This window comes from Scyliorhinus torazame, chromosome 2, assembly GCF_047496885.1.
Source record: "Scyliorhinus torazame isolate Kashiwa2021f chromosome 2, sScyTor2.1, whole genome shotgun sequence".
In the NCBI taxonomy this organism is placed as follows: domain Eukaryota; kingdom Metazoa; phylum Chordata; class Chondrichthyes; order Carcharhiniformes; family Scyliorhinidae; genus Scyliorhinus; species Scyliorhinus torazame.
In genome coordinates this window covers 355,119,008-355,191,096 of record NC_092708.1, presented here as the reverse complement: position 1 = coordinate 355,191,096, position 72,089 = coordinate 355,119,008, and positions in this window count along the sequence as shown.

Below are 72,089 nucleotides of genomic sequence, written 5' to 3'. Positions count from 1 at the left end.
CCTGTGAGCTCCTTGTGACATCCTTGAACCGTCAGCTAAAATGATTTAGAATGAGGCCCCCATCCCCACCTGCATCTTGTTATTGCAAGTTCTGTTCATCCCGAAGGTCAGTCACGTACACAGTTACAAAACTTTGGCACTGCAGTTCACACAAAACTCCACTTGACATCCTATTTCCCATCAAGCACTATTATTTGTGAGCCAGAGTTATTCATGTGAAAACAACATAATGCTCATTTCTTATAATACCCCCTTTTTTTCTTTTTACTCTTGTTGCTTTTTCACACTCTGTCGCCCCTTCTAGCCTTCCCCAAAATTGTCCAAAATCCTCTCAACCTCTCTTTCTATGGTGTCGTCCTCCCCTTCAGTCTTCCCTCTTTCTAGTAGGCAAATTGTTCCCTGGCCTCCTTTACCCAGGGGTAATGGCATCTGCTTGGTCAAGGCTGTTTCGATTAGCCTCTGCACCAAGCCTCTTACGCACGGGATGATGCAACAGCCTATTGCCGCCAATGCTCCTATTACTACGATGATGGAGGTGAGGATGGATACAATTAACCCTTTCCATTTCCCAAACATTCATCAAATGAGGTGGGTATGCTTCGTTTAGATTGTTTCCCTTTAACACTCCCCTTCTCCTTTTGTCTTTCATAGGCTATACTGAATGGTATGGTTAGCTGAACTAATGCGCATGTCCCTTTCCATTGTGGGGATAGAGTGGGTCTTAGGATTTTTCCTCCGCAATACCACCATATATCTACACGTGGTATTTTTAGTGATGAGTAATTGCCCTGGGTGGTCACGTTCTTAGTCTCAAGCCACGTCTTGAGTTCTCCCATATCTTTACTTAGTCCCATATCAGAACGACTTATACACGATTTATGATGCGTCACGGTAACCAAGAAAGAGGGAGGGTTTGCTCTATACCTCCCCTCTCACCCTTCGCAGCTGTCATATCGCCTTACCGGTGGTTACCAACCCAAATTCCATTTGCAGCCTCTGCCATTCCTTTTGCAGCCCTTCCTCCAGGGTATCTGCATATCTCCTGTCCACCTGTCCACTAGCCTTTCTATCTCCACCCGCTCTGCCTTTTCCCTGTGTGCACGAATCAAAATAAACTCCCCCCTGACCACTGCTTTCATTGCCTCCCCGACCGTACCTGCCGAAACCTCCCCGTGTCATTAATCTCAACATACCCCCGGATGGCCTTCCTCACCCGCTCACACACCTCTTCCTCTGCTAACAGTCCCACACCCACATCAAGCCTCCATTGCGGGCACTGCCCCCCCCCCCCGCCCCCCCCCCCCCCGCTCCCCACCCCCCTGCTCACTTTTAAATCCACCCAGTGCAGAGCATGGTCCGACAACACTATTGCCGAATACTCAACATCCACCACACCTGCCAACAATGTCTTATATACCACGAAAAAAATCTATTCAGGGGTACACACTGTGCACATGGGAGTAAAATGAAAATTATTTCACCCTTGGCCCCTCAAATCTCCACGGGTGCACACGGGCGCACCCCCCCCCCCATGTGCTCCATGAACCCCAGGAGCTCCTTAGCCTACACGCTCCCCGATCTCGAACTCGACCGGCCCAGTCTCGAATCCAGGACCGTATTAAAGTCCCCCCTCTATAATCAGCCGATGAGAGTCTAGGTCTGGAATCTTCCCCAGCACCCGCCTCATGAATTCCACATTGTCCCAGTTCGGGGCATAGATGCTGACCAACATCACATGTTTCCCACTTGTCATAACATTACTCCCCCCAGAGTCCACCACAATACTTCCCACCTTGAATGCCACCCACCTATTGACCAACATCGCCACCCCCCTCATTTTAGAATCCAGCCCTGAATGAAACATCCTTTCCTCAGCCTAATTTGGTCCTCCACCTTCAGATGTGTCTCTTGTACCATGGCCACATCCGCCTGCAATCGCATTAAGTGTGCGAACACACAGGCTTTCTTGACTGGCCCGTTCAATCCTCGCCTGTTCCACGTGACCAGTCTGGTCGGGGAGCACCCTGCACCTTGCACCCTGCAAACCACCCCCCCCCCCCCCCCCCCCCCCCCACCCACCTGCCGATCAACCATAGTCTCTTTTGGACTTCCGGGTGCGGCGATGACCAGCTAAGTCGCACGTTTCGGCAGCTCCCGGTGGAAAGGACTTTTGGGCTCTTAATAGGAGCCCCAACGGCAATTTTAACGGCTAAAAACACTGTGCGGTAAACCAGAAGGGAATCCCCCCTGGACACGGATGGAAAAAGGAGAGGAAAGTGGCCGGATTGCGGTGGATCCTCTAGAGCAGCGGCCAGGAAGGCAGGCACAAAGCAAGATGGCGTCGGAAGGAGGCAGTTTAATTTGGGGCCCTGACCAACAAGAGTTCCTGCGGCGTTGCGTGGAAGAACTTAAAAAGGAGATGAAGAAGGAGCTGTTGGCCCCGATATTACAGGCGATTGAAGGGCTAAAGGAGGAGCAAAAGACCCAGGAGCAGGAGCTTCGGATCGTGAAGGCAAAGGCTGCTGAGAATGAGGACGACATACAGGGCCTGGTGGTGAAGACAGAGATGCACGAGGCACAACACAAAAGGTGTGTGGAAAGGCTGGAGGCGCTGGAGAATAATGCGAGGAGGAAGAATTTAAGGATTCTTGGTCTTCCCGAAGGTGCAGAAGGGGCGGACGTCGGGGCATATGTGAGCACGATGCTGCACTCGTTAAAGGGATCGGAGGCCCCGACGGGCCCGTTGGAGGTGGAGGGAGCCTATCGAGTTATGGCGCGAAGACCGAGGGCTGGAGAAATTCCTCGAGCCATAGTGGTGAGATTTCTCCAATATAAGGACAGAGAGATGGTCCTCAGATGGGCAAAGAAAACTCGGAGCAGTAGGTGGGAGAACGCAGTGATCCACGTATATCAAGATTGGAGTGCGGAGGTGGCGAGAAGGAGGGCAAGCTTTAATCGGGCCAAGGTGGTGCTGCACAAAAGGAAGGTTAAATTTAGAATGCTGCAGCCGGCAAGACTGTGGGTCACACATCAAAGGAAACACCACTATTTCGAAACGGCAGAAGAGGCGTGGACATTTATTGTCGAGGAGAAACTGGAATAAGCGGGCTAGAAAAAGAACGTTTGGGACAAAGTGGTGGGGCGAATATGTGGGGTGAAGAGGGGGAAAAGGGGGAAGAGATGATTTCCCAAGTTGTCAAACCTGCGACCCTGTAACTTTTCTCTCTTCCCCATGTCGTGGGGGAGGGGGGGAGGGAGGATGAGGAGCTGGGGGCGCCGGCCATTGGGGGCGGGGCCAAATGGGAAGCGCGGGTTTTGTTCCCGCGCTATGGTAATCATGGCGGGAACAGGGAAGCAGGAAGGAGGGGGCCTCACACAGTGGGAGCCGAGGTCACGGGGGGAAGCCGAGGTCGGCCAGAGTTTGCTGACTTCTGGGAGCAACATGGGGGGTGCAATTACGCTAGTGAGGGATCTAGCGGGGGGGGGGGGGGGGGGTTTGGGGGGGGGGGGGGTTAACTGGGTTGCTGCTGCTGGGGAGAAGGGGAAGCTGGTATGGGGTGGGGTGGTCGGGGCGGGAGGGCGCCGTTGGGGGGAGATACGGCTACGTGGGAACCGGGTGAGGAGCTGGATTGAAAAAGGAGCTGGCTAGTCGACAAGGGGGGGGGGGGGGGGTAAAGAGCCCCCCAACCCGGCTGATCACGTGGAATGTGAGAGGGCTGAACGGGCCGATAAAGAGGGCATGGGTACTCGCACACCTAAAGAAACTTAAGGCAGATGTGGTTATGCTGCAGGAGACGCATCTGAAACTGATAGACCAGGTCAGACTACGCAAAGGATGGGTGGGGCAGGTATTTCATTCGGGGCTAGACGCAAAAAACAGGGGGGTGGCTATACTAGTGGGGAAGCGGGTAATGTTTGAGGCAAAGACCATAGTGGCGGATAGTGGGGGCAGATACGTGATGGTGAGTAGCAAATTGCAAGGGGAGGCGGTGGTCTTAGTGAACGTATATGCCCCGAACTGGGATGATGCCAACTTTATGAGGCATATGTTAGGACGTATCCCGGACCGAGAGGTGGGGAAGTTGGTAATGGGTGGAGATTTTAGTACAGTGCTGGACCCAGGGCTGGACAGATCGAGGTCCAGGACCGGAAGGAGGCTGGCTGCAGCAAGGGTGCTTAAGGACTTTATGGAGCAGATGGGAGGAGTAGACCCTTGGAGATTTAGTAGACCTAGGAGTAAGGAGTTTTCGTTTTTCTCCTATGTCCACAAAGTTTATTCACGGATAGACTTTTTTGTTTTGGGAAGGGCACTGATCTCGAAGGTGACAGGGACGGAGTACACGTTTATAGCTATTTCGGATCACGCTCCACATTGGGTGGACCTGGAGATAGGGGAGGAAAAAGAACAGCGTCCACCCTGGAGAATGGACATGGGATTATTGGCAGATGAGGGGGTGTGTTTAAGGGTGAGGGGGTGTATTGAAAGGTACTTGGAACTCAATGATAATGGGGAGGTTCAGGTGGGAGTGGTCTGGGAGGCACTGAAGGCAGTGGTTAGAGGGGAGCTGATATCTATTAGGGCACATAAAGGAAAGCAGGAGGGTAGGGAAAGGGAGCGGTTGTTGAAAGAACTTCTGAGGGTGGACAGACAATATGCGGAGGCACCAGAGGAGGGACTGTACAGGGAAAGGCAAAGGCTACATGTAGAATTTGACTTGTTGACTACGGGTAATGCAGAGGCACAATGGAGGAAGGCACAGGGTGTACAGTACGAATATGGGGAGAAGGCGAGCAGGTTGCTGGCCCACCAACTGAGGAAAAGGGGAGCAGCGAGGGAGATAGAGGGGGTGAGAGATGAGGAGGGAGAGATGGAGCGGGGAGCGGAGAGAGTGAATGGAGTGTTCAAGGCATTTTATGAAAGATTATATGAAGCTCAGCCCCCGGATGGGAAGGAGAGAATGATGTGCTTTCTGGATCAGCTGGAATTTCCTAAGGTGGAGGAGCAGGAGAGGGCGGGACTGGGAGCACAGATTGAGACGGAGGAAGTACTGAAAGGGATTGGGAGCATGCAGGCGGGGAAGGCCACGGGACCAGACGGATTCCCAGTTGAATTCTATAGGAAATATATGGACCTGCTGGCCCCGCTACTGATGAGAACCTTTAATGAGGCGAGGGAAAGGGGGCAGCTGCCCCCGACTATGTCAGAGGCAACGATATCGCTCCTCCTAAAGAAGGAAAAAGACCCGCTGCAATGCGGGTCCTATAGGCCTATTTCCCTCCTGAATGTGGACGCTAAGATTCTGGCCAAGGTAATGGCAATGAGGATAGAGGATTGTGTCCCGGGGGTGGTCCATGAGGACCAAACTGGGTTTGTGAAGGGGAGACAGCTGAATACAAATATACGGAGGCTGCTAGGGGTAATGATGACGCCCCCACCAGAGGGGGAAGCGGAGATAGCAGTGGCGATGGATGCCGAGAAAGCATTTGATAGAGTGGAGTGGGATTATTTGTGGGAGGTGCTGAGGAGATTTGGCTTTGGAGATGGGTATATCAGATGGGTGCAGTTGCTGAATAGGGCCCCGATGGCGAGCGTGGTCACGAATGGACGGGGGTCTGATTATTTTCGGCTCCATAGAGGGACGAGGCAGGGATGTCCTCTGTCCCCGTTATTGTTTGCACTGGCGATTGAGCCCCTGGCCATAGCATTGAGAGGTTCCAGGAAGTGGAGGGGAGTACTCAGGGGAGGAGAAGAACACCGGGTATCTCTGTATGCGGATGATTTGTTGCTATATGTGGCGGACCCGGCGGAGGGGATGCCAGAGATAATGCGGATACTTGGGGAGTTTGGGGATTTTTCAGGGTATAAATTGAATATGGGGAAAAGTGAGTTGTTTGTGGTGCATCCAGGGGAGCAGAGCAGAGAAATAGAGGATTTACCGTTGAGGAAGGTAACAAGGGACTTTCGGTACTTGGGGATCCAGATAGCCAAGAATTGGGGTACATTACACAGGCTTAATTTAACGCGGTTGGTGGAACAGCTGGAGGAGGACTTTAAGAGATGGGACATGGTGGCCCTGTCACTGGCAGGTAGGGTGCAGGCGGTTAAAATGGTGGTCCTCCCGAGATTCCTTTTTGTGTTTCAGTGCCTCCCGGTGGTGGTCACGAAGGCTTTTTCAAAAGAATCGAGAAGAGTATTATGAGTTTTGTGTGGGCCGGGAAGACCCCGAGAGTGAGGAGGGGATTTTTGCAGCGTAGTAGGGACAGGGGAGGGCTGGCACTACCGAGCCTAAGTGAGTACTACTGGGCCGCCAATATTTCAATGGTGTGTAAGTGGATGGGAGAAGAGGAGGGAGCGGCGTGGAAGAGATTGGAGAGGGCATCCTGCAGGGGGACTAGCCTACAAGCTATGGTGACGGCGCCGTTGCCGTTCTCACCGAAGAAATACACCACAAGCCCGGTGGTGGTGGCTACATTGAAAATTTGGGGGCAGTGGAGACGGCATAGGGGAAAGACGGGAGCCTCGGTGCGGTCCCCGATAAGAAATAACCATAGGTTTGTTCCGGGGAGAATGGATGGGGGATTTGGAGCATGGCAAAGAGCAAGGGTAGCACAATTGAGAGACCTGTTCGTAGATGGGACGTTTGCGAGTCTGGGAGCGCTGACGGAAAAATATGGGTTGCCCCAAGGGAATGCATTTCGATATATGCAACTGAGGGCTTTTGCGAGGTAACAGGTGAGGGAATTCCCGCAGCTCCCGACGCAGGAGGTGCAGGATAGAGTGATCTCAGAGACATGGGTGGGGGATGGTAAGGTGTCGGACATATATAGGGAAACAAGGGACGAGGGGGAGATCATGGTAGATGAGCTGAAAGGGAAATGGGAAGAAGAGCTGCGGGAGGAGATTGAGGAGGGGCTATGGGCTGATGCCCTACGTAGGGTAAACTCATCGTCCTCGTGTGCCAGGCTAAGCCTGATACAATTTAAGGTGTTACACAGGGCGCATATGACTGGAGCACGGCTCAGTAAATTTTTTGGGGTAGAGGATAGGTGTGGGAGATGCTCGAGAAGCCCAGCAAATCACACCCACATGTTCTGGTCATGCCCGGCATTATAGGGGTTTTGGGTGGGGGTGGCAAAGGTGCTTTCGAAGGTGGTGGGGGTCCAGGTCGAACCAAGCTGGGGGTTGGCTATATTCGGGGTTGCAGAGGAGCCGGACGGATTCTCAGGGATGTTATTGTATATGTATAGGCACTTGTTTTAGGTAATGTATATTGGATTGTTGGATTGTATCTCTGGAGAGTATTTATTTTTGACAAGGCAGTTGCCATTTAGTTTGGTTTCTGTTTCTGTTCATATATTATTTATTTTATTTGTTTAAAACTGGCCACTGTTATTTATATTGCTTTATTGTTGTTTAAAAGAAACACTACGTACTGTTATGTTTGGCCAAAAAATCTTGAATAAAATATATTTAAAAAAAAACCATAGTCTCTTTTGGGCCAGCCTCTGGCCCGTGCCCTGCACCTCCCCTGGCCATCACTCGGCGCCCACCGCCATCGTTCTTCCACCCCATACATTTCACGAGCCCTACACCTGTCAACAGTACCTCCCCCCCATCCTCCCCAGAGCCCCCAGCAACAACCTCTGCCCCCATCCATCCACTTACCTTCCACTCACCCCCATTGCGCTTCTATGAACCAGCCCACCCATCTAGCCTGGCAGCCCCCGCCCATGGCGCCAAGCATCCTACCCCCTGGTGATTCCCCTCCCCACCCGCTCGAGCATTAGTGCAAACAAAGCAAAAACAACCCTTCCCCAAACACAAACAAATAGACCAAACCCCCGTCTCCTGACAAAGATCAAAGAGTAAACCTGAAGCCGAAAAAGAAAGAAATGGCCCTGAACATAAGTTATATAGATACATAGAACATACAGTGCAGAAGGAGGCCATTCGGCCCATCGAGTCTGCACCGACGCACTTAAGCCCTCACGTCCACCCTATCCCCATAACCCAATAAACCCTCCTAACCTTTTTTTTTTGGACACTAAGGGCAATTTAGCATGGCCATTCCATCTAACCTGCACGTCTTTGGACTGTGGGGGGAAACCGGAGCACCCGGAGGAAACCCACGCAGTCACGGGGAGAATGTGCAGACTCCGCACAGACAGTGACCCAGCAGTATGGTTAACAGCAACATCATAACACCATCTCCACAAAAAGTTCAACGTCCACCTTCTTCTGCCAGTCCACTATCTCTGACAAATTCCACCGCCTCCACCTCCAATCCAAAGTAAAATTCCCGGCCTTCGTAGGTCACCCACAGATCAGCCGGGTACAACAGTGCGAACTTCACCCTCTTCTTGTAGAGAGCTGCCTTGACCTTGTTGAAACTCGCCCTCCTCTTGGCCAGCTCTGTACCCAGGTCCTGATATCTTCAAATTTCACTGCCCTCCCAGCTGCAGCACCTCGTCTGCCTGGCCCACCTCATCATCTGCTCCTTGTCCAGGAACCAGTGTAGCCGCACTACCATCGCCCTCGGCGGCTCTCTCCCCTGGACTTTCTCATTAGCGCCTGTGCGCTCGATCCACCTCCAATGACCATGCAAACGTACCCTCTCCGAGCAGCTTCTCCAGCATCCTCCCCACATATGCACCAGCACCAGCTCCTTCACTCCTCTCCGGCAGGCCAACGATCCTTATATTCTGCCTGCATGACCGGTTCTCTAGGTCCTCGACCTTCTCCTGGATCCGCTTCTGCTGATCGTGCGTTAGCCCCATCTCCGCTGCCATCAAGGCAAACTGCTCCTCGTGTTCCCCACCACCTCCTCCAACTTCTGGAATGCCTGACCCTGGGCCGCCAGCCTTTTGTCAACGTGGTCTCACATTCCCAATCTCTTTCACCGCCTCCTGCTTCCTCAACTGGTGCGCCAGCATCCTGCTGGCTTTTTCCCCATACTCATACACCGCACCTTTTACCCTCCCGGCTGTCCCTCCACCTTACTTGTGGACATGAATCCAAATTCCCTGCAGTCTCTGACGTTCCTTCAAAAGCCCATCATCCGGAGACTCCGCGTACCTCCTGTCCACCTGTAAAATTTTGCCTACCAGTCTGTCCAACTCTGCACGCTCAGCCTTCTCCTTATGGACCCGAATTGAGATGAATTCCCCCCTAACAACCGCCTTCAGTGCCTCCCAAACCACCCCCGCCGAAACCTCACTCGTGTCATTGATTCCTATATATCCCCGAATGGCCTCCCTCACCCGCTCACATACCTTCTCCTCCACTAACAGCCCCACATCCAACCTCCATTGCAGGCACTGGGCCTTTCCCTTGCAGACTTGCAAGCCCACCCAGTGCGGGGCGTGGTCTGACACCACTATTGCGGAATATTCAGCATCTACCACCTCAGCCAGCAGCGTTTTATCCATCACAAAGAAGTCTATCCGGGAATACACCTTATGCACTTGGGAGTCGAATGAAAACGCCTTACTCCTTGGTCTCCCAAATCTCCATGGATCAACCCCCCCCCCCCCCCCCCCCCCCCCTCCCCCATGTGCTCCATGAAGCCCCCAAGCTCCTTTGCCATAGTTGATACCTTCCCAGACCTAGAACCTGACCGGTCCAACCGTGGATCCAGGACCGGATTAAAATCCCCCCCAAAATCAGTCAATGTTAATCTCGATATGGGATCTTCCCCAGTACCCATCTAACAAACTCAACGTCATCCCAATTTGGGGCATATATATTTACCAATACCACGGCCATTCCCTCCAGCTTCCCACTAACCATAACATATCTACCCCTCGGGTCTACATTCCCCACCTCGAATGCCACCTGCTTATTAAACAAGATCGCCACCCACTCGTTTTAAAGTCTAACCCGAAATGGAACACCTGTCCAACCCATCCCTTCCTTAACCTAACCTGGTCCCCCATTTTCAGATGTGTCTCCTGCAACATGGCCACGTCCACCTTCAGTTGTCTCAAGTGCGCGAACACATGGGCCCTTTTGACTGGCCCATTCAGTCCCCGAACGTTCCCGCCCCCCCCTCCCCTGCCAATCAACCATAACCTCTCCTAGGCCAGTCTGCGGCCCATGTCCCGCACCTCCCCTGGCCCGCCCTCGGGCAACTACCCTCCATCAACCCTCCTCCTCCGCCGCTTTGGAAGTCCCCTCCCCATCAGCAGTATATTCCACCCCCCCCCTCGTCCAACCCCCCCCCCCCCCCACCCCGCGTCGATCTTCAGCTCACCCCCCACTTTGCTTCCGTGAACTAGCCCGCCCAGCTAGCCTGGCAGCCCCGCTAATGGCGCCTAGCATCCTACCCACCACTGATTCCCCTCACCCCCGCACCTAGTGCGAACAGTCAAAACAGAGGCAAGAAGTAAAAACAAACAAACAATTCCTCCCAAGGACCGAACACAAAGGCCCAGCCCTCATCCCTTAACAAAGCACAATACACCAACCTAACCCCAACCAGAACCAAAAAAACAGAGAAAAAAAAATCCAAACAACATAAACCTAAGGTTTTTCCCAATATTGTTCAAATTTCCTCAATTAAAGTTCAAGACCATCCTCCTCCTGCCAGTCCATTCTCCTTCATAAAGTCCGCTGCCTCCTCCGCCGAGCCAAAGTACAACTCCTGGCCCCCATAGGTCATCTCAACGTGGTCGAACACCGCCTTAATTGAATCCACCGCCCGGGTCAGGTCCTCCAGACTCTCCTTCCATTGCTGGATGAACTTCTCGTTCAAGAAGCTCACCAGCTGGTCTATCGGCGACTGAGCCAGCAGGTTCGCTCCCTGCCCCTCCGCCATCTCCACGTGCATTGCAGGCGCTGCATCAGCTCCAAACATGTGATTCCCTCTATTTCGACCACTTCTGGCCCTCAGCCCCATAAACTAGAGGGTCAATCTATTCCTCTCACTCTCCTTCACCTATATTCCGCTTCACATCCACTTGTTAGCCGGGGAAAAGGTCTGAAAAAACCGCCACGAGCGGAAACCACCAAATATGCGACCACTCACTCCATGGTCGCCCCCGGAAGTCCCCCGAGAACCTCTTATAGAATTCCACTGGGTACCCGTCCGGTCTCGGGGCCTTACCCGATTGCATCGCCTCCAATCCCTCTACCACTTTTCCAAGCCCAATTGAGGCTCTCAAGCCCTCGACCAGCTCCTCATCACCCTTCGGGAACTCCAGCTCGCCAAGAAACTGCCTCATCCCTTCTTTCCCGGCTGGGGGTTCCGACTTATACAATTTGCTATAAAACTCCCTTATCACCCCCGCCGGGTCCAAAACTGTGTTCCCTCCTGTGTCCTTCACTTTCCCAATCTCTCTCGCTATCTACAGCTTCCTCAACTGGTGCGCTAACATCCTGCTCGCTTTCTCCCCATACTCGTATACCGTCCCTCTCACCCTTCGAAACTGCCCTACCGCCTTACCCGTGGTTAACATCACAAACTCCATTTGCAGCCTCTGCCGTTCCTTTAACAACCCTTCCTCCAGGGCCTCTGCAGCGGGGATGGTTTAGCTCAGTGAGCTAGACAGCTGGTTTGTGATGCAGAAAAAGGCCTGCAGCGCGGGTTCAATTCCCGTACCAGCTTACCTGAACTGGCGCTGGAATGTGGCGACGAGGGGCTTTTCTCAGTAGCTTCATACTTGTGCCAATAAAAGGTTACATCTCCCTGCAGGATTTCCTCCACTAGCCTTTAGTCTCCAACCACTCCGCCTTCTCCCTGTGTGCCCGAATCAAAATAAATGCCCCCTGGACACTGCCTTCAGTGCCTCCCAAACCGTACCTGCCAAAACGTCCCCCGTGCCATTAACCTCAACATACCCCCGGATGGCCCTCCTCACCCGCTCACACACCTCTTCCTCCACTAACAGTCCCACATCCAGCCTCCATTGTGGATGCTGGGACCCCCCTTGCTCACTCATAAATCCACCCAGTGCGGGGCATGGTCCGACACCACTATTCCACGAATATTCACCATCTACCACCCCTGCCAACATCGTCTTATCCAACACGAAAAAATTTATTCGGGAGTACACCTTGTGCACATGGCAGTAAAAAGAAAATTATTTCGCCCTCGGCCTCCCAAATCTCCATGAATCCACCCCACTCTGTGCTCCATGAACCCCCGAAGCTCCTTAGCTGTAGCCGACATCCTCTCCCCACCCGACCTCAACCGGTCCAATCTTGGATCCAGGACAGTGTTAAAGTCCCCCCCCCCCCCCATAATCAGCCGATGAGAGTTCAGATCCGGAATCTTCCCCAGCACCCGCCTCATAAATTCCACATCATCCCAGTTCGGGGTATAGATGTTGACTAACACCACCGGCAGCCCCTCCAATTTCCCGCTTACCATAACGTACCTCCCCAGCAGAGTCCGCCACAATACTTCGCACCTCAAATGCCACCTGTTTATTGACCAAAATGGCCACCCTTTCCATTTTAAAATCCAACCCTGAATGAAACACTTGCCCTACCCATCCCTTCCTCAGGCTAATCTGGTCCACCACCTTCAGGTGTGTCTCTTGTAGCCTTCGATTGCTTCAAATGTGTGAACACACAGGTCCTCTTGACTGGCCCATTCAATCCTTGCACGTTCCACATGACCAGCATGGTCTGGGGACATCCTGTTGCCCCCCCCCCGCCGATCAACCATAGTCCCTCTTCGGCCAGCTTCTGTCCCGTGTCCCGCACCTCCCCAGGTCTGCCCTCGGGCGCCCAACGTCATCAATCTTCCTCCCTTTACAGTTTAAATACCCTTCCCCTGTCAGCAGCACTTCCCCTGTCCCTCCCCCAGATTCCCCAGCATTAGCCCCTGCCCCCATCACCCCACCCCCACTGTGCTTCCAAGAACTAGCCCGCCCAGCTAGCCTGGCAGCCCCGGCCCATGGTGGCTAGCATCCTCCCCTCCCCCCCGCTCGAATATTTGTGCAAACAAACCAAAAACAACCCTTCCCGAAACTCAAACAAAGAGATCAACCCCTCATCTCTAAACAAAGGACAAAAAACAAACCTAAAGCCGAAAAAGAAAGTAATGGCCCCAAACATAAATTAACCGCAGCCAGTATGGGAATTGAACCCAAACCAGCTGTCCAGCCAAGTGAGCTAAATCAAAGCCATTATTGTAATGGTTAATTCTGATAATTGTATGTTGAAGGTGAATGAGTCTGAGGGCATGATTTACCCGAATGGGGACAGAGTTCCATAGTGCGATTAGCTGGGTATTTCCCGGTGCTCGGAGCATTTAGGAACACAACACCATCGAACGGCCATTCGGGCAGATTGGGGGTCTCAGCAGGGAACAGGTGGCCGAGACCTCACCTCGTCCCGTTTTCTGCAATGAGGAACTCTGCTCGCCGGAACCCCTCAGTGCAGGGACAGAGCGGGACACCATTTTTAAATGGCATCCCAATCTCTTGACCCCCGAACTCCTCTCAAGCCCCAACTCACCGATAAGGCGGTCCTCGGCAACCCCCCCCCCCCCCACCACTGCACCCTCCCACACCAGCGCACGGCACCCCGGGCCCGATCCCCATTGTGCAGAAATGCCAGATTGTCACATTGGTAATGCCACAATCACTGCCAGGGTCCCAGGCTGGCGGTGTCCAGGTGGCATTTTGTCCGTACTGGGAATTGGGCTCGGGTCCTTATGAGGTGGGATGCGGAGGACTCGGTGACTCTCTTATAGGGGGATTGGGGATGTCCAGGGGTCACGGTGGGGTGATTCTAGAGATCCTGCGCTGCTCGTTAGTGCAGGGAATGGGAGTAAGTGCAGCCTAGGTGGGACATTCCTCGCTAAGACCCAGGAGTGAAGCAGAATCCTGTTAAATAGCAGGGTTGTTCTTGGCCCTGCCTGTGCTGGGAAACACCTGACTAAACGCGCCTGTCACGGGACTATCTTTCATTTCCATTAAATTGCGCCCATTATGCAGTTGCAATACCAACCTGACTCTCTCTCCTCCCTCCTCCTCTCCCCACCGCCCCCACCCCCCCTGGCCCCCTCTCTTCCTTCACTCACAGGTCCTTGAGCGATATCAGTATTGAGCTAGTGGAGTGGGCTCTTCTTATCACTGCGCTGGAGGAGCACAGACTCCAGCAGCACTGGACGGCATCCAGGGAAGACTCAGTGGCAGAAGACCAGAGGGTGCAGGGCAAGCTCAGGGGATGGAGGCCACCCCCACCCTAGAGGGGTGACCAAGGGTGTATGGACCTGGATATCCTTCATGGGCCTGTCGTAAAACATGTGCCATAGGAGACTCCCCCTCACCAGGGAGACTGTGTGATACCTGTGCCACATCCTTGCACACTTGGCGCCACAAGGTGGCCAGGGCACCTACTCCCTGTGGCCATGAAGTTCATGGCAGTCCTCAACGTTTATGCAACGGGGTCATTCCAGGGTTCTACAGATGACATGTGTGGCATCCACCCATAACTGCATTCATGAGGTGACAGATGCAGTCTATTAATGGGATTTGGACTCGATTCATTTTGATCTGGACCAGACCCAGCAAGACGAGAGGCCTTTGGAATTCGGCACCATAGCTGGTCTACCCCAGGTGAAAGTGGCGATCGTCTGCACCCATGACGTTCTACATGCCCCGTGGCATTTGGGAATCTCCTTCCTAAACAGGAAGGGGTTCCACTCCCTCAATGGGCAGCTGGTGAGTGACCACCAGATGCGGTTCATGCACGTTTTCCAAGGAGCGTGCGTGACAGCTACATTCTCGGGCAGTCGCAGATCCCCGGTATTCGCAGGCTGCAGGGATGGCTCGTAGGGGACAAGGGATATCCCCTGATGTCTTGGCAGATGACGCCAATGCAGAGGCCTGAGACCACAGCAGAGGGCCGGTACAACTGGGCTCACAGTGCCACCCAGTCTGTGATAGAGCAGTGCTGCAGGCCCCTGGATATGCACTTCCACTGCCTTGACAGATCCGATGGGGCCCTCTAGTACAGTCCCCTGAGGGCTCCCGCATTGTGGTGGTTTGCTGTGTCCTACATAACCTGGTACTGCAGTGGGACGATGATCTTCATGAGGAGGACCTGGAGAAGCGACACGTGTCCTTGGATGAGGAGTATGTTGAGGATGAGACTGCTGAGGATCTGGAGGATGGAGGCCAGCAGGGGTGAGGGTGCGCATGGGCAGAAGAGCTAGGAATTTCCTCACTGCCTCCCGATTCGGGTACTAGCACCAGCATGTTGTCCAACAGCTCAACATCTGTCCCCCATGTACACACCCCCCACCCCACCCACAACCCCTCCAGCCAATCCCACCCCCAAGGTATCATGACCCCTCTGTAACCAGTGGTTGGAGATTGCAGATATCTAAAGCACCAGGGTGCAGGACCTGGGGCATCCTTGTGCCTGCTGCCCAGTCATAGCAGGAGGGTAATATTGACTCGCTGTGAGGAATGGTCTGTGATGCTCCTCAGCTATTGCTTATGTCTGACTCCTGTCTGTCTGAGGCCAGCACACTGACTCCCTGGTTCATGCGTGACATTCCTTTGTTCCTTGGCTGTAGAGTCGGTGTGGGGTGAGGGTCTCGGGTTCACTGATCATGCCTGAGTCCTATCACTGCGAATGAAACATTCGCAATGAGTGGGCCAGACCGTCTGCCTGACATTGAGGGCCAGTGAGAAGAACATTGTCCTGATGGGGATAAGTGCTCTGCCACTGGGAGCAGGGTTCAAGACTGTGAGGCGTTAAGGGGGTGAGCAACAATAACATTTATTTAAGTGACAAGTGCAGATGTAACAAATTATAATTACCCCCAATTACCTGTGTCTAACATCACCTGTGCCCACACTGTACCCCTACAACTCCTTTGCCTCGCGAACCCTCCCACTACACCTCGGTGTGTTCCCAGGATGCACATCAGAGGTGGATGCCACCTGCTGCCTTCCAGGCCCGGTTGCTTGTGATGACCTTGACGGGCATCCTCTGACGGTCCGGGACCTGAAGAGCCATGGCCTACTTTCGGGTGGCACTGGTGTTCACTCTGTTCTGCCCGCTGCACCGGAGTTACGCCATTCTCAGGAAGGGGGGATTCAGATTGGCTGCTCACTCCCAGGGTCTCCTGGGTGGAAGGTCCTGGGAGATATTCCAGGGGATCCTCCTCCCTCCGGGTGCTAATGGATCCCTGGGTTGCTCCATGGGATTGTTGGGGGGGGGGGGGGAACTGGGCAGCTGGATTAGCTCCAGCAGCCCTTAAGTCATCTGGCGCTGCCAGTCCTGGAGGCCCGCCATGGTCTGCACCATGCAGTTGAGCCTCTCAGCCGTGGTCCTCAAGGGCTGAGTCATGTTTTGGCGTTCTCGCTTCATGGATCTGACCTTCTGCCCCAGGCTTTCCACTGCTGCCGCCATGCTTGCAGTGTTGGCCTGGGTGCCACGCATTACTGGATATATATCCAGTGACAGAATGCTTTGGAACTCCTCCATTTGGCCTTGCAGTTGCATAAATAGGTGGTGTTACTGGGTTACGGGGATAAAGGGGACAGGGTGGAGCCGTGGGGCTTAAGAAGGGTGCTCTTTCCAAGGACCGATGCAGACTCGATGGGCTGAATGGCATCCTTCTGCACTGTAAATTCTATGACTCTGACTAAATGTTGCTGACAGCCCCTTTTGGTATTCCCGGCTCTGCCTTTGTATCTCCAGCAGCTGAGGGATGAACGTGTGCAGAGGCAGGGCACCTGGCTGGAGCACAGTCCGATCCCTGGGATATTCCTGGCTCCACCTGAAGCTGTGTGGTGCTCACCAGATAGTGTCTCAGAAAACTGCCTGTTATGTTCACCCACCAGAGACCCAGGGAAATGCTCTGGGGACCCGGGTGGGAATCCCACCACGGCAGGTGGCAACATTTGAATTCAGGTTCAGATTTTGTTTCCATATAAACATGGAAGGTCAGTTTCCTTTCTATGTTCCCCTTTCTGTTTTTGGCATTTCAGTTTCTGTTAGCTCATGCATTAAGTTTTTCCACCTGGTGTTTTATAACTATCTTTCTTCTATTCTGTCCTTTAAAGCGTAGTAACCTCCCTACATGGGTCTTACGGGGTAGAGATGATCAACTACCCTGTGAACATTGCACAATATGAGCTCCCCTGATAAGAGGGCAGGCGACCTTCACTTTGTATAAATAGAGTTGGACAGTAAGGCACCGGCTAGAGAAGACCCAGTAGGGAACCCAGCTGTATATCATAGTAATTGTAAAAATAAAGTAAGTTTTGTGGTTCAACCAACTCGATGTGAACTCTTTGTAGCCCTGATAAAGGTTATGTTGCATTTATCGGTCATTTTCCAATATTCTATAAAGTCTGGAACAGTTCCACAAGATTGGACGGGAGCTAATGTAATCCCATTATTTAAAAAGGGAGGGAGAGAGAAAACAGGGAATTAGGGATCAGCCAGCCTGACACCAGCAGCGGGGAAAATGCTGGGGTCCATTAGAAAAGATTTAACAGCAGAGCACTTTGAAAACAATGGCAGGATTGGACAGTCAGCATGGATTTACGAAAGGGATATCATGCTTGACAAATCTAGTGGAATTCTTCGAGTATGTAATTGTAGAATTAAAGAACAAAGAAAATTACAGCACAGGAACAGGCCCTTCGGCCCTCCCAGCCTGCGGCGATCCAGATCCTTCATCTAAACCTGTCATCTATTTTCCAAGGATCTACTTCCCTCTGTTCCCCGCCCGTTCATATTTCTGTCTAGATGCATCTTAAATGAGGCTATCGTGCCCGCCTCTACCACCTCCGCTGGCAAAGCTTTCCAGGCACCCACCACCCTCTGCGTAAAAAACCTTCCACGCACATCTCCCTTAAACTTTCCCCCTCTCACCTTGAACTCGTGACCCCTTGTAATTGACACCCCCACTCTTGGAAAAAGCTTGTTGCTATCCACCCTGTCCATACCTCTCATAATTTTGCAGACCTCAATCAGGTTCCCCCTCAACCTCCGTCTTTCCAATGAAAACAATCCTCATCTACTCAACCTTTCTTCATAGCTAGCACCCTTCATACCAAGCAACATCCTGGTGAACCTCCTCTGCACCCTCTCTAAAGCATCCACATCCTTCCGGTAATGTGGCGACCAGAACTGCACGCAGTATTCCAAATGTGGCCTAACCAAAGTCCTATACAACTGTAACATGACCTGCCGACTCTTGTACTCAATACCCCGTCCGATGAAGGCAAGCATGCTGTATGCCTTCTTGACTACTCTATCGACCTGCGTTGCCACCTTCAGGGTACAATGGACCTGAACTCCCAGATCTCTCTGTACATCAATTTTCCCCAGGACTCTTCCATTGACCGTATAGTCCACTCTTGAATTAGATCTTCCAAAATGCATCACCTCGCATTTGCCTGGATTGAACTCCATCTGCCATTTCTCTGCCCAACTCTCCAATCTATCTATATTTTGCTGTATTCTCTGACAGTCCTCCTCGCTATTTGCAACTCCACCAATCTTAGTATCATCTGCAAACTTGCTAATCAGACCACCTAGACCTTCGTCCAGATCATTTATGTATATCACAAACAACAGTGGTCCCAGCATCGATCCCCGTGGAACACCACTAGTCACCTTTGTCCATTTTGAGACACTCCCTTCCACCACTACTCTCTGTCTCCTGTTGCCCAGCCAGTTCTTTATCCATCTAGCTAGTACACCCTGAACCCCATACAACTTCACTTTTTCCATCAACCTGCCATGAGAAACTTTATCAAACACCTTACTGAAGTTCATGTATATGACATCTACAGCCCTTCCCTCATCAATTAACTTTGTCACTTCCTCAAAGAATTCTATTTGGTTTGTAAGACATGACCTTCCCTGCACAAAACCATGCTGCCTATCACTGATAAGTCTATTTTCTTCCAAATGTGAATAGATCCTATCCCTCAGTATCTTCTCCAACAGTTTGCCTACCACTGACGTCAAGCTCACAGGTATATAATTCTCTGGATTATCCCTGCTACCCTTCTTAAACAAATGGACAACATTAGCAATTCTCCAGTCCTCTAGGACCTCACCCGTGCTCAAGGATGCTGCAAAGGTATCTGTTAAGGCCCCAGCTATTTCGTCCCTCGCTTCCCTCAGCAACCTGGGATAGATCCCATCTGGACCTGGGGACTTGTCCACCTTAATGTCTTTTAGAATACCCAAAACTTCCCCCTTCCTTCTGCCGACTTGACCTGGAGTATTTAAACATTCATCCCTAGCCTCAACATCCGTCCTGTCCCTCTCCTTGGTGAATACCGATGCAAAGTACTCATTAAAAATCTCACCCATTTCCTCTGACTCTACGCATAAATTCCCTCTTTTGTCTTTGAGTGGGCCAATCCTTTCTCTAGTTACCCTCTTGCTCCTTATATACGATAAAAGGCTTTGGGATTTTCCTTAACCCTGTTAGCCAAAGATATTTCATGACCCTTTCAGCCCTCTTTGTTGCCCGTTTGAGATTTGTCCTACTTTCCCGATATTCCTCCAAAGCTTCATCAGTTTTAAATCTCCTAGATCTTGGGCGCGATTCTCCACTCCCACACCGGTTGGGAGAATCGCCTGGGCCGCCAAGATTTCTGGGGACGCCGGTCCGACACCCTCCCGCGATTCTCCCAAGTGGCGGGAACGGCCCGGTCGAGTTTCGCGGGCCGCAGGCCGGAGAATCGCCGGAGACACCATAAATGGCGATTCTCCGGCACCCCCGCTATTCTGAGGCCCGGATGGGCCGAGCGGCCAGGCCAAAACGGTGGGTTCCCCCCGGCGCCGTCCACACCTGGTCGCTGCAGTCGTGGGCGGTGCGTGAACGCTGGGGGGGGGGGGGCGGCCTGTGGGGGGGCGAGGGGGGATCCTGCACCGGGCTTCACCTGGAATGTGGGGTGGCCCGCGATCGGTGCCCACCGATCGTCGGGCCATCCTCATCTGAAGGAGGACCTCCTTCCTTCCGCGGCCCCGCAAGATCCGTCCCCCATCTTCTTGCGGGGCGGACTTAGAGAGGACGGCAACCACGCATGCGCGGGTTGGCGCCGGCCAATCCGCGCATGCGCGGATGACGTCCGTTATGCGGCGCCGGCCGCGTCATCTATGCGGCGCCGCTTTTACGCAGGCGACAAGGCCTGGCGCGTGTAGATGATGCGGCCCCGACACTGGCCCATTGTCAGGGCCTGAATCGGTCGGGACCGGGGCCGTTCCGCGTCGTCGTGAACCTCGACGGCGTTCACGACGGCGCGGCCACTTCGGCGCGTGAGTGGAGAATCCCGCCCCTTATGTATGCTTCCTTTTTCATCTTAGCTAGACTCACAATTCCACCCGTCATCCATGGTTCCCTAATCTTGCCATTTCTATCCCTCATTTTCACAGGGACATGTCTGTCTTGCACTCTAATCAACCTTTCCTTAAAAGACTCCCACATTTCAAATGTGGATTTACCCTTAAACAGCTGCTCCCAATCCACATTCCCTAGCTCCTGCCGAATTTTGTTATACTTGGCCTTTCCCCAATTTAGCACTCTTCCTTTAGGACCACTCTCGTCTTTGTCCATGAGTATTCTAAAACTTACGGAATTGTGATCGCTATTCCCAAAGTAATCACCGACTGAAACTTCAACCACCTGACCGGGATCATTCCCCAATACCAGGTCCAGTATGGTCCCTTCCCGAGTTGGACTATTTACATACTGCTCTAAAAAACTCTCCTGGATGCTCCTTACAAATTCTGCTCCATCTACACCTCCAACACTACATGAGTCCCATTCAATGTTGGGGAAGTTAAAATCTCCCATCATGACCACTCTATTGCTCCTAAATTTTTCTATAATCTATCTACATATTTGTACCTCTACTTCACGCTCACTTTTGGCAGGCCTGTAGTAAAGTCCCAACAATGTTACTGCACCCTTCCTATTTCTTAGCTCTACCCATATTGCCATACAAATCCTCCATCGTGCCCTCCTTAATCACAGCTGTGATATCATCTCTTACCAGTAATCCAACTCCTCCACCCCTTTTACCTCCCTCTCTATCCCTCCTGAAGCATCTATACCCTGGGATATTTAGTTGCCAGTCTTGCCCTTCCCCCAACCAAGTTTCAGTAATACCAATAACATCATATTCCCAAGTACTAATCCAAGCCCTAACTTCATCTGCCTTACCTGCTACACTTCTCGCATTGAAACAAATGCACCTCAGACCACCTGTCCCTTTGCGTTCATCATCTCTTCCCTGTCTACTCTTCCCCTTAGTCACATTGAGTTTATTATCTAGTACCTTACTGGCTTAGTTGCTGCCTCTTTACTGACCTCTAACTTCCTAATCTGGTTCCCATTCCCCTGCCACATTAATTTAAAACCTCTCCAACAGTGTTAGCAAAAGCACCCCCTAGGACATTGGTTCCAGTCCTGCCCAGGTGTAGACCATCCAATTTGTAATGGTCCCACCCACCCCCGGAACCGGTTCCAATGTCCCAAAGATCTGAATCCCACCCTCCTGCACAATCTCTCAAGCCACGTATTCATTCTGACTATTCTAGAATTTCTACTCTGACTGTCTCGTGGCACTGGTAGCAATCCTGAGATTACTACCTTTGAGGTCCTACTTTTTAACTTATCTCCTAACTCCTTAAATTCTGATTGTCGGACCTCATCCCGTTTTTTACCTATATCGTTGGTGCCCATATGCACCACGACAACTGGGTGTTCACCCTCCCCCTTCAATATGTCCTGCAGCCGATCTGCGACATCCCTGACCCGTGCACCCGGGAGGCAACATACCATTCGGGAGGCTTGTTTTCGACCACAGAAACGCCTGTCTACTCCCCTTACGATTGAATCCCCTATGACTATAGCCCTGCCAGTCTTTTCCCCGCCCTTCTGTGCAGCAGAGCCAGCCACGGTGCCATGAGCCTGGCTACTACTGCCTTCCCCTGGTGAGTCATCTCCCCCAACAGTATCCAAAACGGTATACCTGTTTTGGAGGGAGATGACCGAAGGGGACACCTGCACTGCCTTCCTGTTCTTTCTCTGCCTTCTGGTCACCCATTCCCTGTCTCCCTTACCAATCCTAATCTGCGGTGTGACCAACTCACTGAACGTGCTATCCATGACCTCCTCAGCATCGCGGATGCTCCAAAGTGAGTCCATCCGCAGCTCCAGAGCCGTCTAATTGGAGGGGGAGCCAGTGGATGTGGTCCATTTGGACTTTCAGAAGGCTTTCGACAAAGTCCCACATAAGAGATTAGCATGTAAAATTAAAGTGCTTGGGATTTAGGGTAGTGGATTGAGATGGATAGAAAACTGGTTGGCAGACAGGAAACAGGAAAAAAATGGGTCTTTTTCCAAATGGCAGGCAGTGAGCAGTGGGATACTGCAGGGATCAGTACTGGGCCCCCAACTATTCACAATATGTATTAATGATTTTGATGAGAGAACAAAATCTAATATCTCCAAATTTGCAGATGACACAAAACTGGGTGGAAAGGTGAGCTGTGAAGAGGATGCAGAGATCCTTCAGTGCGATTTGGATAAGTTGAGTGAGTGGGCAAATGTATGGCAGATGTAGCATAATGTGGATAAATGTGAGGCTATCCACTTTGGTAGCAAAAACAGGAAGGCCGATTAATATCTGAATAGGCAGAGAGAGGGGAATGTGCAACAAGACCTGGGTTTCGTCGTAAACCAGTCGTACACCAAAATAAGCATGTAGGTGCAGCAGGTAATAAAGAAGGTAAATAGTATGTTGGCCTTCATGGCAAGTGTATTTGAGTACAGGAGCAGGGACGTCTTCCTGTAATCATACAGGGCCTTGGTGAGACTATACCTGGAACACTGTGTACCATTTTGGTCTCCTTATCTGAGGAAGGTTGTTCTTGCTATGGAGGGAGTGCAGCGAAGGTTTACCAGACTGATTCCTGGAATGGCACGTTTGACGTTTGAGGAGAGATTGAGTCGGTTAGCGTTATATTCGCTGGAGTCCAGAAGAATGACGGGGGGGGGGGGATCTCATTGCGAATAAGAACATTCTAATAGGACGAGACAAGATTAGATTCAGAAAGCATGTTCCCAATGGCGGGTGAGTCCAGAACCAGAGGTCACAGTCTACGGATACGGGCTAAACCACTTAGGACAGGGATGAGGAGAAACTTCTTCACCCAGGTAGTGGTGAGCCTGTGGAATTCGCTACCACAGAAAGCAGTTGAGGCCAAAACATTGTGGGCTGGATTCTCCGCCGGCGGGATGCTCCGTTTTGCTGGCAGCCCGGGGGTTTCCCGACGGCATGGGGCTGCCCCACAGTGGGAAATCCCATTGACCTACCGGCGAAATGGAGCATCCCGCCGGCATGCTGAACCGCAAATCTGGCGCGGCGGGATGGAGAATCCAGTCCTGTGTGTGTTCAAGAAGAAGTTAGATATAGTTCTTGGGGCTAAAGGGATAAAAGCTTATGGAGGGAAAGCGGAAACAGGTTACTGAGTTGGATGATCAGTCACAACCTTACCGAATGGTGGAGCATGCTCGAATGGTCGAAAAGCCGCCTCCTGCTCCAATGTTTCTAAGCTACCCCATTTTACAATTAAAACTTTAATTCTTTAAACTACAAATTATATTCTAAAACTAAAATGCATATTCTAAAACACATGAACCATGAACTAGCTATTTGCAACACAGTTTCTTTGTAAATTAAGCATTTTTTACCATGTAAAATCTTTTAAAATGTGCCTGCTGATGCCTCTGTCCTTAAGAAAGCAAGCATGATTTGAATATCTATTGTTAAGAACTGCAAATAGATGCAAATTGTAGGCACTCTGCATGCTCATTATTTTGCTCTGCTTTGGCTAATTACACCTGAATTGAACTGATTAAACCATCACAAACAACCAGAAAATTAATTTCCTGTACATAAATAGTCAATATGACTTAATTCAAGAAAACTCTTTGTGCATTATTTTTGTCCATCTCCGTAATATTTTCAAGTAGGCAGCATGGTAGCATAGTGGTTAGCACTTCAGCGGCAGGGTCCCAGGTTTGATTCCCGGCTTGTGTCACTGTCTGTACAGAGACTGCATGTTCTCCCCGTGTGGTAATCACCACTGTTGTATATATTAGGAGATGTGTGGTAAGGCCCTGTACTACAGGTACAGGGGTAGTCCCTGCCTGCTGGCTCTGCCCAGTAGGCGGAGTATAAATATGTGTGCTCCCCATACAGCAGCCATTTCGCCAGTTGCTGAAGGAGGCCACACATCTTAGTGTAATAAAGCCTCAGTTGTGTTCACCTCTCGATTTTGTGCAATTGATCGTGCATCAATTTATTACACTAAAGTTTTCAGAAGATGGACCTCCGCATCAAGCCGGATCGCCTGCAGCTGGATCTGCAATCAAGCAACGCCAAAAAGGACTTTGAACATTGGCTAGCTTGTTTCGAAGCTCACATCAGGTCTGCACCAGACCCAATTCCGGAAGCTCAGAAGATCCAGATCCTCTATTCGCGGCTGAGCTCCAACGTTTTTACGCTTATCCAGGACGTGCCGACTTATGATGAAGCCATGGCGCTACTGAAAGAGAACTACGCCCAGCAGACGAACACGCTCTTCGCTAGACACATACTCTCTACTCGTAGTCAGCTCCCTGGTGAGTCCGTAGAGGATTTCTGGTGTGCTTTAATTCCCCTGGTCAGAGACTGTGACTGTCAGGCCGTCACGGACATGGAACATTCGAACCTCCTCATGCGGTACGCTTTCGTCACTGGGATAGGGTCAGTCCACATCCGCCAGCGACTTTTGTAGGGGGCCACGCTCGACCTCGCGGAAATCAAAAAGCTGGCGCGATCGATGACAATCGCCTCGCGCAATATCCAGGCCTACACCCCCGGCCGCGCGGCACACTCCTACGCATCGTGGACTCCGCAGGCGGCCACCTCACCGGGTATCCCACTCAGCCAATCCTACGCCTGTGCCACGCGCCAACCAGCCAACCCCAGGGGCCCCAGATGTTACTTCTGTGGGCAGCAAAAACACCCCCGCCAATGCTGCCCGGCCCACAGCACCCTTTGCAAGGCCTGCGGCAAGAAGGGGCACTTCGCCGCAGTGTGCCAGGCACGCTCAGTCGCCGCGATTGCCCCGGCCCCCCCGCGTACGGACAGTGGGCGCCACCATCTTCCCCTCCTCGGACCACGCGCGGCCAGTGGGCGCCGCCATCTTCCACTCCTTGGACCACGTGCGTCCCATGGGCGCCGCCATCTTTTTCAACCCCCGCCACTTGCGCCCCGTGGGCGCTGCCATCTTGTCCACCTCAGGATCTCCAGGTGCCGCCATCTTGTCTCCCCCATGGCACATGGGCCCCTGCCCCCCAGGCACCCCATCGTCCGAAACCAGCGATGACCAGCCGCGACTCGCCTCGGTCACGATTGACCAGTCTCGCCCGCACAACCTAGCCACCACCTCGACAAGCATGAAGATCGATGGGCACGCGATCTCCTGTCTGCTGGACTCTGGGAGCACCGAAAGGGCGTAGAATTCAGCGGCTTCCGCCTCTACGTCATCCCCAACCTCTGCGCTGCCCTGCTACTAGGCCTGGACTTCCAGTGTAACCTCCAGAGCCTAACATTGAAATTCGGCGGGCCCCTACCACCCCTTACTGTGTGCGGCCTCGCGACCCTAAAGGTCGACCCACCTTCCGTATTTGCAAACCTAACCCCGGATTGCAAACCCGGCGCCACCAGGAGCAGACGGTACAGCACCCAGGACAGGACCTTCATCAGGTCTGAGGTCCAGCGGCTGCTTCGGGAAGGCATCATCGAGGCCAGCAACAGCCGCTGGAGAGCCCAAGTAGTAGTGGTGAAAACTGGGGAGAAACACCGAATGGTCGTGGACGACAGCCAGACCATCAATCGGTACACGCAGCTCGACGCGTACCCCCTCCCACGCATATCTGATATGGTCAATCAGAATGCACAGTACCGGGTCTTCTCAACTGTAGACCTAAAATCCGCCTACCACCAGCTCCCCATCTGTAAGGCGGACCGCCCATACACTGCCTTCGAGGCAGATGGCCGTCTCTACCATTTTCTTAGGGTTCCCTTCGGCGTCACCGACGGGGTCTCGGTCTTCCAAAGGGAGATGGACCGAATGGTCGACCGGTACGGGATGCGGGCCACGTTTCCGTACCTAGACCATGTCGCCATCTGCGGCCACTATCAGCAGGACCATGATGCCAACCTTGCCAAATTTCTCCACACCGCCACTCTCCTAAACCTCACCTATAACAAGGAGAAGTGCGTATTCAGCACAAACCGCTTAGCCATCCTCGGCTAAGTGGTCCAGAACGGAGTTCTGGGACCCAACCCCGACCGCATACGCCCCCTCATGGAACTCCCCTCTTCCCCACTGCCCCAAAGCCCTCAAACGCTGCCTGGGGTTCTTTTCTTACTACGCCCAGTGGGTCCCAAACTATGTGGACAAGGCCCGCCCACTCATCCAGTCCACTCTTTTCCCCCTGACGGCCGAGGCTCAACAGGCCTTCAACCGTATTAGGGCCGACATCACCAAGGTCGCGATGCACGCAGTCGACGAGACGTTACCCTTTCATGTGGAGAGCGACGCATCAGACGTCGCTCTAGCCGCCACCCTAAACCAGGCAGGCAGGCCCGTGGCATTCTTTTCACGAACCCTTCATGCCTCTGAAATTTGACACCTCCATTGAAAATGAGGCCCAGGCCATCGTTGAAGCTGTGCAGCATTGGAGGCATTACCTGGCCAGCAGGAGACTCACTCTCCTCACTGACCAACGGTCGGTAACTTTCATGTTTAACAACACACAGCGGGGCAAGATCAAAAACGATAAAATCTTGCGGTGGAGGATTGAGCTCTCCACCTACAACTACGAGATTTTGTATCGCCCTGGTAAGCTCAATGAGCCCCCCGATGCCCTATCCCGATGTACACGTGCTAGCGCACAGGTGGACCGTCTCCGGACTCCGCAAGACAACATTTGTCACCCGGGAGTCACGCGGTTGTACCACTTCATCAAGGCCTGCAATCTGCCCTACTCCGTCGAGGAAGTACGGGCAATCACCAGAGACTGCCAGATCTGTGCGGAGTGCAAACCGCACTTCTACCAGTCGGACCGCGCGCACCTGCTGAAGTCCTCCCACCCCTTTGAACATCTCAGCGTGGATTTCAAAGGGCCCCTCCCCTCCACCGACCGTAACACGTAATTCCTCAGTGTGGTCGACGAGTACTCCAGATTCCCCTTCGCCATTCCATGCCCCGACATGACGTCTGCCACCGTCATCAAAGCCCTCAACACCACCTTCGCTCTGTTCGGCTTCCCCGCCTACATCCACAGTGACAGGTGATCCTCATTCATGAGTGATGAGCTGCGTCAGTTCCTGCTCAGCAGAGGTATCGCCTCCAGCAGGACAACCAGCTATAACCCATGGGGAAACGGGCAGGTAGAGAGGGAGAACGGGACGGTCTGGAGGGCGTCCAGCTGGCCCTATGGTCCAGAAATCTCCCGGCCTCCCGCTGGCAGGAGGTCCTCCCCGATGCACTGCACTCCATTCGGTCGCTCTTATACACTGCGACTAACAACACACCCCATGAACGTCTCTTCACCTTCCCCAGGAAGTCCACATCCGGGGTGTTGCTCCCGGCTTGGCTGGCAGCTCCAGAACCCGTACTCCTCCGTAAGCACGTATGACTCCACAAGGCGGACCTGTTGGTTGAAAGGGTGCAGTTACTCCACGCTAAGGCCCAGTATGCCTACGTAGCATACCCCAACGGCCGCCAGGATACTGTCTCCCTCACGGACCTCCCCCGGTGCACCCAGCAGCAACCCCCCCGGGACCATCAGTCCTCCCTCTGCCCACGCCCGAGGATGAGCAGGATTTCGGCACGCTCCAGAGTCACCGAGGACCAGACCGGCACCGGAATCGCCGCCACCACTACGTCGCTCCCAACGTCAGATCAAGGCCCCGGACCGGCTAAACCTGTCATTGGTTCGGGACTGTTAAAGCACCATGTATGGGACTCCAAAATTTTTTTTTGCCTCTGTATATTAAAACTAGTTCTGTATATAGTTCTCCGCCACCCCTGCCGGACTCCATTTTAACAGGGGGTGAATGTGGTAATCACCACTGTTGTATATATTAGGAGATGTGTGGTAAGGCCCTGTACTACAGGTACTGGCTCTGCCCAGCAGGCGGAGTATAAATATGTGTGCTCCCCATAAAGCAGCCATTTCGCCAGCTGCTGTAGGAGGCCACACATCTTAGTGTAATAAAGCCTCAGTTGTATTCAACTCTCGTCTTTGTGCAATTGATCGTGCATCACCGTGTCTGTGTGGGTTTCCTCCGGGTGCTCCGGTTACCTCCCACAAGTCCCGAAATATGTGCTGAATTCTCCCTCTGTGTATCCGAACAGGCGTCGGATTGTCGAGACTAGGGGATTTTCACAGTAACTTCACAGTGTTAATGTAAGCCTACTTGTGACACTGATAAAAATTATTATTATTATTATTAAAGTTTGTATGCTTGTAGCTTAATTCCAAGTGTTTTACAATGTTAGCAATATTCTCACATTTGGCAAATCCCTTTAGCTCATTGAGTTGTGCACTTTAACTTCTATACTTATTTAAACACAGTAAACATTGCAGTAAGATCTAGCACAATAATCACTACACTAAGATAAATTTAAAAATTGTATGTGGAAACAACTTCAAAATTAGGTTAAATCTGAAATATAAGATTGCTATCACTGTTACTTTTCTATTTGGATGACAGCCCATACTGATAAGAGCATAGCTGTGTTTGATCAGGACACATTGTCCACACAGAAAAATGGATATCTTACATGTATGCTGCAGAGGTGTAGTGGTATTCTCACTGGACCAGTAATCTAGAGACTCAGTGTGATGCTCTGGGGACCCAGGTTTGTATTCCATCATGGCAGATGATGAATTTTGAATTCCACAAAGATCTGGACTTAAAAGTCTAACGATGATCATGAAACTATTGTCAAGTATTGTAAAATCCCATCTGGTTCACTAATGTCCCCTTTAGGGAAGGAAATCCCCAGTTACGTGGTCAACTGCCCTCTGAAATGGCCAAGCAAGACACACAGCTCATGGGGCGATGAGGTTTGGTAAACAAATGCCGGCCTTTGTCAGCGATGCCCATATCCCATTACAAATGAATTTTTTAAAAAGAGTAATTTGGAAGGGCGAACCAAAGTAGGCCAAATGCAGGATCCTCGAGCTGCTGATTATACAAGATTGACAACTGAGATAATTGAATGTCTGTTGAGAGTGGAATGCGGCAATACATGTTTGTATCTGTCAATGCTAGTAGCAGCAAGTTCATCTTCCTGAAGAAAAAGCAGTTACAACAGACATGTGGCAATGGCAGTGTGTCTGCAAAATGTGCAAGAGATTATCCTTCTCACTTTGGTCATGACAGTCATCAAAAATTATTCTCCAGCAATGTTCACCATCTTAGTCTATGATGGACCATCACCAGCATTGTATTTGATGCACAAGAAGTGAATGTGTATCACACTGGTGAATATATGTCATATGTGGAATTAGTATTTACACGTAACCTTAGTGAAATTGCTATTGATGTGTATATTTATTATCAATCAAATGTGTCCAGGTTTCAGAATTATTGGACCATCGGGCTTTGAATTAAAAGATATGAATTACAAAAGCTGTTAACTAAATCTGAAAGTCGATTAGTTTAGCACTCAGAAAATTAACTATACCCTTATAATCAGCTAGCTACAATGTGAGACACAACACAAACCACTTAAAACTGTTGAAAACAAAATAATTCATGAATGCGATAACTTCAAAATCGGAAATATTGCACTCTAAACTAAATGAGACTGCAGTCACAAAATCATTGTGAATTATGTTCCATTTTGTAATTATGAAATCATAATTTAGATCAAGATTTACTGTTGCACAAAAAGTTATATAAAATCACATTAAAATTATGTACCAGAGGGTGGTGCTATAGGACAGGAGAAAAAGTTCACTTGATGGACCAGATAGCTCTTATCATAGTTTAACTTTCACTTCAATCCACTTTTCTGCTTTATACCAAATTCAATGCACCCATTTCATATGTTGTGGTGCCCACTCGCCTGTGATGAGTCCGAGTTCATGGTTGATGTTAATATTTTAGAGGTAATGTTTAGTTCTGGGCAAATTGTTGATATGGAGGTAAGATAACTAAAATGCTGGACTCTAGAGATTGTCAGAGCACCTAAATCGAGACTGTTTTTTTATGGATAGGGGCAATGACAGGAGATTTGACGTGATGGTGGGGTAACTACCTTAGGAAAGGGAAATATTAACAATATCGGCTAACACGAGACCTATTAAGGGAAGTTGAGTAATTGATAGTTTGGTTGTAATAGGATCGAGGAAGCAGGAGGTTAATCCCATAAACTGGATAAGGTCAGAGTATTGCAGAAGATGGGATGGAATCCAGGGAAAGATGGCGAGGCTATGGGCTATGGCAGGAGGAATGTTTTGGGATGGTTTATCCCAAAGCGATAAGGAAAGTGAGGGAAGCGGCTAAGGTGCTTGAACAATGGTCTCGATCTTTGCGATATGAATGTCCATCAGCTATGCACACTTATTGTTGGAGGTGAGAATGGAGGAGGCAGGGCAGCATTGTTGAAGAAGACAGTTTGCAATAATGAAAAGGAGATGGTGATTATCTTTGCATTCCAGGATGATCTTTGAGTAGTAAATAGTTTTAGTGGTGATGAACATTGCCCAATAATGTTTGAAATACTCTAATCAGATCGGATGATCAACAGCTGTGGTGCAATCTGTGATTTTAAGTTTTGTTTTCATTAGGCCCTAACTAACAACAGAAACTGAAAAGGGAAACAGAGAAAGGAAACTGACACTCGCAGTTTCTAAGGAAACAAAAACTGAAATTAAGATTTGGAAACCAAAGCTTCTAGGCCGACTGAAACTGGTTGAGAGACTGGGAGCCATACAAACTTAGTTGTAGATGAGTCCAGAGGTGCAGAGTGGACAAACTAGAGAGGAAAGAGTTTGGATCCAGAAGCTGAGAATACGTTTCCGCAGCTTCTTCTGTTACTTGAAGATAACGTTGGGCGATCTATGCCATCCAGACCGAGTTGAGGAGATTTTGCAGGCGTATTCCATCTGTGAAACTTGGTTGGTTGGGCTTTGCTTTCAGTTGGAGATCAGGCTACATCCAAGGATAGGAGCTGAAATTCTTTGTGAGAAAGACAGAGTTTTGAAGTGACTGAATTTGATAATCTAATTGCTGTATGGATGGCTGGACAATTTGTAAGATCTCTCTTAGTTATATCTGCCATCTAATGTGCCATTTGCAGCTTGCAATCATAATGTAAATTCATGTTTAACTTATGTTGATTTTGGAAGTGAGGGTATAGGAGGTTATCTAAGACAGTATTTAGTATTTTAATATAAAATAATAATAATAATTACTTAGTGTTTTAATGTTAAAGCAAAATACTATGGATGCTGGAAACCTGAAATAAGAACATAAAATGTTATAAAAACTGAGCAGGTCTGGCAGCCTGTGGGGAGAAAAACAGAATTAACATTGAGTCCGTAAGACACTTCTTCAAGGGTTTATTAGTGTTTGTTTTGTTTGACTCTTGTATAGTAAAAGTTCTTCTGTTTTAGACTGTGGAATCTTGTGGATTTTTCAGTAAATGACTGGGTTTCAGATTTGTTCTTTAAGAAAAAATACTGGTCTCTACTAAGGTCATAACACAGTAAAACTAGTTGTAATAATAATTCAAATCTATACCCTTGTACTAAAGGAAGCTAAGATGAGGCTGTACTGGGCAAGCAACGTGGGTGAGAAAGAGTAATAGCTCTAGTTGGACAGAGTCACTAAAGGTGTTGGACAGGGTGTGAATTTGCAACTAAAAGAAAATCAAAGGCCAGATTGATTGGGAGTTGGGAGTTTCAAAGTGCAGTGATATGTAACGTAAGGGATCATTTTTCCAAGCTTGGGCATAGAAGAAATAGGAGGGGGCTCGGCAACATGGGTAGAGAGCAATATAAGAAAATGATCATCTTCATCCACTTCCTTTCACAGTCCTCCTTAGTTAGGTCTCACTCCTGATACGTCACCTCGCACTCCACCCCTGGTCAAACATCGGACCCTTGTTGCAGTGGCAGCTTGAGTTCCACATCACAGTCCTGTCCAGGCAAACGTAACTGTCTGGCATCAGAGGCAAGAGACCCCTGTACTCTGCAACCCCAGGCACAGTACTGTCAGACTTGGTGACACAGGTGGGTTCATGGGTCCACCAGCACAGTGCTGTCCATGAAGGCCAGCTTGGCATGGAGATGGAGGGCAGAAACTGGTCTGCCCTGGAGGAGCGGTGAACAGTGTATCAGAAGCAGCATAGTACTACGGCAGAGGTTGCACTCAACCCCGAAGTCTGGGGCGAACTGCAGACTGACTTATCAATCGGTTTTAACACCAACCTAAATTCCTGCTGGTGTGCTGCAAGATTGAAGGGCCTGATGGGATGTCGGCAGGCAGCTATTTTAATGAGCATTCATGAGATGCAAATGTATGCAAATTGTGATTGAGCCACCTGCCAACGGGAAGAGTGACTCACGATTAATCCACCATTTGGAGAATTGCAACGGGATTTTATAAAGGTCAGTTTCCAACATTTTGGCTCCAGCCAGATTCACTTCTCCTGCCCACCACCAAACCTGCCGTGGGCTGGTTGGGAGAATTCCCCCATAAGTTACATGGGTGTACGGTTACATGTGAGTTGCATATTTGTCAAGTTTGGGGCAGCACGGTGGCACAGTGCTTAGCACTGCTACCTTACAGCTCCAGGGTCCCAAGTTCGATTCCGACCTCGGGTGACTGTGTGGAGCTTGCACCTTCTCCCCGTGTCTACGTGGGCTTCCTCCGGGTGCTCCGGTTTCCTCCCACAGTCTAAAGATTAGGTGGATTGGCCATGATAAAATTGCTCCTTAGTGTCCAAAAAAGGTTAGGTGGGGTTACTGGGTTACAGGGATAGGGTGGAGGCGTGGGCTTAAGTAGGGTGCTCTTTCCGAGGACTGGTGCAGACTCGATGGATGGTCTCCCTCTGCACTGTACATTCTATGATACCAAAGCCATGAATTAAATGGGGACAAAAGGGAAACTAATGAGTAAATAAAATTGATTTAAGTTCATAGGTTTACAAAACTGATATGGTGAAGTGGGTGGGAAATGATGACCAGGTGCCAAGACAGGTAAGTACGATCAGAGGCAATTGAATCAGGCAAATATTTCTCCCAAAATGTAAATATCTCCTGTGTCCACATTAAAATAGTTCATGTTCACGCCAAGACTCCTGCTGCTTATGAAATGAGTTACTCAGTAATGTCTGCAGATAAATCCGACAGTTGAAATAACAAGGCACCAGCTAACATCAAAACAATAGATCAAAGCAATTGTCCAACTCATTGGGTAAGTGACAAAAGAAAGAAAGTAGCTCAAGACTGTGAAGAATTTCTTCAACATGTCTCATCTACACAAAAAGAATGAAAACAATTTGCTGAAACTGACTGGAGTTGTAGAGTGGTTCAATGTCTTTGTCAATAGTGTTATGGCCAATTTCAGTGACTGACGTTTGATGATTAATTGACAGCAGAATTTCACATGAAGGACAAACCAGGTCCAATAAGCAATGATAATGGTGATCATCCCACTAAATACCCTAGCCCCAAAGATGGAAAATGTGAGGCCCTGGCAACCCGCCTTTCAGCCCCACACCTTAAATAAACCTAACTTTAGTTGAAAGGACCTGTTGCTTCACTGTTGCTGGGTCAAAATCCTGGAACTCCCTTCCTAAAACTATTGTAGGTGCACTTGCACCATATGGATTACAGCGGTTGACGAAAGAGCTCACCATCACCTTCTCAAGGGCAATTAGGAATGAGCAATAAATGCAGGCCTCACATACACATACACATCCCATTTAATAGATATTTTTAAAATGTCCCTTGCGGGATAATGTATACCCTGCAAAGTGTGAGCAAGGAAACGTTTGGATTGACCTTGTCAGCTTGAAACAAATGCAGGTATGGAAAGAAATCTCAAAAGTTAAATGGCTAGATTCAAGCCAGCTATTATGGCATATGTATACAATGAAATTGCTCGGGCTTCTGGATGAGAGGGCACATCATAATGCTGTGCACAGAGTGCAGAGTTGCCTAATTATTACTTTTTAAATTTAGATTTCGCATACGGGACCAAATTATCCCCTCAGCACCAAAAACCGCAAATCAGGGCATTTACCAAGTTCAGAAAGTCAGCCCATTGACATAGAATTTTCATCCTGATTAGAGGGTAGCCTGCAATCAGGGCCACTGCCTCTTGAATCTGGCTGAGTTGTCCAGGGTTGCGGGCAGATGCAGAGGCAGCCAGGTTAGAAGATCTGCCCCTGCACTCTGTGACATCAGGCCAGTTCTATTCATGATTGGAAGGCACCCTAGCCCTCATGCATCATCCCCTCCAACCTCTACCCCCTGACACCACTTATATATCCTCCATACCCCCTCTACCCTCTACCCCAATGCCCCTTCTATAGCCAAATTCCCCTTCCATACACCCTCCATACCTTCCAAAACCCTCCAATGTTACAACCCCCATACGTCTTCCACACCCTATGTATCCTTCATGCCCACTCTTCCAGTATCCACAAGGCACAGAACCACTGTGCCATATAATAACACTGATAAATCTTTGAAGTACTCAGGAAACTGTCATTAAAAGCATGCGGCATTCAAAATCTCCTTGAAAAGATTGTCTCTCTTACAAGATCATAAAACTGCCAATCAAACAAAGCCATTCATATTCTCATTGATAAAAAAGCACAATCCATTTAACATCTCTTAATCTAGCCCAAATGGAAAATAGGCATTGAAAGAGCATTTCAGAGGAAGCTAGTCTTATTTCAGGTTCATAAAACTGTGAATCAAAGCTAGCAGTTCCCTTCATAGCTGTATAAACACTCCCCACAGGCTGAATCTATTAGTGTGTCGCGAAGCTCAGCAGGCATTCATAAAGAAGCCATCTGGCAAAACATATGCCCGGTCCTCTGTTCAGCCCATTTTGTTGGCACAGTTGCAAGATTAAATTCTTCTTCTCATCTAACGTGCTGATTTAAAAAAATATATTTTTATTCAAAGCAGGATAAACATAACAACATACAAACAATCATTCAATAATAAAATAAGCAAGATACAATTCTCCTAATTTGAGATTATTTCCTTTGTTTCCACTAAATCTCTATCCTCTTCCTCCCCCCCCCCTCATCTCACCTCCCCTACCCACCCCCAACCACTGGCAACAAACAGATTTGTAAATAGAGCCAAGAACAGCTTCCATCTCACCCAGAAGCCCCCCATCTGAGCCACAAGGGGCAAACGTAATTTTCTCAAGTTTAAGGCATTCCGTAACATCCTCCAACTATGCTGACACCTTTGGCGGATCTTCTGATTTCCATTCCAATAAAACTCGTCTCTGGGCGATCAATTTGGCAAAGGCCACCACGTCAGCCCCTTTCCCCTCTATCAGTCCTGGCACTTCCGACGTTCCAAAAATTGCCTCAAGTGGTCCCGGTAATATTTCCACCGCCACAATTTCTGTTAGTGTTTTAAATACCGAGACCCAGAACCCCACTAATAGTAGACATGACCAAAACATGTGGACATGGTTAGCTGGTTCTCCTTTACACCTCTCACATTTACCTTCTACCTCGGTGAAGAATCTGCTCATTTGTTCCTGTGTCATTTGGGCCCTATGTGCTACCTTGAACAGTGTCAAGCTCATCCTAGCACATGACGATGTAGCATTGACCCGGTGATAAAAGTGGGAAGAAGAGTTGAATATGGAGTTGGAGTGGGGGTTATGGATGAAATTATGCATCAGTATCACTTTTGTATTAACATATTTCTGTGACTATTTCTCTCATAATAACTAATTTATTTTATTTACCTCATGGGATTTTCAAGTTTCATCTCCACACTAGATGGCACTATTGTCCATGCAACCTGATGATGCTTCTGACGCTCTAGCCCCATACTCCAAAAAACAAGTTCCCAGGCAATATCAAGTATCATCTTAGAGTTCTTTAAGTACTTTCAGCAGCACTTTAAATCCCGATTATGATTTTTAAAATGTGGAATGTGTCCAAAGAACTTCTAGTCAGTTCGCTGTATTGAACAGGGAATGCAGCTTTCCTCACTGGAAGGTCGGAAGATAGAGGCTGGTTTTCTTAAGGAATTTCCCCAATAGTGACAAATAATTTCAAGGTGATACTGCTGGAGTTATAGTTTTATTGATGAAGATTTCCCTAGTTCAGCCCACCGTGTTAGAATGGCCTCGATCATTCAAGGTGCGTAACTGAGCAGCCCCTTATTTATAATTGTAAAAATATCCCCACGTTACTGCTATGGAAACCATTTGCTCCACTTCTCAGCAGAGAAGGGAATCAATTTTTGTTTGTCTTACGGCATCTATTGCCATCTCCACCTGCCTCAAGTACCCAAACTTTCCCAAGTCCCTCTTTGTCTTTCCTGCTTACAACCATTCCTGTCAGGGCAACTGTAGCTTATCTCCATTCTGCTCCCTCTTAATTCCTCTTGGCACTACCAGCCCTTCCATACACTGAGCATTGATACAAAGAACAAAGAACAGTGCAGCACAGGAACAGGCCTTTCGACCCTCCAAGCCTGCGCCGATCATGATGCCTGTCTAAAATTAAAACCTTTTGCACTTTCAGCGTCCATATCCCATCCTATCCATGTATTCGTCAAGATGTCTCTTAAACGTTGCTATCGTACCCGCTTCTACCACCTCCCTCGGCAGCACATTCCAGGCACTCTGTGCAAAAAACTTCCCTTGCGCATATCCTCTAAACTTTCGCCCTCATTCCTTGAACCTATGTCCCCTAGCAATTGACTCTTCCACCCTGGGAAAAAAGGTTTCTGACTATTCACTCTGTCCACGCCACTCATAATTTTGTAAACCTCTATAAGGTTGCCCCCTCAACCTCAGTCGTTCCAGTGAAAACAATCTGTGTTTATCCAACGTCTCCTGATAGCTAATACTCTTCAGATCAGGCAACATCCTAGTAAACCCCTTCTGTACCCTCTCCAATGCATCCACATCCTTCTGGCAGTGTGGCGACCAGAATTGTATGCAATATTCCAAATGTGGTCTAACTAAGGTTCTGTACAGTTGCAGCATGACTTGCCAATTTTTATACTCAATGCCCCGACCAATGAAGGCAAGCATGCCATATGTTTCCTTGACCACCTTATTCACCTTTAGATGCCTTTAACAAAAGGAATGAAAGACTTGGATTTATGCAACACCTTTCACCTTTCATGACCTGAGTTTATTGCAAAGCACTTTACCCATAGTACTTTTGAAGTGATGCCATTGCTGTAATGTAATATAATGTAATATGTACTCTCCATTGCTGACTACTGATGTGCTATTTTCAGCGACACATTACAGTCCTTTCCCTATTGTTTCCACCTCTGTACATGCAGGACTCTTCCATTCACTCAAAAACCTTTGTTTCGGTAGTCTGTCACCCAGTGCTACCTTTTGTAAATGTGGGCCTGCTGTAGAGACGTTTTCAGGTTCAGTGGCATCAGGCACTTTATTATAGCAATCTAAGTGGCTCACTTTTATGACAGCTCACTTGCACTGTCGATAATTACTTGTACAATATTAAAAATAGCATTCCTTATAATCTGGGCCAGATACTTGTTGGTCTTTTGCATGTATAATTCTGCAGTCTTCCTGACAGTTGACCAAATTATCACTCAGGAAGGTTAGGCTAACATATTCCGTGCTACAAGATGAAAATACAGTGCAGATACAGTTTGATTCACTTATTGATTAATTTTGCTTATCTTAGCATAATAATATAATACATATAATATAATATAATATCTTCAACACGCTATTGCTATAGAACTCATGTTCCTTAAGTTAAAGCGTATTCTGAATGCCCCCAGCCTTGAAAACTTTGTCTTTTTTGATGCTTGACTCCAGTGTCAGCTTTTAGTCAAACACCAAGGACACAATCTAACCGCCTCAGCTGGCAATGACCCCTGCTGAGTTCAAGCAAATAATGGTGTCACAGGAACAATGAATAGAAGTGATCATCGGAATGTGAAACTGTCTTTATTGTCCCCAGAATCCTGGCCTAGTCAGAAATATTCCTATAACCTCCTGCTGCCCTATGGACTTAATCCTTTTAGGACTAAGTTTAGCTCGCACATAGTGTTGTGTTCTCCATGCCATTTAAAAAATATTTTTATTTAAATTTTTATATTTTAACATTTTAAATATACAACATAACAAAGCAAAAACAACACAAACCCCAACCATCCCTCCACCCCATACCCTTAAACAAAAACCCCACTTTACCTCTGCCCCCCCTAACAGCTGACGGTAACCAGCTCTTTAAAATGTAATGCAAACAAACCCCATCTCTTATGGAACCCCTCACTCGCCCCCTCAAAATAAATTTGACCTTTTCCAAATATAGGAACTCCAACAGATCCCCCAGCCAGACCGAGGGACAGGGCGGAGAAGCTGACCTCCACCTCAGCAGTACCCGCCTGCGAGCAATCAGTGAGGCGAAGGCTAAAATATCTGTCCCGCTCCCTTCTGCAGCTCCGGCAAGTCCGACACATCAAATTTCGTCCTCAGGGGACTGGGCTCCATGTGGTAAACCACTGTTACACCTTTATTAGGTGATGTAAGGTAGGACCTGTACTACAGGTTCACACCGAGTCCCTGCCTGCTGGCTCCGCCCAGTAGGCGGAGTATAAATATGCGTGTCCTCCATTCAGCAGCCATTTCTCCAGCTGCTGCGGGAGGCCACACATCTTAGAGCAATAAAGCCTCAGTTGTATCCAACTCTAGTCTTTGTTCAATTGATCATGCCTCAATTCATTGCTCTAAGATTTTCTGAAAGATGGACCTCTGTATCAAGCCAGATCGCCCGCAGCTGGATCCGCAATCAAGCGACGCCAAAAAGGACTTTAATCAATGGCTAGCTTGCTTCGAGGCGTGTATCAACTCAGCGACCACCCCTGTTCCGGAGGCTCGGAAGATACAGATCCTGTACTCAAGGTTGAGCTCCAACGTGTTTCCGCTGATCCAGGACGCCCCGAACTACGCCGACACCATGGCACTTCTCAAAGAAAACTACACACAGAAGACGAACACGCTCTTCGCCAGGCAAGTACTCGCCACTCGCTCTCAACTCCCTGGTGAGTCCATTGAAGACTTCTGGTGGGCCCTAATCCCACTCGTCCGGGACTGTGACTGTCAGGCTTACGGCCACTGAACATTCAAACCTCCTTAGGCGGGACACGTTCGTTACGGGGTTTGGGTCGGACCTCATACGCTAAAGACTGTTAGAAGGGGCCACGCTCGATCTAGCTGAAACAAAGAAACTAGGGCTCTCTATGACGGTCGCCTCGCGCAACATTCAGGCCTACCCCTCCAGCCGTGCGGCCCACCCCTCCTACGCATCGTGGACCCCACAGACGGCCGCCCCAGCGGGGGCCTTACCCAGCCAGTATGCCTGCACCACGCACCAGCCCGTGCACCCCGGGGGTCCCCGATGTAACTTCTGCGGCCAGCAGAAACACCCTCACCAACGCTGCCCGGCCCGCGTGGCCCTTTGCAAGGCTTGCGGCAAATAGGAGCACTTTGCCGCGGTGTGCCAGGCCCGTGCAGTCGCCGCTATCCCCTCTAGTCTACACACAATAGGCGCCGCCATCTTCATCTCCCCAGACCACGCGCGGCCAGTGGGCGCCGCCATCTTCTCCCCCTCAGTCCACGTGCGGCCCATGGGCGCCGCCATCTTGTCCAACCCCCGCAATGTGCGGCCCATGGGCGCCGCCATTTTATCCCCCGCGGGATCTTCAGGCGCCACCATCTTGTCTCCCCTACAGGGTATGGACACCAACAGCATTCCAGGAACTGGGCCCCCATCATCCGACGCCAGCGACGATCGACCACGACTCGCCTCAGTGACGATCGACCAGTCTCGCCCGCACAACCTGGCCATCACATTGACCAGCGTGAAAATTAATGACCACGTGACCTCTTGCCTGCTGGACTCCGGGAGCACCGAAAGCTTCATACACCCGGATACGGTAAGACGCTGCTCCCTCGCCAACCAAAGCCTCCTTGGCCTCCGGATCCCATTCCGTCGTGATCCGGGGGTACTGTACGGTCACAGTCACGGTCCAGGGCATAGAATTCAGCGGCTTCCGCCTCTACGGCCTCCCTAACCTCTGCGCTGCCCTACTACTAGGCCTGTTCTTCCAGTGCAATCTCCAGAGCTTAACCCTCAAATTCAGCGTGCCCCTACCACCCCTCACTGTGTGCGGCCTCGCGACTCTAAAGGTCGATCCGCTTCTCTCTTCGCAAATCTAACCCCGGATTGCAAACCCGTTGCCACCAGGAGCAGACGGTACAGCACCCAGGACAGGACCTTCATCAGGGCCGAGGTCTTGCGGCTGCTTCGGGAAGGCTTCATTGAGGCCAGCAACAGCCCCTGGAGAGCTCAAGTGGTAGTCATTAAAACTGGGGAAAAACACAGAATGGTCGTGGACTACAGCCAGACCATCAATCGGTACACGCAGCTCGACCCATACCTCCTCCCGTGCATTTCTGATAGGGTCAATCAGATTGCACAGTACAGGGTCATCTCAATGGCAGACCTCAAATCCGCCTGCCACCAGCTCCCCATTCGTAAATCGGACCGTCCATACACTGCTTTCGAGGCGGACGGTCGTCTCTATCACTTCCTCAGGGTCCCCTTCGGCGTCACTAACGGGGTCTCGGTCTTCCAAAGGGAGATAGACCAAATGGTCGACCGGTACGGTTTGCGGGCCACCTTCCCGTACCTAGACAACATCACCATCTGCGACCATGACCAGCAGGACCACGATGCCAACCTTGCCAAATTTCTCCACAACGCCACTCTCCTCAACCTCACCTACAACAAGGAGAAGTGTGTGTTTAGCACGACCCGCTTAGCCATATTTGGCTATGTGGTCCAGAGTTCTGGGGCCCGATCCTGACCGCATGCACCCCCTCATGGAGCTCCCCCTTCCCCACTGCCTTAAGGCCCTCAAACGCTTCCTGGGGTTCTTCTCATACTACGCCCAGTGGGTCCCAAACTATGCGGACAAGGCCCGCCCACTCATACAGTCCACACACTTTCCCCTGGCGGCCGAGGCACAACAGGCCTTCGCCTGTATCAGAGCCGATATCGGCAAGGCCGGGATGCACGCAGTAGGCGAGACACTGCCCTTTCAAGTAGAGAGAGACGCATCACATGTCGCCCAAGCCGCCACCCTCAATCAGGCAGGCAGACCCACGGCATTCTTCTCCCGCATACTTCATGCCTCAGAAATTCGGCACTCATCCGTCAAAAAAGAGGCCCAAGCTATTGTTGAGGCTGTGCGGCATTGGAGGCATTACCTGGCCGGCAGGAGATTCACCCTCCTCACTGACCAACAGTCGGTATGCTTCATGTTCAATAACACACAGCGGGGCAAGATCAAAAACGATAAAATCTTGAGGTGGAGGATCGAGCTTTCCACCTATAATTACGAGATTTTGTATCGCCCCGGCAAACTCAACGAGCCCCCAGCCGCCCTGTCCCGAGGTACATGTGCCAGCGCACAAGTAGACCAACTCCGGGCCCTGCATGACAGCCTTAGTCACCTGGGAGTCACACGGTTGTACCATTTTGTCAAGGCTCGCAATTTGCCCTACTCCGTCGAGGAAGTACGGACAATCACCAGGGACTGCCAGGTCTGTGCGGAGTGCAAGCCGCACTTCTACCGGCTGGACTGTGCGCGCCTGGTGAAGGCCTCCCGCCCCTTTGAACGCCTCAGCGTGGATTTCAAAGGGCCCCTCCCCTCCACCGACCGAAACACGTATATTCTCAGTGTGGTCAATGGGTACTCCAGATTCCCATTCGCCATCCCATGCCCTGATATGACGTCTGCCACCGTCATCAAAGCCCTAAACACAATCTTTGCTCTGTTCAGTTTCCTCGCCTGCATCCACAGTGACAGGGGATCCTCATTCATGATCGATGAGCTGCGTCAGTTCCTGCTCAGCAGGGGTATCGCCTCCAGCAGGACGACCAGCTATAACCCCCGGGGAAATGGGCAGCTAGAGAGGGAGAACGGGACGGTATAGAGGGCCGTCCAACTGGCCCCATGGTCCAGGAACCTCCCAGCCTCTCGCTGGCAGGAGGTCGTCCCTGATGCACTCCATTCCATTCGGTCACTGCTGTGCACCGCCACTAACAACACACCCCATGAACGTCTTTTGCCTTCCTCAGGAAGTCCACATTCGGGGTGTCACTCCCGACTTGGCTCTCAGCTCCAGGACCAGTCCTGCTCCGTAGGCACGTCCGACTCCACAAGGCGGACCCGTTGGTGGAGAGGGTGCAATTGCTCCATGCAAACCCCCAGTATGCCTGCGTGGCGTACCCCGGCGGCCGCCAGGATAGTGTCTCCCTCAGGGACTTGGCACCCGCAGGTTCCACACGCACACACACCACCATCCCCTCCCCCGGTGCTCCCAGCATTAACCCCACCAGGACCATCCGTCCTTCCTCTGTCCACGCCCGAGGATGAAGAGGATTTCGGCATGCTCCCGGAGTCACCGAACATCGGGCCAGCGTCGACATCATCGCCACCATTACGCCGCTCCCAGGGGAACATCAACCTCTAACTGGTCCGCCAGACTTCAAAAGACATGTTTTTTCTGCTCAAATACTGTAAATATAGATTCATTGCTGTATATAGTTCTCTACCAACCCCGCCGGACTCAATTTTAACAGGGGGTGAATGTGATTAAACCATTGTTACACCTTTATTAGGTGATGTAAGGTAGAACCTGTACTACAGGTTCGCCGGTAGTCCCTGCCTGCTGGCTCCGCCCAGTAGGCAGAGTATAAATATGCGTGTCCTCCATTCAGCATCCATTTTTCCAGCTGCTGTGGGAGGCCACACATCTTAGAGCAATAAAGCCTCAGTCGTATCCAACTCTCGTCCTTGTTCAATTGATCGTGCCTCACTCCATATCCTCATGGTGCCGAAGAATGACCTCCAAAATTTCCCCAAATTCGGGCAGGACCAAAACATATGCATGTGATTGGCCGGGCCCCCCCACGCCCCTCACAAATATCCTCCACGCCTTCAAACAAACAGGCTCATCCTCGACTTCATCAGGTGCTGTCTATGTACTAGCTTTAGTTGTATCAACCCCAGCCTTGCACATGAGGTTGAGACATTCACTCTCGGCAGCACCTCATGCCACAACCCCTCCTCCAGCATTATCCCAGCTCCTCCTCGTGCTTGGCCATAACCCCCTCCAGAGATGTCATATCCTTCTTCAAAAGCCTCCCATAGATTGCAGAAATAGCCTCCCGCTCCAACCCCGTCACCGAACACCCCCCCTTCCAACAACGATGAGGGTGGTGCCACCGGAAAAGTCAGAAAGACTTTGAAAAAAAGATTTAGAATACCTAATTGATTTTTGCCCAATTAAGGGGCAATTTAGCATTGCCAATCTGCATTCCTGCAAATCTTTGAGTTGTGGGGGTGAGACCCATGCAGACACAGAATGTGCAAACTCCACACGGACAGTGATCAAGGGCTGGGATTGAATACGGATGCTCGGTGCCGTGAGGCAGCAGTGGGATAGACCTTTTTCGCAAAGTCTCACACCTGCATATACCTGGAAACCTCTCCCCGTGGGATCCCAAACCTCTCCCACAACTCCTCCAAACTCACAAAGCGCCAATCTAGAAATAGGTCCCTCGTTTCCAACGCCCCTCTCCTCTCTCCTCCCATCCCTGAAACCTAGCATCCATCCTCACTGGCTCAAACCCATAATTGCCTCAGATCAACATCAACTTCAACCCCGCCCCTAAAGTGCTGCCGAAATTGCCTCCATATTTTCAACATGGCCGCCACACCGGACTTCCCAAATATTTCCCTTAGGCAAAAGGGAGCGACGCCATTGCCAGCGCCCGCAACCCCGACCCTTTATAAAAGCCTGCCCCATCCTCACCAACAAAGCCTCTGGCTCCCTGCTCCAGTCCCACACCTTCTCTGTGTTCACCACCCAATAATCATAGAATCCATACAGTACATAAGAAAGCCATTCGGCCCATCAAATCCACATCGACTCTCTGAAAGAGCACCCTACACAGACCCACTCAATCCCACCTAGGGACAATTTAGCACAGCCAATGGCAGCAGTGGGAGGCACAGTAATACAGTGGTTAGTGTAGCCATCTGGGATGGCCACTTACAACAAGAAACATGGACGTTCGCAAAGCCTAAAGGGAAATATGGCCAATGTAAGATTCAGGCAGACACAGAGCCTGCATGTATATTCGTGAGCAGAGAATCCAGACAGCATTGAAACCCCCAACCAATTAGCATTTAATGGCCCATCTCCGTAAGACAGAGGATTAATACTCAGGTAACCAATACAAGCCCAGACATTTCGGCGCCACTCCCTTTACTCATGAAGCATAAACAGCAAGGTCAATGACCGCTTAGGACACGCCCAGCCATCAAGGCACCCGCCCTTTTATTGGCTCAGATCGAAGGCAGTGATCGAGAACTGCCCAATTAATTGGGTCCAAACCGAACGACCGCCCAAAAGAGCGCGAAACCCCCAAGGATAAAGAGATGTGGGGGTGCCATGTGTTCGATCTCTTTTGGACTTGGCGCTCCGGCAACGTCCATCTCCAACTGCAGCACCATGAACAGAAGCAACTCCAAGTTCAGCGCCTGCTACTAGATGGATGAGCCCAGCTGAACAGCAGTTACTTCTCCAGACCCAGTAGATTCAGATTCGAACAAAGGCCATGTTCCTCTGACCTAAGCTGGGTACCTGAAGCTAAGTACAGGTTGTCATAGTTGTTCGGTGTAGTTTAGCTCGTAGTGTTTATGTTGCATGTATAAGTTAATCTTGTGTGTAAATAAAGTATTATTGAACTTGAACTAACTAACTGGTTGTTGGGTCTTTGATCGATATCCGGTTGAACCTTGTGGTGGTATCATTTGATACCTGGCGACTCTGAAAGCAATATCATATCGATATCGAGATAAAAGAAGGGCAACCTTATTGACTGCCATATTTATAGCGAGTAAATATAGCAACATTTATTGGCGACCTCTGACGGGACTCGACCCAGAAGTGATTTTGTCACTCCGAGAGAACCCACAAAACATTTGAATTAGAAACCCAATTGGAAAAGTGAAATAAACCACAAGCGTAAGACCAGTATCGATCAAACCTCCAAGATTCGGAAGTGTGTAGTAATTTGCATGCGATATAACAGGAATATAAGGCAAACTCGTTAGATTTTGTTGCGTGAAACTTTCGGGAGTTGTGTGAACCGGAAAATAGCTTAAGCCGTACCCGCTGTTTGCATCACCGCTTTATTCCCCCCTGTCCCAAATTCACGGTAGAGACACAGAGACATAATCATAGAGATGGCAATGAAGGCAATGGAAATCCTTATGTACCCACAGGAACCCGAGGCCGCAGCGACCAATAGAGCAGAACAGTGTCCCATATGGGAAGAGGAAATTAAGAAGTACCTAAAGGGGAAAGGATGGCCCCTATGGTCTGAGTTTTGTGCAAATTAAAAGACAGGTCCTGGTAGTATAGGACAAACTTGGTGGGATAACCGTACCGAGATCCATAAAGAGTTCAGGTAGAGTTCGTAAGCTGATGGCAATCGTGTCCTGTTTGGCACAATTGCGAGGCACAGAGGAGGTCGTGAGGACGCTCCGCAGACAGCTTGAAGAGAAAGAGAAGAGGAATGAGGGAAACGTTAGTGAATGCGAAAAAGTAAATAAGCAACTCCGAGAGCAGCTAGCGGCGAAGGACAAGGAGATGGCTGATGTCAAACGGGCACACCAATCTTGTCTCGCTTTCAGTCACAGTATGAAAAGGCCTACCAAGACACGCAGCGCGCGGTCTTGGTAAGGGAAGAAACAGAACACCAAGTAGAACAATTGAAAAAGCAATGCGAGGACTTAAAGGCAGCCCTATGAGCACTCCACAGTTCCACCACGGAATAAAGGCAGAGTTCGGTAGACCATGCCAAATGCAGGCAGCAAATTGAAAAATTGCAATCACTGCTCTCAGTTCAGAATGGGTTCAGAGATACCTTTGGACCAAATTTAGACCAGGAAGATGGCCCCGATTGGCAGGAACTTAACGAAATTGCCCATCGATATGTAAACGGAACAGAGATTCAGAATAGAGCCCCCCCCAGGCCCCGAAAAGGAAAGCACCCGCACCACGACTGCACAGGCAGCACCCAATCCTATGAATCCAGTCACCACGCAGCTCAGAGTACCGACAGAAGACAAACCCGATTTTGTGTATACCACCCCACTAACCATCACCCAGTTCAGGGATGCCCAGGATAAAATAGAAACCTTTCACCCCACATCAGACCCACACCATTTCTTTGAGCGAGTTAGACAACAGACTGTCATGTACGGTCTGGACGAGCAGGAAGAAGTGAAACTCATAGTGATGAGCCTCGACCCATCTGTTAGTTCAGCCCTTCCCGACCCACAAAATGTAGGAGGAGGTAGCCTCCAGGAAATGAAGACAGCTATCCTAGATTCAATTGGCTATAATAGAGGAGATCCCGTAGAAGGATTCAACCGATGTAGACAGAAGGAGAGCATCCAACAGCATTTGCTGGATGCCTCTGGATACACTTCACAGCAGTATTTGGAGATTTAGCCTGCACCCATTTAACTGCAGACAATATGGACCCATATTTTAGTCTCACACGCCATAGATGCAGAACAAAAAAGCATGTGCAAATTATGACCCCTCAGACCCTGCACACAATGAAGTGTGGGTTCTGAAGAGACTCTCTAGAGCTTGGGAACAATCCCCACATAAAAAGGCAGAGCAGGAGAAGGTAGAAGCAAACATGAATCCAGCAAGGACACATCAAGACTCTGCATGGGTAAATGAAGGTAGAAATAACACTCAGCACCTTAAAACGCAGGAATGCTACAATTGTGGACAGAAGGGACATTACGCCCGAAAATGCCAAGCCCCCCGAAACAGCAACGGAATCAGCACGCAAATGCCCCACTTAGGAACAATGCCAGGCCTACCCACAGCGTGAGCGCCCGTTCAGATAATTTGGCCATAAATGGCACCGATTGATGGTGTTCAGACTCCCCAACTTGGGTCTGCGACACACTTTGGGACAAGTCCGGAAGACCGGTAGTCACAGGCACAGCCCGGGGACCCCCTCCGTTCCTTTGGGCTACAGGAGGGCCCCGAACCACGTTAAACTCCTCCACAATGTACCAACGAGATATTTGCCCACTCCAGACACTATCACTCTTAGTGGATTTACAGGACATCTCCAGCAGGGACACATTGAAATGAAATGAAAAATGAATATCGCTTATTGTCACAAGTAGGCTTCAAATTAAGTTACTGTGAAAAGCCTCTAGTCGCCACATTCCGGTGCCTGTTCGGGGAGGCTGGTATGGGAATTGAACCATGCTGCTGGTCTGCCCTAAAAGCCAGTGATTTAGCCCTGTGCTAAACCAGCCCCATTACAGCCCCTGTGGATATTCAGATCGGTAACATTAGAGCTAAGCACTCAGTCGTTTTGGTAGATTTACCCCAGATAGTAGAACACATCTTGGGGATAGATTTCATGAGCTGACACAACCGTTCTTTTGACCCCGTGAATAAGTGTGTGAAAAATGGCTCGAGCAATACGAGCCCCCGCCATACTCACAGTAGGAGACTACGCACACTGGATTAGCTCAGTGGGAGATTACTGGTTTGATCCACAAACCATTACTACGGACAAAATAGTTAGGGAAGTCTTGAAGAAACACAAAGCATCTTTTGCCCAGCACAAGCACGATTGCGGTAAAATTCCAGGAATGGTCACCATTACAGGTCCCGATCCTAAGCCCCAGAAACAATACGGTTTTCCACAGCAAGCCGAGGGAGAAATAGCTAAGGTAATTCAAAGTTTATTGGATCAAGGTGTAATTCGGCCCGTCGCCTCAACGAACAATGCCCCGATTTGGCCCGTAAGAAAACCAGATGGTTCATGAGACTGACCATCGATTATAGAGAATTAAACAAAGTAACTCCATTAGCAGCCCCCACCATTGCCACGAGTCCTAAGACCATGTTAAAAGCAGGGACCACAGTCAAACCTTTTCACTGTTCTGGACATTAGCAATGGCTTTTGGTCCATTCCATTGGATAAAACGTGCCAGTATAAATTTGCGTTCACCTTCCAGGGACAGCAGTACACGTGGACATGCCTTCCATAAGGCTCCCACAACTCTCCCTCCATTTTTCACAGACAATTGGTGAATGGATTATCAAAATTTTCCCGACCCGAGTGCCTCATTCAGTATGTGGACGACTTGCTCCGACAGACTGGTACCAAGGAAGAGCACATTTCGCTTCTTTCTGAACTATTAGATCTCCTAAAAGAAATTGGATGTAAAATCAACCCCAAAAAAGCCCAAATTCTCCAAGAAAAGGTCACTTATTTAGGAACAGTTATAACGCATGTTAAACGTGAAATAGAGCAAAAATGAAATGAAATGAAAATTGCTTATTGTCACAAGTAGGCTTCAAATGAAGTTACTGTGAAAAGCCCCTAGTCGCCACATTCCGGCGCCTGTTCGGGGAGGCTGGTATGGGAATTGAACCGTGCTGCTGGCCTGCCTTGGTCTGCTTTCAAAGCCAGCGATTTAGCCCTGTGCTAAACAGCCCGCATCGATTCAATTGTTAAACTGCCCTTGCCCCATAATGTTACAGCACTCTGGTCATTTTTAGGACTGGTTGGTTACTGCAGGAACCATATAGACGGTTTTGCATCAAAGGCAGTCCCACTTTCCGAGCTCCTTAAGAAACAGGCCCCATGGAAATGGCTTCCACAGCACACGGATGCCGTAGTTGCATTGAAACGTGCCCTAAGTACAGCTCCCGCTTTGCAGGCACCAGACCCACACTCCCCATACACAATAGAGGGAGCGACCACCGACCGAACCCTTTCGGCCATACTTCTCCAGGAAAGGCACGATTGTTTAGGACCCGTAGCCTATGCCTCACGAGTTTTAGATCCGGTAGAGCAAGGATTTTCTGCCTGCGAAAGGCACTTGCTAGCAGTTTTTTGGGCTGTTCAGTACTTCGTGTACATAACAGGACTCAACTCCGTAACCATTTTGACCGAGGACACCTCGACACAGCTACTGTTAGACGGTAGGCTAAAAGACGGTACAGTAAGCCAAGTTAGAGCAGCGCGCTGGACCCTACTCCTACAAGGACGCGCCACCACAGTGAAGAGGACAACGATATGCAGGAACCCCACATGAGTGTGAAATCATTGCAGCCAAGCACAACACAGGACCCTTTATTCCCAAATCATCACCGACAAAGACAGGCATCAGACCATATAGAACCCAGCCCACAGATAGAGCTCTAAAAATTTATGTAGATGGCTCCTCCACCGTTGTTAATGAAAAAAGGATCACAGGATGTGGCATATATGTAGAGGACGCGCAGGGACGCGCATTAGAGGTGATATTGTTAAAATTGCCAGGACATTTAGGTTCGCAGGCAGCCGAGTTAGCAGCCACTATAAACATTGTGCAGCACCCAGATTCGTTCCCGACCCCAGCAGACATATATTCGTACAGTTTATATGTTTGCAACAGCTTGATGGAATTCCTGCCCCTGTGGGAATCTAGAGGATTTATATCCGCCGACGGTAAACCCCTACCCTCAGCGCCATTACTAAAGTACATTCTCAAAGAAGCTAAAGATCGCAAATATGGAATCATAAAGTTTAGAAGCCATCATCGTTCCTCCCACCCGGTAACGTAAAAGCAGATGCCCTAGCAAAAGCAGGCTCACGACATGGTCACGTTTGGCAACCACCCGAGAGTGCCCCAGTACACGCGGTCCAGGTCTCACAGACCAATATTCAAGATTTGGCATAGGCACAAAAGGAAGACGACACGCTTAAGGAAATTTTAAAAGGAAACTTCCCAGCTCCTATGATAGGTTCAAAGACACTTTGACGTTACACGACGGAATCATATTAAAGAATGGTATTTATGGACAGGAACAGGACAGGAACCAGATTATTTGTCAATTCCATGACGGACACGGACACGGACACCAAGGGATAGAATCCACCCTTGCCCACCTCAGACCTCTCTGCTGGTGGCCCGATTTAAAAACTGACGTAACCCACTGCATTGAAAATTGTTTAATTTGTGCCCAGAACAACCCAGACAGATACGCAAAGAAAGGCCAGCTAAGACATACCCGCCCTGTTAATGTCCCATGGACGAACTTGCAATTAGATTACATTGGTCCCCCTACCCCTGCAGAAATGGATTTAAATATGTTTTGGTCATGATCGACACCTTCACAAAATGGGTGGAAGCATTTCCTTCCAGGACAAACATGGCTAAAGCAACAGCAAAAATTCTAACCCAGCAAATATTTACTAGATCGGGACTCCCCTATAGTATTGAGTCACACCAAGGTTCGCACTTCACAGGAAGAGTAATGAAAAACGTCCTAACAATTTTCGGAATTAAACAGAAGTTTCACATTGCCTATCACCCACAATCCAGCGGCATTGTGGAACGCATGAACCGAACCTTAAAGGCAACACTTAGGAAGATGGTGCAACAACAGAACACGACATGGGACACAGTTCTCCCATTTGCACTGATGTTTATTAGAAACACTGTGTCGAGTTCGACAGGATACACCCCCGCGCCCTCATGACCAGACGATCCATGAAGGGTACCGAGTATTTATTTGGACTTGACTTGGCCAGCCCCACAGTCACCGCCCTTACCCACGAAAAAGCGGTCCAACAAATAATGGAAAATATTAAAGCAGCACAGCTCGCAGCAGCTGTTCAACTAGGCACTAGGAAAAAGCAGAGTAAGGCCTGCTTTGATAAAACAGTACACCCGGTAGAGTATACAATCGGACTGCAAGTCATGATCTCCCTGTAACAATCCGAGTTCATTCCTCTCCCCCAAATTTGCAGGACCCTACTCAATTTCTGATAAAGTAAGCCCCTCAGTTTATAAGATTACATATCCAAATGGAAAGTCAGGATGGTTTCATATAAACCAGCTTAAGATTTATGGAATGCAGTGCAGCCACTCACACCACATTTCACTGACAATAGCAGACAACGAAGACCCACCCACTGGCAACAGAATCCAACCCCCCCCAGCCAGGACAGCACGTCCACAGACATGACTTTGACTCCGCCCCCAGAGACGGGTTTCCGCCTCACACTTGATTTGGCCGTAAGGGCCAGCGATAGCGACAGTGAAAGCACTATGGACGTACTTGAAATCCTGTACCAATGGCAAAACAGACCAGGCCCCAGTCACTACAGCCCCAATGACACCGACCACAATATGTTCGGCCCCTCAGAGACCATTTATTTGCCACTACCAGAAGCTGACCCACCGCCCGACGATAGCGACCCCCCCCCCCCTTGCCCCTACCGCCCTATAAGATAAGAAACAATGGCACCGCGATAACTCTTATTGACTAATGAGAAACGACGAAATGGATCCCACATCGGCCCACTCCGCCTTGGCACAGAAACTACAGTCACGAGTTTGGCAACCGGGGGATGGTGCCGACTCAGAGTCTGACTCCCGCCATGCTAACCCCTTTACGACCCTTTTTGGAATGCAACCCTGAGGTGTCCAGATGATGAGAGAAAAGAACCAATTGAGACTTACGGTGTCCTTTTCTCTGATGGAGCCTGCCTGCTTTTTTAGTTTGCTTTTTATGTTGAATGTTTGTCTCTTGTACAACTTTGTGTGTCGATCTCATTCCAAATCTCTTGATGCAGTCATAACTACCCTTTTGATGCCACATGGTAGTTAAAGGAACAAGTTTGTTGGAAGTCCATAGATATTCAAGTTCTTTCCGATCTTGTAAGGTCACCCAGGCAGTGGAGTAACGGCACTGATCCCCGCCCTGCGTGCGGACCCCCTATATATTTGGCCAGCCAAGCTTGGATAGTGGAGCAATGGCACTGATCACCGCCCTACCCGGGGATTCCACCCATTCTTGCCCTGCCGCGGCTCATACGCACCCCATTCGGAAAGTTCTTTTCCAAACTCTTTTACTTTTCTTTTAAAGTGTGGTTTAAAGAATGTACTTTGCCACAATTTTTGTTTGCTTTCCGGAGACCCTTCGGTCACTAACCCCCAACTGCTATTTACATGTTCAAACACTTGATTGAAGCAAATTTGCTGCGAGGAAAAACTACCTCAACACTGGACCGAGAAATTGTCCGCCCACTCAGCGCATCGAACACAGGCTGCGAGATTGCTCGCGCTGTGACAGAATTTGTTTCTCAGATGTCTTGTCTCCCAAATAGTTGGTTTAAAAAAAAAAATGAGGGAGTCACATATGGTGACAATTCTAAATGGGAAATTGACGTTAAGGGGAAACAGACAGACAAACGAGATATTAAACAACAAGATAATAACTGATATTATGCTTGTACCCCCAGGAAGATACAAATATACCAGGAGACAGAGGAAGACAAAGACAAGATGACGACGGACCTGCTGACCTGCATCATGATCGTCATTGGATCACTACAGTTGCGCGCGTTATCAGCCCCTATATCCTTCACCACACAGGCCCTAAACATGACCACCCAACACGATACCCCTAGCCCGGGCACTACACCACACATAGAAACAGCCACTGATACCCCCACATGGTGCGATAGTATCATAAAGTGGTATTCCCTTTCTTACATAGTAGAAGCCCTATTGATTATAGCAACACTTTGCAGTGTCGTCCAGACACTCAGACTTCGGAAATGGCGAAGGAGAGCCTCCCGCTCCCTGGTATACACATTCAGAGCCCCTTTTCTCGGACTTCAACAGACCCCACACTCTTTCTGAACCCTTTTCTGCCTAATAAATTCCGCGGTTTTCAAAACAAATTACTTTCTCTGTAAATGGCATCAGTGTTAAGTAGAAATGTGATGCTGCTATTGCTAATTTTGTACTGTAATATAAGTTCTTTTGGTTATTAGCTAGCAGCAGGAGTGTAGTTTAGGTAAGGACAGTTAGAGGTTCCCCTTTGTGTAAAGAAATTGAAATGTATGATTGAATGTTATAGTGCCCCCTTAGAATTTTTTATAGATGTGTGATGTGTTAAAACTTAGGTAAATGTTCCAAGCCATAGGACAAAGTAGGATAGAACCTGCCCTTGATTAAGGGTACCCCAGAGAACAGAAGAAGATTCAGTAGTGTGATCCATCACGCTTCACGTTTAGGATCAAGAGGACGGACTGTAGCCACCTGGGGTGGCTACTTACAACAAGAAACATGGACGTTTGCAAAGCCTAAAGGGAAATATGGACAATATAAGATTCAGGCAGACACAGAGCCTGCATGTATATTCGTGAGCAGAGAAATCCAGACAGCATTGAAACCCCCAACCAATTAGCATTTAATGGCCCATCTCCGTAAGACAAAGGATTGATACTCAGGTAACCGATACAAGCCCAGACATTTTGGCGCCACTCCCTTTACTCAGGAAGCATAAACAGCAAGGTCAATGACCGCTTAGGAGACGCCCAGCCATCAAGGCACCCGTCCCTTTATTGGCTCAGATCGAAGGCAGTGATCGAGAACTGCCCAATTAATTGGGTCCAAACCGAAGGACCTCCCAAAAGAGCGCGAAACCCCCAAGGATAAAGAGGGACACTGCCATGTGTTCGATCTCTTTTGGACCTGGCTCTCCGGCAACGTCCATCTCCAACTGCAGCACCACGACCAGGAGCAAGTCCAAGTTCAACGCCCACTACCAGATGGATGAGCCCAGCTGAACAGCAGTTACCTCTCCAGACCCAGTAGATCCAGATTCGAACAAAGGCCACTGTTCCTCTGACCTAAGCTGGGTGCCTGAAGTTAAGTACAGGTTGTCATAGTTGTTCGGTGTAGTTTAGCTCGTAGTGTTTATGTTGCATGTATAAGTTAATCTTGTGTGTAAATAAAGTATTATTGAACTTGAACTAACTAACTGGTTGTTGGGTCTTTGATCGATATCCGGTTGAACCTTGTGGTGGTATCATTTGATACCTGGTGACTCTGAAAGCAACATAATATCGATATCTAGATAAAAGAAGGGCAACCTTATTGACTGCCATATTTATAGCGAGTAAATATAGCAACATTAGCACGGTTGCTTCACAGCGCCAGGGACCCGGGTACGATTCCTGGCTTGGGTCACTGTCTGTGTGAAGTCTACACATTCTCCCAATGTCTGCGTGGGTATCCTCTGGGTGCTCCGGTTTCCTCCCACAAGTCCCGAAAGATGTGCTTGTTAGGTGAATTGGACATTCTGAATTCTCCCTCAGTGTATCCGAACAGGCACCAAATTGTGGCGACTAGGGGATTTTCACAGTAACTTCGTTGCAGTGTTAATGAAAGCCTACTCGTGACACTAATAAATATTGTTATTGTCTACCTAACTTGCATATCTTTGGACTTTGGGAGGAAACTCCGCGGAGCACCGGGAGGAAACCCATGCAGACATGGGAAGAATGTACAAACTCCACACAGACAGTCACCCGGGGTTGAAATTGAACCTGGGTCCCTGGCGCTGTGAGACAGTAGTGCCAACCACCTTGCCACCGTGACGTTCCCAATAATAATAAATCAGGGTTGGAAGGGCCAGGCCCCCCACCCGACTGTCGCCCTCTCTGAAGCATCGCCGTTCTAATCCTTGCCATCTTACATGCCCACACAAACAACAAAATCAACCGTTCCACCCCCATAAAAACATTTTCGGCAAAAAGACTGGTAGGCACTGAAATAAAATTGAAAACCACAAAAAAATATTCATCTTAACCACCTGCACCCAGCTTGCCAACGATAGTGGAAGGCTGTCCCATCTCAATAAATCTGCCTTGGCCCTACCCACCCGGCTCATAAAATTCCATTTACAGAGCCGGGCCCAATCCCAGGCCACCTGCAGTCCCAAGTACCGAAAGTGGGTAGTTGCCACCCGAACTGACAACCACACCAAACCTACACCCACCCCCAGAGAAGACACCACAAAACACTAATTTTTCCCCAGATTTAACTTATAGCCTGAAAGAATCCCAAATCTCCTCGGCAGTCCCATTATATGCCCACCGAAGAGCCCGGGTAGGAGATATACAACAACAGATCATCAGCATACAGAGACCCCCCACCCATCCCCCTCCATTTCTCTGAGCACTTCAGCGATGTGGCTAAGGGCTCTATAGCCAGTGGACTGGGGAGCAGGGTGGGGGTAATGGGGCATCCCTGTCTCGTTCCCCTATTTGACAGAAAGTACCCCGAGTTTACCTCATTTGTGCGCACTCATGCCTTTGGTTCCTTATACAGCAATTTAACCCACGCCACAAACATGGGCCCAATCCCAAATCTCCATGCCATTATTAACTAAAATCTCCAAACATTATTTCACAAACCCCTACAATTGACTCCCGGTTAAGCAAATCACTTGATTTCAAAATTCCCACCCTTGTTTTCCCATGCCTCCATGGCCTCACCCCTTCCTTTCTTTGGAGTCTCTCTCAGATATCTGTAATCCTTCGATTCTGCCTTCTTGAGGATCCCTGATTTTCACTTTTCCACCATTGGCTGATTTCCCTTCAGCTGTCAAAGCCTTAAGTTCTGGAATTTTCTCCTTAAAACTTTCTTATTTTACAATGCTCCACAAAACCTATTATTACGGCCCTAAACTTTCAGAAAATTGTCTACCGGCAAGACACTGGCAATTCTAAAGTTCAAAACAAAAGTTTGCCCACGTTGTTTTAAAAAGCCTTGGAAAAAATACCTGAGCACCTCCATGCAGCAATCTTTGTTGCTTTTGCGTAGGGTCAGCACGCAGGCAATATATGAAGGAATCAGTGCCAGTTAATAACAGTTTTGGCTTGTGTTACGACACCATGGGCAAGTACGTGATCAATTCTAGCCCCACTCATCCCGGAGTCACAACTCAAGTGAATTAACCAATAATTCTTATAATACTACCCGAAAGTCTTTGGCCCTTAACTGCCCAGTAAGTACAACCCCTAGGTGTGTAAGTTGAAACACAATTACTCTTTATTTATAGCAGGAATAATAGTGAAAGATGCAGTTTTTACAACTGGATAACATGGAAGTGACGAATAAGGGTAGGAAAAGCATTGGCGGGAAGGCCGGAAAGGGCTGGTTGGTTGGGGTTTGTGTTTGGAGGGAATGATAGCTATTTCGTTCTGTGTTCTGTTGGATGTTGTTGTTGAAAAATGTTAAAACTATAAATGCCTCAATAAAATATTTTCTTAGAAAAAAACTAGATAACAAGCAAGCTAACCTATGACCCACTTTTACTCCCTTACCCTTTACCCACACACACAAGTCAGGCAAACACAGAAGGGGAAAGGGGGTGAAAATAATAAGGATGAAGGTCAAAAGATAAGTAAGAATCTTTGCTTCTAATGGTCATTCTGTAGCAGGCTTTCTTCACAGCACGCTGGTTGATCAAAGTCCTTGGTTTACAGCTGGTAATGGTCTTCCTTGCAGAGTCATTCATTCAGCTCAGTGCCTATAGGCAGCAAGTCTTCTGGTGGGTCACTTTAATTCTTATTAAACTGGGCCTTCAGCTCAACATTCACAATCAGGCCTATCTCTTTTTTGAGACACTTTGGCTGGGATTCGCCGAGCCCATTCCAGGTCGGAGAATCGCCAGTCACGCCGGAAATTCCCACCACGCCGCTCCGACGGCAGGATGCGATTGTCCGGCGATCAGAGAATCGGCAGTAGTCGTGTGTGCGCAGTCGACGCAGCCCCTGTGGCGATTCTCTGCGGTCGACTGGCCGAGTTCCGCCGGCGTGGTTCCAACCTGGTACCACCCGGTGGGAGCTTGGACTCGCAGCCGCAGTGGCCGTCCTGGTAGAGGGGGCAGGGGGATTAGACTCCGGGGAGGTTCTGCACGACGGCTGGGCCCGTGATCGGGGGCTACCGATTGGCGGGTGTGCACAAACTGGAAAGGCCCTACCTCCTGTTGCGTGGGCCCAGTGTCGTTCCACCATGTGGCGCGGTGCAGGCGCGCAAACGGCCACCACGCGCATGCGCCGCCACAGAAATGACCACCACGTGCATGCGCGCAGTGCAGGGCCACGTATCGGCACCGGAGCAGCGCGCAGCACTCCGGCGCCGTGCTGGCCCCCTGTGGCCCACTGAATTGCTGGGCCAAGAGGCTCGTTGACGCCGGCGTTAAACACTCCGGTGTTTACACCGGCGTCAACACTTGGCTGGGATTTTGGAGAATCCCGGCCTTCATCTCACATCAAATCCTGCTTCCAGCTCATGGTTTGACTTCAGGCCTCTGCAGCCCCAGAGAACGGCACAGCAGCACAACTTGCTGGAGGGAGTCTGCCCTCACACTGGTCTTCTGAAGAGAGTTTAGCTGGATCGTTTGGGAGAGAATTAATTAGAAGTCTTCATCCAAGCTGCAGGATTAAAAGTGAAACCAGACTGGAACCTCAGGACTCGGAGAACATGCCAGTGGGATCAGGTCTAATCACCACCTGTTACCGGGCAGAGTACAGCCTTTTGGGTCCAGTCATTCGTCACAAACCAAATCAATCAAACTGAGTCAGCACTGACACTGGCCAATCGGCCACCACTAGTCTCGGTCAGCACAGCCTACTTGATCCTGCTATTTGAATTAAAGGCACGGACTGCTTTTTCTTAATGTCACAGGTCCATTAAACATCTATGGATCAAAAATATAATGGCAAAAATAAAAGGAAGGGGAAATAAGGGAATAAACAAGAGCAAACAGGAAGGACCTTTACACTCACCAAGAAAGTTGAGTGAGGAAACAGATAGGACCGGAACCCAGAGAGAGATTGAGGAGGTTAAGGAGATAAAGGCTTGGTAAAATTAAGAAAAAAAACCAGAGACAGGGTGCAAAACATCAAACAAAACTCTAAAATGTACCAAACCATCCTCGATGAGATTGTCGGATTCGGGTACACCCAACAAAACAACAACAAGGCAAAATAAATCCGAACAATATGCACCCCTGCCTCAACAGTGACGCCGTTCTCCAACAACAGAAAATAAACATAAACAAGTGGATGAAAACACGGAGGCCGAGAGGAGAAACACACCAATGGTGGTCAGTGGCAAAATGTTGCTTTTTCTACAATTGTACCTCTTCCTCCTTCTCTCTCCTACACATACACTCTAGGCAGGTTTATAATGACCACCCCTCTAGTTTCCAGTCACATGATCATCATTCTAATTGAATCACAAACCATAATTTTCTAGTCAATGATAGCATCCTTCAATGATGGGGCCCGTACCCAGAATTCACTGCAGGATAGAAAGTGCCCTATCCAAACTGCAGGAGCTCCTAGTGCAAGCGCAGTGCCTGGAGCAAGCGCAGTGTGGGCTGTAATGAGCTGCAAAGAACAGGAAAGAAACAATCGAGTGCAGTTAAGTAATGGAGCAAATGGCTGCATAGGGAGAATAGAGCCATCGGTCCAATCACGTGTTCATTTTAAACCCCCTCCCTCCCTTAAGACACTAAATAAGGGGAAACACAAAACCTGTTTATTGGCAACTCCAGTCTCTCCTCTCCTTATGAGCAGGAACCTCTAATAGAACATAGAACATACAGTGCAGAAGGAGGCCATTTGGCCCATCGAGTCTGCACCGACCCATTTAAGCCCTCACTTCCACCCCATCCCCATAACCCAATAACCCCTCCTAACCTTTTTGGTCACTAAGGGCAATTTATCATGGCCAATCCACCTAACCTGCATGTCTTTGGACTGTGGGAGGAAACCGGAGCACCCGGAGGAAACCCATGCAGACACGGGGAGAACGTGCAGACTCCGCACAGACAGTGACCCAGCAGAGAATCAAACTTGGGACCCTGGCGCTGTGAAGCCACAGTGCTATCCACTTGTGCTACCGTGCTGCCCACGGTAATGGCCTCCATTTCCTCGTCAAAATATTATATTTCAGATAAAAACAAACAGGAACTTTCCCTGCTTCTTCCTCAGTCAAAGCATTTTCATAGAGAGCAGCCAGGTCTGAATCCCTCTGTTTTTGCTCAATCAACTGCTCCTTTGCCATGGAGGACTGACATGCTTCTCATCGTCAGTCTCCAAACTGGCTTTTAACGCCAAGTCCTAACTTATGGGACTGACAGACTTCAAAGGCAAATCATCTGGGTCATGCAAATCAGGATTTTCAGTGAACATCCTTTCCGGGTTACAAAGTTACTGAAATCAAATGTCCCCATTCCCCTAGAAGCATTTTCCTCTATCCTCTTAGTTAGCAAGTGCTACAGCACCAGCAGAAGGCATTTTAAGGCATTTCTCGGTCAATTCATCTGAGTGCACATGTACATAGAACATAGAACATAGAACAATACAGCGCAGTACAGGCCCTTCGGCCCATGATGTTGCACCGAAACAAAAGCCATCTAACCTACACTATGCCATTATCATCCAAATGTTTATCCAATAAACTTTTAAATGCCCTCAATGTTGGCGAGTTCACTACTGTAGCAGGTAGGGCATTCCACGGCCTCACTACTCTTTGCGTAAAGAACCTACCTCTGACCTCTGTCCTATATCTATTACCCCTCAGTTTAAAGTTATGTCCCCTCGTGCCAGCCATTTCCATCCGCGGGAGAAGGCTCTCACTGTCCACCCTATCCAACCCCCTGATCATTTTGTATGCCTCTATTAAGTCTCCTCTTAACCTTCTTCTCTCTAACGAAAACAACCTCAAGTCCTTCAGCCTTTCCTCATAAGATTTTCCCTCCATACCAGGCAACATCCTGGTAAATCTCCTCTGCACCCGCTCCAAAGCCTCCACGTCCTTCCTATAATGCGGTGACCAGAACTGTACGCAATACTCCAAATGCGGCCATACCAGAGTTCTGTACAGCTGCATCATGACCTCCCGACTCCGGAACTCAATCCCTCTACCAATAAAGGCCAACACTCCATAGGCCTTCTTCACAACCCTATCAACCTGGGTGGCAACTTTCAGGGATCTATGTACATGGACACCTAGATCCCTCTGCTCATCCACACTTTCAAGAACTTTACCATTAGCCAAATATTCCGCATTCCTGTTATTCCGTCCAAAGTGAATCACCTCACACTTCTCTACATTAAACTCCATTTGCCACCTCTCAGCCCAGCTCTGCAGCTTATCTATATCCCTCTGTAACCTGCTACATCCTTCCACACTATCGACAACACCACCGACTTTAGTATCGTCTGCAAATTTACTCACCCACCCTTCTGCGCCTTCCTCTAGGTCATTGATAAAAATGACAAACAGCAACGGCCCCAGAACAGATCCTTGTGGTACTCCACTTGTGACTGTACTCCATTCTGAACATTTCCCATCAACCACCACCCTCTGTCTTCTTTCAGCTAGCCAATTTCTGATTGGCACATCAACTGCTTTACCCTCATCTACCTGTTCAGTCACCTTCTCAAAGAACTCGATAAGGTTTGTGAGGCATGACCTACCCTTCACAAAGCCATGCTGACTATCCCTGATCATATTATTCCGATCTAGATGATTATAAAGACTACACCCCATGTAGTAAGAACTGTTTAGACATAATTGGATTAACAGTTACCTTGCCAACAACCAAATCATTTCCTAAAATAAAGGTCACACCATCAGCAGAAAGTTTAGGCCGGATCCCAACTACAACTATCCCGACACTAACTCTGACATCAAATTAATGGTATGAAGAGATACATTCACAAAACCCATCTCAAACACAGGGCGGGAATCACAGCAGGCCCACTCCTGATGTACCACCTGGATTCATTCAGACGTAATGTTAGAGACTGTAAGGTCAGAAAAGTACACACCAGTTAAGTTGGCACGGGTGCAGTACACAGTATGACATATGCACAAACCTGTACATATATGTTCACCGTTTCACAATAAACACCTGTTCACAACGTTTCAACCTGCCTCGGTGCTCTGTCAGAAGGTAATGAGAGATGGGCTGGGTGCAGAGGGGGCGCTGTGGGTAGATGGGTGGACTTTCGGGTGGGCTTGGGACAGGGACCCCATTTCAGCCATCACTCACCGTCCTGGTACTCCGCCCCAGCCCAATACCTCTCCACCCCATTCCCTCACCATTCCCACCCCCGCCACCCTAAGGGTTTGGCGGGACCGTGTGATCGAATATCCAGCTTGCATGCAAGGATCACCCAGGTGGACGGTGGAAAGTGCTACCGTGGATAGGAGTCAGACGTTGTTAAACCGTATGGAGCACCAGAGCTTCCGCCCTGCATATCCGCCTCCCCCCGCTCCTCCCCAACCCTACATCCACCCCAAGCTTTTTCCTGGGCATCCTGCCCTCCACACTCCTGACCCCATCGATGCCCAGCACCATCGGGGCACCTGGCCCTGGTACCCATCCTTGCTGCCAGGGGTACCATTGGTTGGTGCTGCCCATGCCAATGGCACTCTCCACGGGCCACGTCCATGCGATGCCCCGCGGCAGGTGACCAGTTGGGGCAGAGGGAGAGAAGTTGGTGGAGTGGAGGGTAGGACTGGAGTGGCACCCATACGGCCGCTGTCACTCTGCACATCCACGGGCCACGGCAGTGATCAGTAGGGTGCGCAGTAAGATGGCACGCTTGCAGGCTGTGGCAATGGTGGTCCATGCCTAGTCGCCATGGTCCCGTGGGGGGGGTGGGGGGACCCCCAACCCCACGGTCCATCCCCTGGTCACTCCTGTCACCCCTACTGCCCCCTCTAAGGCATGGCAGACAACCCCAGACACCCCCCTCTCTCCCCCAGTCAGCTCTGCCAGTGGCAGGACCAGCAGCCCACGATCATGCCTCTGCATGTCCTACCTCCTCTCTCTCCCTAATCAGCCACGGTGCCCGTTTCCCGATTTTTAAAACCACAAATGAAACACGCCATCGGTAATTCGTCCCAGCGGATGCGTTGCATCGTGAGGGCCCTGGAGTATACCAGGCCAGGCCCACTATTAATATGCGGAGAGCGTTTAGTGTACGTGCAGAGTTGAGGCCGCTGTTGAGGCTCCGGAGCGTGGCATTCTGGCGGGCGCTTGGCGTCGGCCGCGATTGTGGCCTCACGACCGATTCTCAATCGCCTTTCCCAATTCCAGCGTCGGCCGATGGAAAATCCCGTCCCATGTTCCTTTAATGCAAACTAGTCAAATTTCTTGTCTTGAATAGAAATCATATTTCCTCAAACAGAGAAATAGGACAGCGCAGAAGAATAATAACAATCAACTGACGCTGACTATTAACAGGATGTTGTCCACGAACAACATGCATCAATCTAACCATAATCAAGCACAACCCATAGTTAATAGCATGATCCTGTTACAGTCCTAAAGTTTCAGAACATTGTCTACAGGCAGACACAGGCAATTCTGAAGTTATTAACGTCCTTAGCCATAAGAAAAGAAAGAACCCCAGATGTACCCACAATGTTTTAAAAAGCTGTGGAAAATATATGTAAACATCTCCCTGCAGCAACATGCGCAGCCTCTCGGCACCGCCAGCACGCAGAGAATAAATAAAGGAAGTCAGTCAGTTGGTAACAGTTTTGCTCGTCAATAATGTCAAGGGAGGAAAAAGATAGGACAGGAACTCAGAGAGAGATTGAGGAGGTTAAGGAGACAGAAGCTTGGTAAAGTTAAGAAAAAACAAATAGAGACAGTGCAAAACAACAAAAGTAAAACCCAGGTGCATCAAACCAACCTCTATGAGGCTGTCAGATTCGGGTACACCTGTCAAAACAATACTAAGGCAAAAAGAATCCCAAAAATATGCACCCCTGCCTCAATAGTGACGCAGTTGTCCAACAACAGAAAATAAACATAAACAAATGGATGAAAACACGGAGGTCGAGAGGAGAAATACGCCAACGGTGGTAATGGCAAAATGCTGGGCTGCACACCTGCTGCTTTTCCTGGACTTGTGTCAATAGAATCCCTGCAGTGCAGAATGAGGCCATTCGCTTCATCAAGTTTGCACCAACCCTACCACTCTACCTAGTCCCACTCCACCCCCTATCTCCGTAACCCCGCCTAAAAAGAACAAAGAACAAAGAAAAGTACAGCACAGGAACAGGCCCTTCGGCCCTCCAAGCCCGTACCGACCATGCTGCCCGACTAAACTACAATCTTCTACACTTCCTTGGTCCGTATCCCTCTAGTCCCATCCTATTCATGTATTTGTCAAGATGCTTCCACCACCTCCTCCGGCAGCGAGTTCCAGGCATCCACTACCCTCTGTGTAAAAAACTTGCCTCGTACATCTACTCTAAACCTTGCCCCTCGCACTTTAAACCTATGCCCCCTAGTAATTGACCCCTCTACCCTGGGGAAAAGCCTCTGACTATCCACTCTGTCTATGCCCCTCATAATTTTGTAGACCTCTATCAGGTCGCCCTTCAACCTCCGTCGTTCCAGTGAGAACAAACCGAGTTTATTCAACCGCTCCTCATAGCTAATGCCCTCCATACCAGGCAACATTCTGGTAAATCTCTTCTGCACCCTCTCTAAAGCCTCCCCGTCCTTCTGGTAGTGTGGCGATCAGAATTGAACACTATACTCCAAGTGTAGCCTAAGATTCTATACAGCTGCAACATGACTTGCCAATTCTTATACTCAATGCCCCGGCCAATGAAGGCAAGCATTTCTGGACACTAAGGGGCAATTTAGCATGGCCAATCCACCTAACCTGCATATCTTTGGACTCTTCCTCCCCTCTCCTGCGCATACCTTCTAGGCAGCTTTATGATGACCACATTTCCGGTTTCTGATCACGTGTTCAATGCACTAATCGAATCGTACCTCATAATTTTCTATTCAATGATAGCGACTTTCAATGGCGGGTCCCTTACCCAGTATTCAACGTGGGATTGGAAGTGCCCTATTCAAACTGCATGAGGTCCCGCTGCAAGCGCAGTGACTGGAGCATGCACAATGTGGGCTGCAGGGAACCGGCAACAAACAATGGAGTGTAGGTAAGTAATGGAGCCAGTGGTTGCGTGTGAGGGGAATAAAGCCAGCAGTCCGGTCACGTTTTCATCACACTATCCGCTTGACCAAGCTGATGGCAATTTTCCTTGATACCACTTTATGTGGCTTGTTTTTTTTTTCTTTTTTTGAATAAATGTAGAGTACTCAATTCATTTTTTCCAATTAAGGGGCAAGTTAGCATGGCCAATCCACCTACCCTGCACATCTTTGGGTTGTGGGGGCGAAACCCACGCAAACACAGGGAGAATGTGCAAACTCCACATGGACAGTGATCCAGAGCCAGGATCGAACCTGGGACCTCGGCGCCGTGAAGCAACAGTGCTAAGCACTGCCCCACCATGCTGCCCAGACCTCATGTGGCTTGTTGTCAGATTTTGTTGCATAATGCTCCTATAAAACACATTGGAATATTTTACCATTTAATGATTGATTGATTGATATTTATTGTCACATGTACCAAGGTACAGTGAAAAGTATTTTTCTGCAGACAAGGGAACGTACACAGTACGTACATAGTAGACAAAAGAATAATCAACATAGTACATTGACAATGGTACATCAATAAATAGAGATTGGTTGCAGTGCAGAACAAGGGTCAAACAAGAGCAGCATGGGCGTCAGTAATAGTGTTCTTACAGGAAACAGATCAGTCCGAGGGAGAGTCATCGAGGAGTCCAGTAGCTGTGGGTAAGAAGCTGTTCCTATAGCTGGATGTGCGAGTCTTCAAACTTTTGGAACTTCTGCCTGATAGAAGGGTCTGGAAGAGGGCAAAGCCTGGGTGTGAGGGGTCTCTGACAATGCTGTCTGCCTTCCTGAGGCAGCGGGAGGTGTATACAGAATCAATGGGAGGATGGCAAGCTTGTGTAATGCGTTGTGTGATTCTTAATAGATACATATGTTGTGTATGTGCGGTATGTTCCTTGGTATTTATTTTATTTATGTTCTGCGTGATGTAATATTTTATTAGTTTGTCATGTTCAAAATAAATGTTTGGACTAACACAAAAATAAAATGTTGCTGTTATTTTAGTAGTATGTCTAGGACATAAAACATAGAACATACAGTGCAGAAGGAGGCATTCGGCCCATCGAGTCTGCACCGACCCACAGTAGCTAGAAAATGTAGCTATTTAGACAGGGTGGACAATGAGGTTAGACACTATTCACCCTTCAGTGAATACTATAATGCCAGAATAGAATCTTAAAACCCATTAATGTTGGCTCCTTTCTTTTTCATTTTTGGGCAACTCTATATGTGTGAATGCAATTGAATATGCGCAGAGCTCTTGCCATTGAGGCAGCTGCATGTTGCAACTGTCGTGTTAGGTACACTGGCCTAACACTGGCTGCAACTAGATGCAGCTTAGATCAGTGTGATTACTCTGCCTGACTGAACCAGACTAGCTCTTCGCCGCGTGGTGGAGGTGTCAGATTGTAACAACACCCTTGACTGACTCTCTAGATGTTCATCAGTGGAAAGAGGCGGAGTGTGAGTGCCTCGTGTCTTTTATAGTCAGATCCCACCCCTGAGTGTCCTGCCTGCTTATTGGTCATGTCCTGTTCTCTGTGTCATAATGATGTCTGTATATCATTATGTGTGTGTCTGCATATCATGACATCTCCCTTTTTTTAAATGTTTGGATGACATATGCAAACGTATTTACAAGAATAGGCCAATATTAACATATATACATGCAGTGAATGTGAACATATGTACATGTGAAAACAGTTGTCTAATGCGAAAACACAGAACATAGCAAACAGAACAAATGTTCATAAGTCCAGTCTCTGTGGCTTGCGTCTGATCCTGGTCGACCACCGGAGAGGTGGTGGTGGTGGGGACGACAGCGCCTTGATGGGCGGGATTGAAGCCTGACTGGTGGCCTCGTGAGTCGAGGTATCAGGAGGTGGCAAAACAACAGGAGGAAACGGAGAAGAATGTGGTTGCGGGCAGGCAACCTTGCGCACTGCCCGTCGGTTTCGTCGCACAACAGAACCATCAGCCAGACGCACAACATACGAGCGGGGGGGGGGGGGCAGCCGGTCGAACAACGACAGCTGGAGCTGACCAGCCTCCATCAGGGATCTTGACCCGAACAGTGTCTAACGGGGATAACACGGGCAAATCGGTGGCATGAGCCTCATAGACCTGTTTTTGCCGGTCTCGGACCAGGAGGTGATCCAGGTTGGGCACGTGTATGGCTGGAAGTGTCGTTCGCAGGTCCTTGTTCATCAGGAGTTGAGCCGGCGACATGCTAGTGGACAGTGGGGTTGCCCTGTACGCAGGCAGTGCAAGGTGAATGTCAGACGCAGAATCCGCGGCCTTGCAGATGAGCTGCTTCACTATGTGCACCCCTTTCTCAACTTTTCCGTTTGACTGCGGATAGTGTGGGCTGGAAGTGACGTGTTTGAACTGATACGATGTGGTGATACACCACTGTACTTCCCTCGCATTGTACATAGTTATATAATAGTTGTGTGTAACGTGGCCCTGTAATCCTGTGTATGGTACTGTGTATTGTACTGTAGCTCTGTAGAGGTTCGGTCACCTGTATGTAACCTGACCTGGCCACGGAGAGCTCCGCCTTGGCCACTCCCCCGGGAGTTAGGTATAAGACCCAGATTCTGAGACCGGACCCCTTTGTCTGGGGTCGTCTGTGTCGGGTGAGCTTCCTATGTAATGTATTAAAGCCTTGGTTAAAGTCTCACGTGTCTTTGTGGTTCTTGACGCTTAGTGCATCAATTTAATACACTACAGTTATAATGGAGGCTGCTCTGAAACCCGACAAGGTCTCGCTCGACCCCCACGCTCCACGCGCGGATCACCTTTTCAACTGCTGGCTCCGGTGTTTCGAGGCCTACCTGGAAGCATCCTCCGCCTTCGCCAAAACGGACGCTGACCGACTCAACCTCCTGTACTCGCGGCTCGACTACGGGCTTTTCGACCTCATCACGGGAACAACGACCTACGCCGATGCCATCGTGAAGCTCAAAAGCCGGTATGCATGAACTGTTAATTCTATTTACGCCCGCCACCGCCTCGCCTCCCGGCACCAGCAGCCGGGTGAACCCCTATCCATGTTCGTTCGGGACCTCCGTGCCCTCGCGCTCACCTGCAACGCGCCAGCAGTCTCTGCTGAGCAAAACACTGAGGCCCTGGCGCTCAATGCCTTTGTGGCCGGCATCTCTTCCTTCCTAATTCGCCAACTCCTACTGGCACAAACTACCCTGACTCTGGACACGGCAGTCACTATGGCAGAGGCCCAACAGGCAGCTTATGACAATAATGCGTCCTACACGCCTGCCCAAACTTCCTATTCGCCTGCCCACTTTCCCTACGTGGCCTCTATCTCCCTGCCGCCCGCCCAGCAACAACCCCTGCAAGTCACGGCCCACCCAGCCACACCAGCAATAAAAAGAACGCCTGGGCCCCAGTGTTACTTTTGTGGCCAGGCAAAACACCCCAGGAAACGCTGCCCTGCTAGAGATGCTACCTGTTCAGCCTGTGGCAAGAAAGGCCATTTTGCAAACGTCTGCCGCTCCACCGCTGCCTCGGGGTCCAACACCGCGGCCTGCTACTCCTGGGTGCCGCCATCCTCCGTTCCCGACTCGTTTTTCGACATGTGCGATGCATGGGCGCCTCCATCTTTGACTATCCCCGGCCCGGCTCCCTTCACTTCCAATCCACCGCCGATCGTCACTTCCGGTCCACCGCCGATCGTCACTTCCGGTCCACCGCCGATCGTCACTTCCGGTCCACCGCCGATCGTCACTTCCGGTCCTGCGCACCCGACCGAAATGCTGCAAACAACTGAGATGCAGCCAACTACAGCAACCTGGCCTCCAACAGCAGCCTACGACGCCCGGGCGCCGCCACCTTCTTCCGCAGGCCGCTCCCCGGATCTGGCACCCTTCTCCAACAGCTCCACCATCGCATCCATCGTCCTCGACCAGGACCGACCGCATCAGCTCGCCAGATCCACCATGGAGGTTCAGGTAAATTGTTTCACTGTTACCTGCCTCTTCGACAGCGGCAGCACGGAGAGCTTCCTCCACCCGGACACCGTGCGCCGGTGCTCCCTCAAGGTACTACCCACGTGCAGGCATATTTCCATGGCCTCCAACTCCCAGTCGGCCGAGGTTTTGGGCTACTGCGTCGTCACCCTCTCAGTGAACGGCGCGGTGATCCAGGATTTCAAATTCATGGTCCTCCCTCACCTCTGCGCCGCCGCAATCCTCAGCCTGGACTTCCAATGCCACCTGCGCAGCCTCATCTTGCATTTTAACGGCCCCCTCCCCCCCCCTCACGGTCTCCAACCCCCAGTTCTTCCCTGATCCCCTCCCGGGTCCCACTTGTAGTCTCTCCACGCTCAGGATCCCCCCCCTTCACTGTTTGCTAATCTCACCCCCGACTGCAAGCCCGTGGCTACTAAAAGTCGGCGTCACAGTTTCGGGGACCGCCAATTAATTCGAGCGGAGATTACGCGCCTTCTCTCGGAAAAGATCATTGCTCCCAGCACCAGCCCCTGGCGAGCCCAAGTGGTGGTAGTCAAGTCTGGCGAGAAACACCGCATGGTCATTGACTACAGTCAGACCATCAACCGGTACACGCTGCTTGATGCGTATCCCCTCCCCCGCATATCTGACATGGTCAACCGGATTGCACAGTACCGGGTGTTCTCCACCATAGACTTGAAATCCGCCTACCACCAGCTCCCTATCCGCCCGGAGGACCGTAACTTCACGGCCTTTGAGGCGGACGGCCGCCTCTACCACTTTCTTAGGGTACCCTTTGGCATCACCAATGGAGTCTCGGTCTTCCAATGGGAGATGGACCGAATGGTGGACCAGAACAGACTGCGGGCTACCTTCCCGTATCTGGACAACGTCACCATCTGCGGCCACAGCCAGCAGGACCAGGACATCAACCTCACTAAATTCCTCCAAACTGCCAAACGCCTCAATCTCACGTACAACGAGGCAAAATGCGTTTTTGGCACCACCTGCCTCGCCATACTCGGCTACGTGGTGGAGAACGGTGTCCTCGGCCCCGATCCCGACCGTCTGCGCCCCCTTCTCGAACTCCCCATTCCCACCTGCCCCAAAGAACTGAGGCGATGCCTCGGGTTCTTTGCCTACTATGCCCAGTGGGTGCCCGAGTGCGCTGACAAGGCCTGACCCCTCCTCTGTTCCCCCTCATTCCCCCTCCCGCCTGAGGCCTGCCAGGCCTTCCACCTCCTAAAAACCGCTATCGCCAAAGCCGCCATGCATGCGGTAGACGAGTCTGCACCATTCCAAGTCGAGAGCGATGCCTCCGACTTTGCCCTGGGTGCCACCCTCAACCAGGCGGGCAGGCCCATTGCCTTCTTTACCCGCACACTCCAAGGCCCCGAGATCCGCCACTCCTCTGTTGAGAAGGAGGCACAGGCCATAGTGGAAGCCGTCCGGCACTGGAGGCACGACCTGGCCGGAAAACCATTTACCCTCGTTACTGACCAACGATCAGTTGCGTTCATGTTCACCAACAAACAACGAGGTAAAATCAAAAATTATAAGATATTACGGTGGAGGATCGAACTCTCCACCTACAATTATAATATCTTATACCGGCCAGGTAAGCTCAATGATCCTCCTGATGCCCTGTCCCGTAGTACTTGTGCCAATGCACAGGATGACTGACTGCGGGCACTACATAATGACCTCTGTCACCCGGGCGTCAGGCGGTTCTACCACTACATCAAGGGCCACAACCTGCCCTTCTCAGTCGAGGAGGCCAAGGCCAAGTCTGTGCGGAGTGCAAGCCGCAATTCTACAAGCCAGACAAGGCGCATCTAATCAAGGCTACCCACCACTTTGAACGTCTCAGCATTGACTTCAAAGGGCCCCTCCCCACCCACAACCGCAACACGTACTTCCTCAATGTCATCGACGAGTACTCGCGGTTCCCCTTCGCCATTCCCTGCCCCAACACGACCTCCGCCACCGTCATCAAAGCGTTGCACGACCTCTTCATGCTCTTCGGTTATCCCAATTACATTCACAGTGACCGGGGCTCCTCCTTCATGAGTGAGGAGCTGCGTCGGTACCTGCTCGCCAGGGGCATTGCCTCGAGCAGGACGGCCAGTTACAACCCCCGGGGGAACGGACAGGTGGAGAGGGAGAACGCAACAGTTTGGAAGGCCGTGCTGCTAGCCCTCAAGTCCAAAGGCCTACCAGTCTCCCGTTGGCAGGGGGCCCTCCCTGCCGCACTCCACTCCATCCGGTCCCTGTTGTGTACTGCAACGAATGCTACCCCTCATGAGCGGATGTTTCTCTTCTCCAGGAGATCGGCATCTGTGACATCGTTTCCGTCCTGGCTCCTGTCCCCGGGAGACGTCCTGCTCCGCAAGCACGTGCGGACCTCTAAGGCGGAGCCCCTGGTGGAGAGAGTCCGTCTCCTCCACGCCAACCCACAGTACGCGTACATAGCGTACCCCGACGGGCGTGAGGAGACCGTCTCCATCAAGGACCTGGCCCCCTCTGGGGCCCCTGCCGCCCCGCCACCTCCACCCCGCTCCCTCTCTGCTCCCGTCGATCCCTCGGCCTGTTACTACTCCGTGCCAGCCGCTGTCATCCCGCAATTTTGCCTCGAGCCAGCCGAAGAGGTGGGGGACGTCATGCCGCCTCGCGACCCAGCACCACCGATACCGCCGAACACTACCTCAGCGTCGCAGCTCCGACGTTGAAAGAGATCGACCAAACCCATCGTTCGTCTCGACCTCTGACGACACGGAACCTCCTGATGGACTCTGTTCGTTACTCCCTGTTTGTTCACTGTGTTGCTACTCCATACTTTCACCCCGGATTTCCTTCTAAACAAGGGATGAATGTGGTGATACACCACTGTACTTCCCTAGCATTGTACATAGTTATATAATAGTTGTGTGTAACGTGGCCCTGTAATCCTGTGTATTGTACTGTAGCTCTGTAGAGGTTCGGTCACCTGTATGTAACCTGACCTGACCACGGAGAGCTCCGCCTTGGCCACTCCCCCGGGAGTTAGGTATAAGACCCAGATTCTGAGACCGGACCCCTTTGTCTGGGGTCGTGTGTGTGGGGTAAGCTTCCTATGTAGTGTATTAAAGCCTTGGTTAAAGTCTCACATGTCTTTGTGGTTCTTGACGCTTAGTGCATCATACGGCTGGGCAAACAGAGACCATTCATGGCTGCTGAAGCACGGGCCATTGTCACTCATATCAGTGAGTGGGATACCATGCCTGGAGAACGCCTCCTTACAGGCCTTGATGACGGTCCGAGATGTGAGGTCTGAGAGTTTCATGACTTCAGGGTAATTTGAAAAGTAGTCAATGATTAACACGTAACCACGACCATTTGCATGAAAGAGGTCGATGCCAACCTTGGACCACGGAGAGGTTTCGATTTCATGCTGCTAAGTGTTTCCTTATTCTGCGCTGGCTGGAAGCGTTGACAGGTCGCACAGTTAAGGACCATGTTCGCGATGTCCTGGCTGATCCCGGGCCAGTAGACAGCCTGCCTGGCTCTGCGTCTGCACCTTTCCACACCCAGGTGGCCCTCATGGATTTGACGGAGCACCAAGCTCTGGAGACTGTGTGGAATTACAATCCGGTCCAGTTTGAGGAGGATACCATCAACCACCGTCAGGTCATCCTTTACATTGAAAAATTGAGGGCACTGCCCTTTTTGCCAGCCATTGGCTAGGTGTTGCATAACACGCTGCAAGAGGGAGTCTTTGGCTGTCTCCTCGTGGATACGAATCATCTTCTCATCAGATGCCGGGAGGGT